The sequence below is a fragment of the Poromitra crassiceps genome (genome assembly GCF_964638095.1).
Source record: "Poromitra crassiceps genome assembly, chromosome: 21".
In the NCBI taxonomy this organism is placed as follows: Eukaryota; Metazoa; Chordata; class Actinopteri; order Beryciformes; family Melamphaidae; genus Poromitra; species Poromitra crassiceps.
Window position 1 is genome coordinate 14,339,490 of NC_139638.1, and position 72,089 is coordinate 14,411,578.

The following is a 72,089-nucleotide window of genomic DNA, read 5'->3' on the forward strand; positions in this document are numbered from 1 at the left end:
ATATGGTTTCTCACCTGTGTGGACTACCATATGCCTATTCAACTTTGCTTTGTGACCAAAGCTTTTACCACAGACTGAGCAAATAAATGGTTTCACTCCTGCATGGATTTTCATGTGCACCTTCAACACTGCCTTTTGACTATAACTTTTACCACAGACTACGCAATTAAATGGCTTCTCTCCTGTGTGGACTCTCATGTGTAACAGCATATTTTCCTTCCGGCCAAATCTTCTACCACAAACTGAGCAACTAAAGCGCTTCTCCTCAAGTACTTCATCATTTTTCAGTGAGTCTAAACCCGAATGAGGTTCACTAGTATCATCATCATCATCATCATCATCATCATCATCATCACCACCACTGTTTTCAGTCTCAGGTTCAGAAGAGTCTGAAGACTTGCCATCACTAATTGGCTTTAAATGACTAGCTGCATCCAAGCTCCTGGCTGGTTCTGATACTCCACAGTCCTCTCCATCAGATTCTGTTTTCATCTGTTCAGTGGAGCTGCTGGCTAGAGGCTCTGCCTCTCTGTTCTCCTCAGTTTGGCGTTGATGAAGCTGTGAGGACTGAGGTTTCTCTTCATCATCATCTTCAATCTTCACAGTGACAGCAGTGAATGGGAACTCTGTGATATCAGCCTCCTCCGACCCTTCAAGCTCATGCTCTCCCTCCTGACTGATCCAGAGTTCCTCCTGTTCCTCTTTAATGTGTGGGGGCTCCGAGTCCTCTTGGTCCAGACTGGGGCTCCACTCCTGCTGCTCAGGGGGAACTTCTTCATCACTGTCCAGCAGCTGAGCAACTTCTTCATCACTGACCAGCATCTGAGCAACCTCTTCATCACTGAGCAGCAGCTGCTGGAGCATGTGTAAGCGCACTTCAGGAGTTAAAACAGCGTCCAGCAGCTTTTGTTGTCCGTCGATCTGCTCTTTTGAAGGAAAGGCTTCCTCCTCGTACTCTGCTATCGTTCTTTCAAACAGCCTAAATATCTCTTCAACAGCCAAAGTTAGTCGATGGTTGACCAACGCTCTCAGCTTTTGAACTTTAAACATTTTCACACAGTGACAGGAGCGTTTCCTCCAGAACTGATTTACTAACAAACTGTCCTTCAAAGCTCCAATAACAGTTAGCTTAACTCGTTAGCTAATAGCTAAACCATTCATCTGAATCCATGAGAGAATCCTTCTTCCTCTGAGCCTAAACGGAGTCTCGGCTCCAGCTTATTATAGATCCGTGACAGTATATCATCCATACAGTGTGTTCTGTTGGACAATTAAAGTTGTAAACTATACTTTTGAAAGGAAAACACTGGAAATAACGTTAGACACCTACTCAAATGTGCTTGCATCGCTCGCTTGCATACAGCGTCCGCCATCTTGCGCAACACGACATTTCACCCGATGGGCGTGGCTTTACAGGACGTAGCAGTGCACGCTTTGGCGAGCTCCGTGACCGTGCCCGTTAACCTCGCGTCAAGTGCCCGTGCTCTGAGCGTGCACGTTCATGAGAACTATTTGACCTATTTTACCTTTGCGAGATTTCAAGTGACCGCCAACCGGCTCCATCATGGTGTGTGGATAAACTTGCAGTCCGCCGACCCAAAGTAATTGGTGATTATAATAAACATATGGAGGGAGTCGATAGGTCTGACCAATGATCCAGATGTAGTAGTTGTACACTGCCTCCTACTGGTGGAATGTAGGAATGCTCATATGGACCAGATAAGGATAAACCAGTAATTCTCAACCTTTTTCAGAACATGATGGACCCCTAATTTATTCCACATTAGAGCTGAGCAACAGACTCCCTAGATGAGATTTTGTTATTGTTAGATATGATATTGTCCAGAATTCCATGATTATCTGTAGAGTAGATAGAGACATATCAGTGAAGCTGCAAAACAGTCATTTGTCTATTATTGTAAATTAAGTAATTATAGACGGTTTTCACCAGATGCAACCCCACAGCACTTCCTTTTTCTCAGCTTCTTCTTCTTCTTCTTCTGTGTTTTATGGCGGTTGGCATCCTTGAATGTTGCATTAGGCTCTCCCCTCCTCCTCTCCTCTCCTCTTCTCCCCCTCTCTCCTCTCCTCTTCTCCCCCTCTCTCCTCTCCTCTCCCCTCCCCTCCTCTCCCCTCCCGTCCTCCCCTCTCCCCTCCTCTTCTCCCCCTCTCCTCTCCTCTCCCCTCCCATCCTCCCCTCTCCCCTCCTCTTCTGCCCCTCTCTCCTCTCCTCTCCCATCCTCCCCCTCTCCCCTCCCATCCTCCCCCCTCCCCTCCTCTCCTTTCCTCCTCTCGGCTCCCCTCCTCTCCTCTCTTCTCCCCCTCTCCTCTCCCCCCCGTCTCCCCTCCTCTCCTCCCCTCTTCTCCCCCTGTCCTCTCCCCATCTCCCCTCCTCTTCTCCCCTCTCTCCTCTCGTCCTCTCCTCTCCCCCTCTTCTCTGGTCCTCTCCTCCCCTCTCCTCTCCCATCCTCCCCCTCTCCCCTTCTCTGGTTCCCCCCACCCACCCCAGTCAGCGGTCGCCTTTTATACACATCCCAAACATCACAGGACAACGTGATTGGCTGGCTCAGATTTGAACAGATCTGAGCCAGCCAATCGCGTTATCCTGTGATGACGTAATGTCCTGTGCTCCATGACCGGATGGACCATATATGGATTTCCTCCCCCCGTGCTATCATAGCTGCTGACTGTTACTGCACTATCCGTCAGATCCCTTTGCAAGGTACATGGACGTTACTCTGCAGAAACTACAGTAACAAAATCACGAATTGCTCTGTTTTTGGAGCTCTGCATGACTGTGTTTGTCTAGTTAACGCGTAACGTTAGCTAACGGCTAACATTCGCTAGTTAGTCAACCAACCAGCAGCTAACATTAGCTAGCTAGCTAGCTTACCGGAAGCGATATTTTTTTGGGATGATGGCGAAGGCATAACCCACCCCTGGCCCTCTCTGCCTCTGATTAGTGGCAGCGTTATAAACCATAGATATGACTATATTAAAAACAAACACACTGGCGTCTTTCATGCAGGCTAGCAAGCGTAACTGCTGTATGTCTGTCTGACCCACTGAGTCTGACGGTCTGACCACAGACTGTAGAAAGAGATGTAATGCAGGATAGCCAAGCGAATGTGTTTGGATGGAAGTTTGACGCTAGGCCAATCAGAGGCAGAGAGGGGCGGGTTATGCCTTCGCCATCATCCGAAAAAAAATATCGCCTCCGGGACAACAACGCTTCCTACCCAGCGTGTGCACGTCTTTCTGACAGGGGTGGTTGTTATGGCAAATAACAACAACCACAACAACAACTACTATTAACTACTACAAGACATAAAGAGCGAAATAGGCTACCTTGTTAATGTGTCTGTCGGAGACGTGCCTAACGATAACATTTAATATGAGCCGAATATCAGCCTGCGCTCAGCTATGTATACAGGAAGTAACCCGGATATTCAGGTGGGTTGTGACGGTTGTTATTGTTGTCAAGTTAAAACTGTCTATATGTGAGAAAATAAAAAAATAAGATAGCCTGAGATGGCACGGCACATTTTCCTGAGAGGTAAGGATCCACTTAATCCAAAAAGGGGCTTAAATACTTTTAAAACAGTACTTTGAAAAGCAAAATGCCAAGCTTTCCGATAAACACCCAGCTGCAGTACATTTCTCTCACGTGCAGCACATGTTCAGAGGGATGACACCAGTTCAGGAAGTCCAATACTAGGTGGTTAAATATCATATAGAAAATGAAAACTTTTGAAAATGCCCAAATATTCTGACAGGTGGGGTGGGAAAGGAAAAAAAGCTACAAGAATCCTTGAAATTGAAGGGCAACAAACGCCCTCAACAAAAACATTTTGATTGGGGGACATCAGGTTTTGTGGTTAAATGTTGGACAACTCAACAGCTGAGGTCAACAAATGTACCCATTACATTCAAATGGATTAGTACATCTCAACTTTGATACCCAGTTTATTTGAAGGGTGTGTTGGGGTAGAATAGATAATTCCACCTCTTTCAAAATTCGAGCCCATCAGAGTGGCTACATGTTTTCTAATTCCATCACTCCTTGATGACATATTGGTCATACAGAATGCACTGAAGTTATCACCATCTATGCTCAAATATTTTCTTTTACAACTGTCTCTTGGGACTAAGGTCCCTGATGCCACCCTCCCAGGCCCAGCTCAATCAAAACTAAATCCCAAAACTTTTTGGACAAATATAATTTCCCAAATTTCTAGGACCAGAAAACAAAGCTCTTTCATTCCATGTTTTACATGCCTGCCCTGCTTCAGTGATGAAGAACAAGCTGAATGCCATTAAGTACATTGCTGTCATTACCACAAAAGACTTGTGAAATTTGCCTTCAAAGATCAAATGTATTTATCAGTTCAAGACAATTATGCAACAACTTCGCCCATTTTCCTAGCAAGTTTAACACCTGTTTTCAGTCATAGAGGGAATCCTGCAATCAAAAGCTCTAGGTCCAACCAAAATCCACAGTCACATTTTTGAAGACGCATGACAAAGTGGTGTGTTTTTCAAACAAAAAGCCTTTATTATTTTTATTATACCACGTGAATCCGTTTATGCCGTCTTGGCAGCCCTGGTGCGCTTCTTCTTGACCACAACGGGCTTCTGGCTCTTCAGGATGGCACTGGCACGACGCAGGGCCGCCTGGGGGGAAATCAGAATCACAATGACTTTTCTTGGAAGCTTTACAAGACAAAACGTCAACTTAGGGACCATCTTTAGATGGACCACACAAATGTCAACTTAGGGACCAGATGGACCACACAAACAAAGGTGCTAATGACATCTGGGAGGTTCTTTGGCCCGTGACAACATGAGTGAACTCACCATGCGCAGGTCCTTCCTGTAGTTGTTCTTGGCGATGATGTGCCTCAGGCTGCTGAGGGTGGCACGGGCGTTCTTGTTGATGGTGATCTTCTGATACGAGTTGACAGGTTTGCGCTGACCTGAGCAACAAAAATAAAAACAATGGGGACAACAATTATTTCAAGCACTTAAAAGGACAAATTATTTCAAAATTATGGGCCAATAATTCACAGACGTTCACATTTACAAGTCCCGTAAGTCCTCGAACGCAAAATTGTCGCCAGTCATACTTATACATCGGAATGAAACATTAACAAACTCAAAGCAATCTCAAAATCCTCAGCATTTCTGCTTGTAGCCTACACGGAGAGTGATACTGTAGATAAGAAGAACGTGTATCAAGCTTGGCCCAGCAATTTTCAGAGGCTCAAACTCAGATTCAATTCAATCACTTTTAAGGACGTCTTTATAAATCAAGCACTTTCAAGTGCTTGATTTTTTCTTTTTAAATTCAAGTACTTTCCAGACATGTGGCAACCCTGTAGTGAAAAAAATAAAAGAGCATGTTGGGTACAGTACTATTACTATTGACTGAGCCACCATTTTTGTTGTTGTTGCCATCTATAAATAATGGCAATGTTGTATTATGTCATTTCTAAACAACTGCAGGTTAATTCTACCAATTAAAAACCAACAAAATTTTTACTTGGATCCTTTAAAGAACAGCTTAAAATATCCAACTTGGACAGGCTTTTCATTAAAATGATAAAACTTTTTATACGTTTTATAAGACCAAACACTACCCCACAGAGATGAGACATTCTTGCCGTCAATTTCCGGCCTGTTTGACGATGTTGTTGCTATGTGACGCAGGGGAACCGGGGATCGCTCTCCTATGCGTTACGCCAAACTCGATACAAAAACCTGTCAGTTTTACTGATGTCTTGCTTGTCACCGAGTGCACCCGACTGCTATAACATGACTTTAGACCTCTTATGAATCAGTGGCGTCTTTTGTAATATTCAGATTAAAAACTGAAGCTCAGAACACGTCCGTGTCATTGATATACTCGTTTGTTCCCAGAATTCTCGTCCGCGCTCAGCGTTTTGACTTGCTGTGTGGTGTACCCCTACTTCTGGTTGCGTGACGTCAAGGTGTCCCCAAGAATACTCAATCGTTGGGTTTTGAGAATCTGCTGCTCACCTGCACGCTTCTTTAACACGACCATGATGCCCTTGTCATCAGCCGCTTTCTCCACGCCCACAGTCTTCTTGTGCACCAACCCATTGAAGCGGAAAGAGTTCTTGGACTTCAGGTTGTTGGGCTCCTGTTACACAGGATTAAAATAACATGACACAACTGTAGTTTGTGTACAGCTGGTGCTGCAGAACAACAAGAGGACATGCTGTACTTACAGTGCTGTACGTCTGTCCGTTCCTCTTGATGAGGAAGCTGGAGCAGTTCCTGATGACCATCCACTGCAGATGAGACGACATGATGAACCTGGACACAACCGGACAACAAGTCAACTGACAAGAGTAAATCAAACCTAGACACACATGTTTGTTTGGTGTATCATCATGGCTGTCTGTCCTTTGGAGATGTTTGGTCAGATTCGACATGTTCAAGCCTTGTTTGTCTGTAGTTAGCCCATGGCACACCTTCAACAACAATATTGGCAGTTGTTGGAGAATGATTGGTGTGCCATGGGATTAACGTTACGTTACACAAACACACCTATACAGGTCGTCACAGTACCATCAACTATTAAAACAAATGTAGGCTAAGTAACGGAATAACGAGCTAAGGCCAACACTATACAACGAAATAAGATATTGATCGAACGTTTCATGACTTTTGCAGTCAGTTTATTTAGAAATTAGTGTACGGATGGTACATTTCAAGTATTCAATGTTTCTATCTGGCGTTAGCTCACACAGTCCAGTGGAATGCTAACATGCTAACAGCGTAGCGAGGCCTGGCTAACCGGCCTGACACGCTCCTAAGTTACCGGTCAATTTCACGACTATTCATTGACAAGTATCGCCTCGTGACGTGTATAACAGTCTACACAAGTCAAATATCTTCGCTTTGACTTGCTGAGTCAGACTCAAGACGATAAAATAGTGGACTTTTGTGATTAGGTGCGAACAGACGAAGCGACCACGTTACCTTTCAGCGGAGGAAAAGGATCGCAGAGGCCGGAAACCGCTTCACGGCTGCTTTTGCATAAATCCCTCCGCATTGACAAGTTTGACAACTGCATTTTTTTTTATTGCAGTCGAGACCACGTTTTACACATATCACATTTTAGCGTTATAATAGTACCTATAGCAATATTTAAATTATAATACTTTTTTTCAATGTCATTTCACTGAGTACTATTTCTTCATAAACGCAGCGGAGGAACATCCCCTCGACACTTTGGGCGATGAGCCTCCACGTCATCATTGCGCGCCTTGTGTTTACAGCAGACCGTCCAAATCACTTTTCCATCACTTGCGTTAATAGCTATTTTATAATGTCGGGGAACAACATAAAACAAACGCAGTCGAGACAAGAGAAAACAGGCTCGTAACAGATGTGATGTCGAGCCTGTCTGGACCAAGGAGGTTTGATCCAGGATGTTGTTGTTGTTGTTGACGCTGGCTGGCTGCTGATGTTGCTGTAGGTGGTGAAGCCAGCTAGAAAGCAGGCAGTTCAGTTCAGAGGAAGGAGTCTGTTCAGGTTGTAATGTGAAGAGTCGAGTCATGGACGAGGAAGAGGGCCTGGAGGCAGTTGGTGAGCAGCTGTATAATCTGATTTACCCCAAACACGCACAGATCGCTGGGAAACTCACAGGTGAGCTGACCTCTGGAACCGGCTGTTGTTGTTGTTGTTGTTGTTGTTGTTGGTGGTGGTGGTTTGGTGACTTTGTCAGTTTGTTGCCCCACAAGTAACAAGGAACAAATAACAATCATGTTCATAGTAAGTCATTAACTAAGTATAAGTAACTAGTAACGTAAAGTTACGTTTATTTGTATGGCACCTTTCACAGATACAGAATTACAAAGTGTTTTTACAATATAAAAAATAGAAATAACAGACAGCACAGTGCCTTGCAAAATAGAATACCAGCAACAGCAGACAAAACAGGAACAGAAACATATACAAGTGCAGTAGGACAAAAAGGACAACAATTCAAAACACAGATGAGGAAAAACATACAGTCTATGGGAAAAACCAATAAGATCAAATCAAATGGAACAAGTCACTGCAGGCTAATAAAAGTCTGAATAAAAACGTGTTCAGCTGCTTTTTAAAGATGACATTCTATAAATTGGGTGCAACAGCTTTAGCAATTCTGCATAATAATAACTTTGAAAATACTACAGACAAAGTTGTGAAAACCACTGTGCTCCAACAGGCATGCTGCTGGAGCTGCCAGGGCCTGTGCTGACTCAGATGCTGCAGGACGAGGCCATGCTGAGCGGAGCTTTGGAGAAAGCCCTCCGAGCCCTTCACCTGACCCAGGGGCCCAGGTAAGCCCTCCGAGCCCTTCACCTGACCCAGGGGCCCAGGTAAGCCCTCAGAGCCCTTCACCTGACCCAGGTGCCCAGGTAAGCCCTCCGAGCCCTTCACCTGACCCAGGGGCCCAGGTTGGTCATCCTCAGTAGAGAGGGGTTTGAGGCATTCACAGTCCCATCTGATGGCATTTTTAGTTTTTGTTGTTAGTTTGTTGTATGTTAGAATTATTTTTCCATTGATAATAGATCGAAAGTAGTTCAGCTTCATTGCCAGTAAAGCTGATAAGTCCTTTCAATAAAGATTCTAAGGGGGTTTATGGTGTAGGACATTCTGTAAAAGTGGTGTAGCATGGATTTGTAACTTTTTGAAGTGTCCTCACAACACTGTGTATTTCTGACAGCAAGGGAACTTGTAAGGATGAGGATGACGTGTCGGTGTCCTCTGACTCTCTGGGGGAGCAGCTGTTTGAGCTGGTGGACGTTTACAACACCGGACACTCTCAGAAAATCACCGGTAAGCAAACAACTTTTTATGTTTTACTTTATTACTTAATTCAATACTATCCTTTTTAATTTTTTTAACTTGATTTTCACTCAGATAATGAGTAAACTCTAGTCTAGAGTTTGTTGTTGTTGTTTTAGATTTACAACCTTTTGGGGTCATTTTTAATCATGGTACCAGCACTACTGTCAGTGTGTGTACTGTCTGTCTACCATGAGTTGCACCATCCCTTCCTCTACAGGCATGCTTCTGGAGCAGCACAAAGAAGCAGTGTTAAACCTGCTTTCAGAGCCCACACTCCTGGAAGAGCAGGTGAACCTCGCTGTGAAGACACTAAAGGAGTAGGTGACTAGTTACTGTGTGTGTATATTTATATTCTCATAGTTTGTGTAGCATATTCTGGCCAACCTGCATTCCAGGTCATTTGCAATTCAAATGTATCAAAACAAAAGATCAAATAACAATCACAAATGAATTAAGTAATGCATTCAATTGAATCCATACCTGCTCCCCTTCAGGCAGAATGTGGAGACGGACGTCAGCGACTCGTCGGACACCGATGACACGGAGCGACTCGGAGAGAAGCTGTTCTCACTGGTGGAGGAGCTGGATCCACTTCATGCAAATGATATTACAGGTTGGCTGATTCTGTCTCTAGTTCTGTCTCTCTTCCCTGATTTATGAATCCAAGTACCCCCTTTACCCGACTACAACATGTTTCTTTGAAAACTGCAAGAGAAAACTGGAGCATAATGATGCAATGAAACAATGATGAGCCACCTTTTGAAGAATATCACATTACAAAATAAGAAATGGAGTGAAAGAGTTGCAATTACCCTGCGTACCCCAGTTTGGGAACCATTGCTCCTACAATGTCCTACAGTATCTTAGGGAACTTAAGCCACTTCTTAACATGCAGTGGAATCCGTATTATAACCAGCTCCTAGCCGGTTGGCCTGCATGTTAAACAACAATTAGCCGGCCTACGCACACTCCCGCGAGTCCGTATCTTATTCATCTCGGTCCCCGGTGTAACATCCGCATAATAGGAAAAGCGGTTCCTATTAAACACTGGCAGCTCATAATCCCGATCATGTCTGAGTGGGCAGGTGGTGGCACTTCACATTCACTAGTTTATTAATTAATGAATCGTTCGGGCAATCGCTTATATCAACGAATTAAACGAGCAAACTCACGGTTTCCTCAAGTGCTGCAAACGGCTTTGAATTGTTTGGTAGAGGCTAGGGATCCCAACGCGCTTCAGCTATGCAGGCAGGCAGGTCTGGTCCATCACACCGAGGAGAGGAGAGAGCTTACTGCTGCGCTGCTGATCCATGTCAGAAAAAGTGAGACATAGGCCTAGCCTAACTTTTGTGGGGAGAAATACATTGAAAACTAGTCAGATATGACTTGAATGCCACTTGTAAAATAAATCACCCACAGTGATTGACGACGGTCCGACCACTATTTTGACTGGGCGGCTTTATGTAACAAGCGCTCATTTTTGGCATACTGCCACCCCTAGCGGTCGGAATGGACCCTCGAGTTAAAACGGCATGTTTTTGAATGGAGTTTGGTTAAAGATTCGCTAAAGCTGTTTTCGACGACTCACACGACAACTATTTGCCTTGTAGGGAATAACGTGCATGCTCCCGCACCCCCTCCCCCCGCCCACTGGCAGAGAGAATACTGACCTTTTCCAGCAGTTTCTAAACAAAGACCCCTCATGTTTAAAAAGGTAAAACTGGAAAATATCCTGCTAGCTGCTAGCCAGACATGATCCAGACTTCATGTTTAAAAGCCACTTTAATGTCCTACATTATCTTAATGTCCTGCAGTATCTTAATGTCCTACAGTATCTTAATGTCCTACAGTATCTTAATGTCCTGCAGTATCTTAATGTCTAAACACACTGGAAATGGAAGCAGGGCCACGCGTAAATTAGGCTCAAGCAGGAGCCTGGCCATTCACACCAGAAGCGTTTTGCTCCACGTCGGTCACAACTTGTACTGACTTCATGCCTGACTGCACACAATCGCTCGCGGGTCACGTCAAAAATAGACCAGAGGCGGAAACTATCACTGCAGGCCACCAGCGCCGAGCCGTGGCTGGTGTGACTAGTCTGATCTGTTAACAAGGGCACTGAAATGATGCTTCAGATGCTTCACCTCGCTTCTGTTTCCAGTGTGTTTGCACAGTTGCACCGTATAACGTATCAAAGCATGCTTGTTTTGTCTCTCTCTAGGTATGCTACTGGAGATGGAGCCAGCCACTGTCCTCCAGATGCTCAGTGACCACGCCATGCTGGATGTTGCTGTTCACAAAGCACAGGCAGCGCTGGAAACCTTTAAGTGAACCTTCTCAACGATAATGAAATGACACGAGAAGTATTTGGACAGAAGAGGACGGCCACATTTTGCATCCGGAGTAACATTTCCATGAATGACTGGAAGAACAATGTTCCATTATCCCAGAAGAGCATGATAATATAAGTCAGACATTTTTATCCAGATTTCTGATGTAATTTAAACAGTCTGTGGAGAGCATCTGGGAAACCGCTTTGAGCTGACAATGTGGAATAATGAATGAATGGAGTTGCGCCCCAGTCATGGCCGGGGTCACTTTGCTAGATTGTTTCTCTGCCTCTGTAGAATGACACATATTTACCCACCGCTTTTGCTCCGACTGGGAGCAGGACTTCCACAATGAGAGATCAAGATCTGCAATATGGGACGATGTTGTCAACAGTCTAGGGTCACCAATGTATTTGTAGTTTTTGGGTTTGTATTTGTACAGTGCACCTCTCATACTGATGTAAATGTAAAAGTGACATGTCCACTTTCTGCTAAAAATCGATCATAGTAAGGAATAAATAACAGATAGTTGATGAGCTTATGTCTATATAATCATTGAAGAATGAGGTGCTTGCCAAGGAACAGAGCGTAAAGACAGATTTTCCATTCAACATAACATGAGGAGTTAGGATGGTCAAGAAGATGATCTTACAGTACATCACCACCAGGTGTCAGCTCTACGATGAATCAATCCTCTTTTAGACTAGACTGCCAAGACTTTAACTTGCAAGTCAGGACCCCCCTACCAGATGTGGGACTCAAGTCACATGACTTGGACTCAGGTCAGACTGAAGTCGCAATTTTAATTGATTGAGAATTGACTCGGGTTCTGAAGGGACACCATAAGCTTCAGCAGAACTGTACTAAAATACATGCATTAACAATATGAAATTAATCAACAATTATAAGTCATTTAGAACTTTATTCCCAAAATGAAATTCATCTAATTTATGTTCCTAAGTCCAGGTTCACTCACTTTTTTCAGTTGAGGTAAAATACAATTAAATTCTATCAGTCAGTCTTGCAATGTTCCTTTGATGTCTATCAATGATGTATTGACAATAATGGCATATTACTATTTTGTGTCAACCCCACAACTGCCAGGTACTTTTCTCAGGTACAGATGCTTGCCAAAAGGAGATGAAAACATACTTCTAATGTCATGTCATTTAATAATGAGACACTTCCATTGTATTTTAAAATCACAGTTTCTGATATTGATCACATATTCTTACAAATAAGCATTTCACAAAATTAAATAATGAATAAAACCCATAGACATAATCTTTCAAAGTGCTAAAGAGCGCAAAAATATCTTTATTACCATGATTTTTCTCCTTAACTTTTTTGTCAAGAATTGTACATGAATTCTAAACACGGGGAAAATCAATCATTTATCTCAAATGAAAGGGGGACCTTTGAAAATCATAACCTGGTGGTCACATGACACAAACACTTATCAGGAACCAAGTAGAAGCAAGGGATTTGGGATAACAGCTAGTTAAAACAAATCACATGTCAGCAAAGGAAAATGACAAGGAAGTAGTTTGGGTACAATTAGCTCTTATTTCACAATTTAGATGGTCTATTTATCTGCAGAAGCGGCCAATAGAAATGATCAGAATGTGAATCCAAGACACTAATGGATCCCTAATGGATTATAACTGCATTTGATCAAAGCTAATCAGGAAAAAAAATAGTTGCTCTCCACACACTTTTATGACTACAGCTCATAAATACAATCAATCAGATATACAAATATTTGGATAAATTCATTATTTTTAGAGACATTTAAAATTATGTTTTTTTAGTCCTGAATCCTGCAGTTCTGAAGACCACTCCTGGTTTCTCTCATATTGTCAGACTTGTCAGAGAGGAGGGGACGACCACGAGCCTAACCGACGCATCTTGAAAGTGAAGAGTTGCTGATGGGCAGGACAGTTAAATAAATATCGGAAACAAGCAACATTCTAACACTGACAAACTTCCGGGACAGTCTTTCCACTTTCCAGTGTCTCTAACCGAGACGCCAAGATCCTTCCTGAGTGGAGGGCGACTGAGAGGGGAACACAGCAGACACTGCACTACTCACACTCACCACATTGCACACAAAATGCCATCTCCAGTTGACGCGGGGGGAAGGGGGCGGGGCCACAAATGAAGGGGGGGGGGGGGGGGGGACCACAAATGAACATATTAAATTATATAAGATGAAGTTCAGAGGTGTCACTTTCATTCCATTCCATTCCATTCCATTCCACACACACACACACACACACACACGTCACTCCAGGGCCTTGGACACACGAAAGGAAAAGTGAAAACAGGAGCTGGGAAGGTTGTTCTCTGCTGACGACGACGTTGAATTTGAGGGAAAACTGTAACTAACGATTCCGGTCAGCCATCACAGACAGATTAGAGGAGCAAAAGTATTTATGGTACACTACTTGAGTCTATTATAAACACACAGTTTTCGTATAAATGCATCCATGCGTAAGCTTTTGTGTGTGTTGAGACCCACTGTACAATTGTCTGTTTCAGTTTGGATGCAGGAAAAAAGCCCTTCAAGAAAACACCTTGCCTACTAAAAAAAAACAATGGAAAATGTTGGACTACAGAAAAAGATGAAAGAGTGGTTTAGAGGTTTGAGTGATGGTCAATATGCTTTTCTTAGCTGGGGGCAACAGGAAGGATCCTTCAGACAGAAAGCAGTATGTCCATGTGCTTCAGTTTCTCCCGGTCAGGATATCACTCCATCAAACCAGTCTGTTTACAATCTCTCGGCCAGGTGTTCATTTCAACACCGGGTACTGCCGCTGACCGCCCAGACGACCCGTACGGACTCCGCCTCCTGATGGCACACTTGCCTAGGAAGAGAGGAGGAAACAAAACAGCCCAAACAATGAGACAAGATCAAGGTGTGAAAAGGAAAACTTTGAGATGCTGCTTTTAGTTTATATCTTATGTGCCTGATTGAACAGAAATGAGAGGACATTGTCACTACTGACTCACAAGGACCAAGAATTGGGGTTATGAGACCAGCAGACAAACACCTGCCTTCAAATGGAAGTCGTGAGTTCGTGGTTATGACATGGGAAGTTGCGTACGCTATATATATATATATATATATATAATATATATGCTTTGCGTTCAAGTGGTTAAGTGGTGAGAGCACTGCTGTGACACAACGCTGCGTCTAGAAGCCACCAAGGCTAACAAAGCAAGCGGGTAACGTAAGGCAGGAAATGCAAAGGCATAATAATGATAGAGGAATATCAACATTTTCCTCAGAAATGTTCCAAAATGACTACAAAAAACTCCATACGACTAAGATTACAATATATTAACTTACCATCCACCGAAAAATGAACTTCCATGGCCTCCGCCATTTCTGAAAACGTCAACAACCCGTCATAACTTGTGAACTCGGAGCATTCCGAAAATGTCCACTTCCGAAGTCATGAAAACCACAGAGGTCAGAGTTCATCTGGACTCTTCTTGTGAAAACACAACCGCATTTGAAGGTAGGGCTGTGCAATAAAATCGATACGGCAATATATCGCAATACTTTTTTCTGCAATACTATATCGATATTTCAGAAAAATATTGTGATATATCGTTATATCGTCATATCGATGTTTTGCACATCCGTGTGTTCAGTGACACAATAAGAATACTTTTTATTTCAGTGCATTCAGTAAGACACTCAACACCCAGTAGTTTTTATTAAATTTGTCCACTCAGTTATCAATATAAAGTGATGTACGTATTATTACACTACCTGCGTGGTACATAGCGTGTTTGTTTTTAGCTCTATTTTAACATTTTCAGTAAATTATGTAGAGTATTGCAATATATCGCAATATGTATTGTATCGCAATGTATCGTGATACAATTGTATCATGACCCATGTATCGTGATACGTATCGTATCGTGAGGTCCTTGCGAATACCCAGCCCTATTTGAAGGCAGCAATTCATGCATTCAACTGAACAAGATACTTGGTCAGACTTCCAGTTCAGGGTCCCTGCATTGTCCCATAATGATGCTCTCGTTTTCTGTTTGTTCATCCTCACCTGTGGAAACTGGGCGGGGTTATAAAAGGTTACGCCTCCAGGGGGTGGATTTCCTTGGACAGGATGACTCTGCAAAGGACAGGCAGAGTTACTCCAGTGCAAAACCTTTACCATCCCAGTACTTCTATGGTCTGTGAGACTCCAAATGCTTTGCTCCATTCTGCCCATGAAAGTTGTCTGCTGTCACATCACAATAATACACACATCATCCTGGATCAGTAATGACAAGGAGCTGCTGGATCCACAAACCACTGGTTTCACTTGTTTTAGTAAGCATGCAAAGCAGTGTGGAGGGTTAATGTCAGCTGGTGCTCCTATGGGAACAGGCAAGGGAGTGAAGCTGCAACACTCTCCAGCATGCGTCACTCTCTGATCTACAGTACGACTGACCAGTTATCCAGTGGCCTTCACGTGTCGTTGGTTTATCTGTGTAACAAAACAAAATGTATCTTCAATGCAGTCAGTCACTAGCTGGGTTTCCATCCAAATGCATCGCAACTTTTAATCGAATTTTCAGAAAGTCGGCAAAATAAAATGTGAAACAATGCGCGTTTCCATCCACTGCTATTTTGTGAATTAGAGAGCTGTCAATCACCTGGTGTTTGAGGCTGTCTGAGCTGCTGATCAGCTGCTAGACCTGATATACAGCTCTATTAAACACATCTAACGTTATTAATTTAAAGTTTCTTGATGATCTACAAGTAGACAAAGGTACCATAACGCCATTTCTGGATTACCAGGTGCGACTCTGCAAACTAACGTTATAATCCCAACCCAATCTCCCAAAAAAATGTAAAATAGCAATGTTTGTGGACCAACGTTGCTATGCTACAATTTCGGCTCAGAAATTGTAAAATGCTAATCCACGGAGCAGATAGTAAGTGAATACAATTTCATTCAAGTCTAGAAGTGAGTCGCCTTAAAGTTAATATCCCAGTCTTCTTATATATGTGAATGTTGATGTTTTATACCCTGTTTTATAATGCACTGTTTTTATCCTTTTTTATCCTTAACATGACTCTTTTTGCAGCCCCTCTCCCTTACCCCACAGGCCGTCAGTGTAAATAAGAATTTGTTCTTAATGACTCGCCTGTCTAAATAAAGGTTAAATAAAATAAAATAAAATTCTTCCGTTTACCACGGCGGGTATTGTGCTGCGCGTACCATTATTTACCGTGTGTAGCTCTATTGTGTGGAGGCTACCCAGGATGTCATGTTTTGCACTGATCAAGGCAAACTGTGTTGTTTTTGAATGTAGAGACAACGGAATATCGATTAAACTGTTTCCACCGCACGTTTCGCATTTTTCTTTTATCGATACACCCGACTTTTCCGCCTCCCTCAAGCGTGAAAACCTTTTTGCGATATTTGGAGGTTTTTGCGAATTAGGCAGCGTTTCCACTCAGTTTTTTTATGCGCAAATTGAAATTTCGCATCAAAACAGGTGGAGGGAAACCCGACTACGGTCTCCAACTGGGATGATCTTGAATGAGTTGGGTTGTATGAAACAGATACAGAGTTCAGTGAGTAATGCTGGAGAGAGCAGGCAGGCATCTCAGGCTGGATGGGCGGCAAGGCTTGACGGGCAAATGGTGAGGCGTGCGACTTGTGATGTGGCAGGGTGCTAGGTGGGCAATGGGGGTGCTAGGTGAGCGATGGGGGTGCTAGGTGGGTGGCAAAGGGGTGTGGTTGGCAGGTGGGTGTGAGAGCGGACGTGGAGGGCATTGAGGCCCAGCTAGATGTACCTGGTTTAAATGCTGACTCACTTCACGTGATAAAGAACTCATTGAGCTAGAACGTGAGAGCTGGACAGCAGAACGGACAAAAACACAAAGCACAAACCCAGATTAATCACCTCCCATCATGCACTGGATTAGATTTGCCTCCACCAGTTCAGAATGAGAATAATGAAATCAGCATTAGGACATTAGGGTTCTTGATCAAAACAAGACAGAGATGGAGAGAATTAGACTCAACAGCCAATGGAACTGAGATTTGACATGTTGTCCTGGCCACACATATTGCATGATTATGAGGAAAGATTTTAAGTGGACCGCGCATGAATTTTCACCTTGTAATTCTCTCTCGCACGCACATGCGCAGACACGCACGCACGCACACACACACGCACGCACGCACGCGCAAACACACACACACACACACACACACACACACACACACACACACACACACACACACACACACACAGGTGCACACACACAGGCACACAAGCACACACACACAGGCATACACACACGCACACACACACGCGCAAACACACACACACACACACACACACACACACACACACACACACACACACACACACAGGCACACACACACACACACACACACAGGCACACACACACACAGGCACACACACACAGGCACACAGGCTGTTAGGAGTAGAGCATCATGTTTCGATGGTGGCGTGAAGGTAGTGTGGTAGCTCGAGTAGCAGACTGCTGGGCTGCCAGCTGACGGGACAAGGTTGTCTCACCTCCCCTGACTGTGTGCCATCAGGCATGGGAGGACCTTCTGAACCAGGTGGAAACATCGGGTTGAACATCTGCGCAGATCAATGAAAAGAGCAAAGCAGAATCTGCATGAACAGAGTTTCCAACTGTATACTTGATGCAGGCTGGCTCAGGATAACCATTTTATGATGGCAGAAGTAATTATTCTCAGCCAGTAAACAGTGAAGCATATGGCTCAAATTGCTTGCAGAAAGAATTACGGTAGTTAGTTAGGCTAATAATGCATTTATGTCGCACTACACAGTTACCATTCAATTAGGAAAAGTCTTTCAATCACTGACGGCCAGTATTCAATGATTACTCTCTATAAGCAAAATGACCAGAGCCGAGATTAGATTGAATCATTAAACTTCTGACAGCTAACGGAGTATTTTTGTGATGTGATGAGAAAAATGGCGTAAAATGCAACTTGATCTTTTCATTAAAGCAAGTCCACACCTTTTTAAAAAGCAGCTCAAATCCTCACTCAAGGATCATTTGAAAATAAATGATTCTTAGGCTATAGGAATACAAAATTGAGAAGGGAGCTCCTTGAATTTTACAAAAATAGTATTTTAATCCTGAATTAAGGCTGGAAGACCCTGTGTGGTTGAAACGCGCGTAGCATTTTGTTTGCCCGTGTACCCTATTGAAGATATATTCTGTTTGTAACACTGCTGTGTACACGAATATATTACTTCGGGATTAAAATACTATTTTTGTAAAATTCAAGGAGCTCCCTTCTCAATTTTGTTTACTACTTTGCCTGCTGAGCTGCCTTGGTCCACAACTCTGTGCTCCCTCATTTTGTACAGTTAGGCTATAGGAATAACACAGATTTAATTGATTGTGGTATTGTGTTGTTTGATTGTATTGGGTTATTGTTGCTTGAACCGTTATGCCATATGTGCTTTTAGTTCATAATGATTTGTTATCAAGATCACTGCCAGCCTTGATTTTTCTATCTGATCTTACCATTAACATATCAAGGACCGCAATGGAAATAATTGTGTTGCTTTATTGTGTTTCTACATACAATTAAGCTGAGATGCATTTTCATTCATTGTTGAACCAAAAGAAAGTGCAAAAGGGGCAATATTCATGCCTCAACATCACCTGACAGGGTGAAGCAGAAAGAGTCCCTACCTGTGGTACAGCGCTGGGGTTTGGGGAGTTCTGCTCCTGGTTCCCTCCTTCACTGCCCTCCATAGGCTGCTGATCATCAGGCGCTGATGAGACATGAGACAACAGAAAATTACTTTATTGAAAAGTCCAAAACGTTATGGTACAGCACACACCTACTGTTCAAAGTGAACTGCCCATATTCATTGGGCACGATGTCACGTGCATTTCCTACCAATATGGTGTCTTACAAGATAAGACAGTTGATTGGCTGTGGCTGTCTGGTTATAAACATCTGTTAATCTATTACAATCACCTGTTATTTTCGTACCAAGACGGCCATGTGGTGTAACGGAATACTATGAATACATGACTGTACAAGTGTGTGTGTGTGTGTGTGTGTGAGAGCTAAACATGAATTGTGTAATGTGGTAAAACTTGAAATACAACAATCATGTATTTTAGTTGTGATGGATTAAGAAAATTTGTTAAAGTTGATCTCCCATCTGCAGAACACACACGTGCGCGCGCGCACACACACACAGTGTGTGTGTATCACTTAGCGATATTAGTTTGATACATGATATACACCTGAGCTAGGCACAAACAGGTTGGTTAGCGATATTAGTTTGATACATGATATACACCTGAGCTAGGCACAAACAGGTTGGTTGGCATGGCCATGGGTGCCAGGGGGGCAAAGATGTCTGCTGGGGCAGGGGCAAATCCGCCTGGTTTAGCAGTTCTGTTGGGATTCAGGACGTCCACATATCTGCTGCTCTTAGTGCCTGAGAACAAAGAAGCAGTTAAGAGGCAGGAAATAGGGGAAACAACAAATGCCAACACTATATTAATATATCATTTTATTTTTGTTTTTTCATTTTCCATCAGCACTTTAAAATATTTTTTGTCCAACTAATAATTCAAATTCTCTAACAATTCTTTTTTTTTTATGTAAGGTCAAAAGAGTGTTTGTGAAGCCACTGAGTGCAGAACTCACCTGCCTTCCTGGAGAAGATGTTGACAGGAGGCCCACCACCCGGGGGCATGCCAGGCCCTCCGGGAACCCCAGGCATGTGAGGCATCTTGGGCACGCCAGGGGGAGGTGGTGGAGGGGGCTTACTCTAACGGATGATCATAACAATGAGAACATTAGAAGTGGTTGATCTATGAAGATCAGGTTTTGGTCAGTTTAGACAAACAAAAAAAGCCAGTGTGCCTAAAACAAATAAATAAATAATTCACACATACAGTAGTGCTGTGAGACATTTCTATGTGTGGCTTGGTGTGTGGGGGGGATGTCCTGCGGGGAGGGGGGTTATGCTGTGACTGGATCTGTTTTGTATGTACTTTGTATTTTGTGTGTTTACTCTAACTTTTGTGCTTCTTATGTTTTTCTTCTTTTATGTTTAAAAATGTGATCAATAAACAATTTATAAAAATAAATAAATAAATAAGCAAATGTGCCCGGTAGAGCATCACAGACCTCCTCTTCAGGCTCATTCTGGTCAACCCATCTCTGCTTCGTCTCGTCCCACACAATCTGATAAAGAACGCAGACATGTTCTCTCATGACAAACCTGTGAGAACATGTGAGACTGATGAGGTAGAACTTGTATAAAGAACGGTTCTAACTTACAGATTTATTTTTGTCATCTGGCAAGTGAACCTCATTCTTCTTCCAAGGGAGCCAGTTTAACAAGCCACCGCCACCCTGTGAGAATGATGGAAAAAGGGTTTGTAAAGAATACAATTCAAGTACTTTCTAAACCAAAGATTTACACACTCATCACATCTAAATTGTTACTATAAATGCAATTGCAAAAAATATAATTTACAGTATTACTTCATACCCACAGCAATCAATATATTATGTCACTTTGTTTATTTTAACAGCTGTTCACATTAACTTTGATCATGATTATTTGATAAATCATAGAGCGAGACTTAGAAACGCCCCCTTTTGATTTCCGCACATGTCAATCTAGCTGCGGTGCGGTCCAGTCCGGGTCTTGAGTGAGATGCCAGGAGAACAAACAAATATGATGACGGGATAATTAAATTTCAAATATTAAAAGATTTTTTTTTTACACAAGTGATTGTGTAAAATAGATGAAACACCAGATAATGTTAAAAATCAAGCATTTTTCAAGGAGTACATTCACATTCAAGCTTATTCCTAACCTTAAAAAACGGTTAAAATAAGCATTTTACAAACTTTTAAGACTTTGTATGAACCATGTGGAAAGAAAGTGACCGCCAGTGACAAAAGATTATTGGAGGCAATCAGTGGGACTTTACCTTTACCTTTATATCAGGGGTGTCAAACATACAGCCCGGGGGCCAGAACCGGCCCGGCAGAGGGTCCAATCCAGCCAACAGATGACTATAAAAATTGCACTGAGAAGTCCTTCAATCAAATGTGATGCACTTGTGAAGGCTAAGAGGTAAAAGGTTTCAGGAGCAATTAAATATTAAGGTGCCTATTCATGTTTTCTGTATTCATCACTAAATGGTAAACTATTTTCATTACCCTTGAATATAGAGAATTGAGAGTTGCCATCAATTGTAATGGACCGTTACAGATAGTAGATCTGATCATTTGTTTGATGGTAGCTAAGCGGAGATAACACACTTGAGACAAAACTGGGTCGCATGCTGTCCGTGAACTAAAATGAGTTTGACACCCCTGGATATGAACCATTTTAGACTCCTGGAGTGCTGTTAGAAGATCTGAATGCATTGTCTATAACCTTTTTAGATTCCTGGAGTGCTGTTAGAAGATCTGAATGCATTGTCTATAACCTTTTCAGATTCCGGGAGTGCTGTTAGAAGACCTGAATGCATTGTCTATATGGACCTTTTTAGGCGAGGCTTTCTTGGTCTTCTTGGCCTCCTCCTTGCGGGGCTGTTCAGGAATGGGAGGTGGAGGTGGTGAGGCCTGCTTGATAAACGAGTTGCTTCGCTCTCTTCCCCCGGAGTGAGCGGAACACTCAGAGGTGGTGCGAGAGCGATGTCCAGAAGCCTATAAAGCACATAAGATCAGATATGAATAATAGAGAAAACATATAGAATCCTTCACTGAATATCTCATCCTTTGAAGTCTCATGTAGCAGGAGTGCTTTTGTAGTGAGAAGCAGCTTGAGGTAGAAGTCTGTCACAACGGCTTAGTAACTCACACTTTCCTAGTTGTTGAACGTCATCCCAAACAGAATTGAAATGGACATTTTCAATGTTGCTAATATCTAATGTATCAGACATACCTCAACCGTTTGAGTGAGACAAACAGAAACTCACCAAGTGCATTGAAGACTGTGACGGAGTCCTGGATCTCCTCCCAGGACCCTGCAGCGTGAGGAAAGACAACATGGTTACAGGACCTATTGATCACATTTTCCATGTAGACGAATCATTTTGAAAACAAAAATGATCCACTGAGCTTTGTGATGAATAATTAATTGACAGGTCTGACATGAATGTTCTGATTAAGAGGTGTGTGCAAGTTTAATGTGCAAAAAGCTAAAAAAAAGAGATTAAAAGGAGATGCGTTTCCACTGTTGGGGTGAAAGTTTGGAATGATGCACATATAAATTTGAAGATGTGTAATTCGCTTTTGGTTTTCAAAAAAATGGTTTCTGAAGCTATTTTTGAGCGTTATAAGTGTGAATACATTTTCTGATGCTGTTTAATTTTTTTTCTTTTCTGTGTTGTAAACATTGACTGTTGCAAATTACTTTTCTGTTGTTGTTTTTATTTTATTTTGGAGGAGAGCTTAATTGAGTAGAAATTAGGTCAGGCATAAGCATTTTGCTTCTGCCTGAGCCTGTTCAGTCTCTGGTTGTTTTGACTTTGTTTATACTGTGATTTTGTTATGTATAATGACTGAATAAAAAATTACATTACATAACATTACATTACATTACATTATGTTTATTTTTTAAATTCTGGAATCTACAGGCCATCGGCCTAAACAAGTCATGTGACATGACTGCAATGGAAAGGGGGGGGGGAGTGTGACATGTATGGACGGACTTCAATGACCACATGTCTCACATGGTCAGTATGCTTCTGACCACATGTGTCACATGGTCAGTATGCTTCTGACCACATGTGTCACATGGTCAGTATGCTTCTGACCACATGTGTCACATGGTCAGTATGCTTCTGACCACATGTGTCACATGGTCAGTATGCTTCTGGCTGAATACTGACCATGTGAGCCATTTGGTCGTAGAAGTCCATCTGGGGTGTGAGGACGCTTCTGGGTGGGGAGGAAGAGATCGGCTGAGCGTTCTGCATCTCTGGAGGGGGGTGCCCAGGGGAAGGGGGCATGTGCATCTGAGGTTGCGGGTGGTTCATCTGTAGAGGCGGGGCCTGCTGCATGTGAGGGGGCGGGTGGTTCATCTGTAGAGGCGGAGCCTGCTGCATGTGAGGGGGCGGGTGGTTCATCTGTAGAGGCGGGGCCTGCTGCATCTGAGGGGGCATGTGAGGCGTCATGTGGTTCATCTGTAGAGGCGGGGCACCAGGCTGCTGCATGTGAGGCGACATGTGGCCCGTCTGAGGAGGCGGGGCACCAGGCTGCTGCAGGGCGCCTGGATACATGTCATGCTGCTCAGGCTGGGACTGAGGCTGGAAGGGAGGAGGGGCAAAGCCAGGAGGCTGAGGGTAGCCTGAGACTGGCATCTGGCCTGGGGGTCCAGGCATGCTGGGGGGCACCGGGTAGAACTGGGGTACATCAGTGGGGGGCTGTGGGGGGACCATCCCGTCTTGGAGGATGGTGGTGGGTGCTAGCAGAGAGAGAGAGACAGAGAGAGAGAGAGAATATTTGAATATATTGCCCTGCCCTACTTTGGTGCTTACCGTCAATTCAAACTTTTCCATTCATCCATTAACAAATCAAAGAACAGTTCAAGCATATTAATAAGCCTAATAATAAAAGTCCTCAAGAAAGAGAGGGAGGGAGAGAGAGAGGATCACACACACACACACACACACACACACACACACCTGGAGGCATGAGCTGTACTCCCTGTGGGGGCCCAGGCATTAAGGAGCTCATGAGAGGGTTGTCAGGGGCGGGGCCGTCTAACTCCTGGGACATGGTGTAGGGCTCAGCCGGGCTAGGCGGGTCCATCTCAGAGCTGGGGGTGCTGCAGTCGTACTGCGCCGGGGTTGCTCTGTCTGCATTGTAGGCGATCACCCCCGTCTAAGAGAACAGTGGACACAACCAGTGGCTACAATTAATTACACAGAAAAAACCTTGTTTGTGTTCCACAAGTTCCAATTTCACATCACGGTCTACCTCAACATATCATCATATATGTATATATATATATATATATATATATATATATATATATATATATATATATATATACACACAAAATAAAAAACATTTTTAGTTTATTTCAAGTCTGACTTTTCTAATTTTTCCTTTCTTTCATTGAACTAGTTCCTTCATACAATATATATTGTTAATCCCTCAAGCATACGATTATAAACATATACTTTTGTGCTGTCATGTCAGTTTCCATGAGGTTTCTCCTCCTCACCCTGATCTATAAATACATACTTTTGTGCTGTCATGTCAGTTTCCATAAGGTTTCTCCTCCTCACCCTGATCTATAAATACATACTTTTGTGCTGTCATGTCAGTTTCCATAAGGTTTCTCCTCCTCACCCTGATCTATAAATAAATACTTGTGCTGTCATGTCAGTTTGCAGTTTCTCCTCCTCACCCTGATCTGTCCGTCCAGCTGTCTCAGGTGGATCAGCCAGGAAGGCTCATTGAACAGCTCCTGCTCCGGCTTCTCCTTCAGCTGGGGGTCGAAGAACCGCAGCTTTTCAGACATCTGTGGACAAACGCCAGAGAAATACATTTGTTAGAACGTTAATGTAATGTTAATGCAGAACGTGTTAAAACGTTCTGCGTAATACACGATATGAGAAGAAAGAGGTGAAAAGTGAAGCATTGTCTCTGTGTACCTGTATGAGTGACTAATGAAGATAGAGGAGTGATAGGACTGATGCTCTGTGTATCTGTATGAGCTGACTAATGAAGATAGAGGAGTGATAGGACTGATGCTCTGTGTACCTGTATGAGTGACTAATGAAGATAGAGGAGTGATAGGACTGATGCTCTGTGTACCTGTATGAGTGACTAATGAAGATAGAGGAGTGATAGGACTGATGCTCTGTGTACCTGTATGAGTGACTAATGAAGATAGAGGAGTGATAGGACTGATGCTCTGTGTATCTGTATGAGCTGACTAATGAAGATAGAGGAGTGATAGGACTGATGCTCTGTGTATCTGTATGAGTGACTAATGAAGATAGAGGAGTGATAGGACTGATGCTCTGTGTATCTGTATGAGTGACTAATGAAGATAGAGGAGTGATAGGACTGATGCTCTGTGTATCTGTATGAGTGACTAATGAAGATAGAGGAGTGATAGGACTGATGCTCTGTGTATCTGTATGAGCTGACTAATGAAGATAGAGGAGTGATAGGACTGATGCTCTGTGTACCTGTATGAGTGACTAATGAAGATAGAGGAGTGATAGGACTGATGCTCTGTGTACCTGTATGAGTGACTAATGAAGATAGAGGAGTGATAGGACTGATGCTCTGTGTACCTGTATGAGTGACTAATGAAGATAGAGGAGTGATAGGACAGCTGCTCTGTGTACCTGTATGAGCTGACTAATGAAGATAGAGGAGTGATAGGACTGATGCTCTGTGTATCTGTATGAGCTGACTAATGAAGATAGAGGAGTGATAGGACTGATGCTCTGTGTATCTGTATGAGCTGACTAATGAAGATAGGGGAGTGATAGGACTGATGCTCTGTGTATCTGTATGAGTGACTAATGAAGATAGAGGAGTGATAGGACTGATGCTCTGTGTATCTGTATGAGCTGACTAATGAAGATAGGGCAGTGATAGGACTGATGCTCTGTGTATCTGTATGAGTGACTAATGAAGATAGAGGAGTGATAGGACTGATGCTCTGTGTATCTGTATGAGTGACTAATGAAGATAGAGGAGTGATAGGACTGATGCTCTGTGTACCTGTATGAGCTGACTAATGAAGATAGAGGAGTGATAGGACTGATGCTCTGTGTATCTGTATGAGTGACTAATGAAGATAGAGGAGTGATAGGACTGATGCTCTGTGTATCTGTATGAGTGACTAATGAAGATAGAGGAGTGATAGGACTGATGCTCTGTGTATCTGTATGAGTGACTAATGAAGATAGAGGAGTGATAGGACTGATGCTCTGTGTATCTGTATGAGCTGACTAATGAAGATAGAGGAGTGATAGGACTGATGCTCTGTGTACCTGTATGAGTGACTAATGAAGATAGAGGAGTGATAGGACTGATGCTCTGTGTACCTGTATGAGTGACTAATGAAGATAGAGGAGTGATAGGACTGATGCTCTGTGTACCTGTATGAGTGACTAATGAAGATAGAGGAGTGATAGGACTGATGCTCTGTGTACCTGTATGAGTGACTAATGAAGATAGAGGAGTGATAGGACTGATGCTCTGTGTACCTGTATGAGTGACTAATGAAGATAGAGGAGTGATAGGACTGATGCTCTGTGTACCTGTATGAGCTGACTAATGAAGATAGAGGAGTGATAGGACTGATGCTCTGTGTACCTGTATGAGTGACTAATGAAGATAGAGGAGTGATAGGACTGATGCTCTGTGTACCTGTATGAGTGACTAATGAAGATAGAGGAGTGATAGGACTGATGCTCTGTGTATCTGTATGAGTGACTAATGAAGATAGAGGAGTGATAGGACTGATGCTCTGTGTACCTGTATGAGTGACTAATGAAGATAGAGGAGTGATAGGACTGATGCTCTGTGTACCTGTATGAGTGACTAATGAAGATAGAGGAGTGATAGGACTGATGCTCTGTGTATCTGTATGAGTGACTAATGAAGATAGAGGAGTGATAGGACTGATGCTCTGTGTACCTGTATGAGTGACTAATGAAGATAGAGGAGTGATAGGACTGATGCTCTGTGTACCTGTATGAGTGACTAATGAAGATAGAGTGATAGGACAGCTGCTCTGTGTACCTGTATGAGTGACTAATGAAGATAGAGGAGTGGTAGGACTGATGCTCTGTGTACCTGTATGAGCTGACTAATGAAGATAGAGGAGTGATAGGACTGATGCTCTGTGTACCTGTATGAGTGACTAATGAAGATAGAGTGATAGGACAGCTGCTCTGTGTACCTGTATGAGCTGACTAATGAAGATAGGGGAGTGATAGGACGGCTGCATGAGCACAGTGTTGGAGATGACTTCACAGTAGTGGAAAGCCTGGCCGCTCAGTCCGGCTTCAGCCAGGCGACATGCATAGATCAACTTGAACACCTAATAAGGGAATAAAGAGCAAAGAACAGTTGTATTCCTTATTATTAGCATCACCAGGCATGAACATACCACAACATTATGTGCTCTGCCATTGGAATAAGGAAATGCTAAGTTAAAGACACGGCCAGATCTTTAGTCGTCAACATAAATCTTCTGAAGTTTGTCCAATGGAATCAAATCTAATTGAATGACTCTTCTTCGTCAGGTGTTTCATTCATTTGTGTGGAAGCTTTTTACAAGACGCACGCAGTGCTTAGAGGAATGACGCTATGCGCTGTTAAGGCTGCTGCACAGGGCCCCAACAGCCCAGTGATGTTCTCACTGGGCTAAGGCAAGGCATCCATTCAATATGCTGTTCAGCTATTCTCCGTTAGCTTCCACAGCACCATGGCGCTAACACGTGCAGGTTAGCTTCCACAGCACCATGGCGCTAACACGTGCAGGTTAGCTTCCACAGCACCATGGCGCTAACACGTGCAGGTTAGCTTCCACAGCACCATGGCGCTAACACGTGCAGGTTAGCTTCCACAGCACCATGGCGCTAACACGTGCAGGTTTTAAAGGAACATTGTTTTGCTCACTTCAAACATGGATCATCTGTGAAGTTTGCATGTGTTGAAGTCTGGGAGCCCTGGCAGGAAATATTCAAGCCCTATAATACACCATACCACTGAACACCACCAAATGAACAGATGTATTGTGTGACAGATGCTCTATGAAAGGTTTCTCTTGTTTGATGTGGAGGACATAAGACAGTAAGGAGCAGGGAGGAACGTACCTGGAAGTTGGGCAGTGAGCAGGACTGGGAGCCCAGAGACTGAGCATACTCATACGCCTCAGTCCTCTGGATCGCTTCATTGGTCGCAAATTGGCAGAAGGACAAACTGAAATGAAGACACACAGTGATAAGCTCATATGTGGGGGTGTGTGTGTGTGTGTGTGTGTGTGTGTGTGTGTGTGTGTGTGTGTGTGTGTGTGGGTGTGTGTGTGTGTCTGTCTAACCTGTGGTTTGAGCCAACCAGAACCATCTTGGTGCTCTTCTTGGTGAACACGCCCAGTCCAACCTGGGCCATCAAGTAACAGAAGTGGGCGGCATCAATCAGCCCCTTGGAAGCTGCCACAACACAACAGGATGTGATTAGAGGCTATAGAGCGTTTGAACTTGACAACATCAACGTTCTAAATGGACCCTCGCTTAGTTCCTGTTGCAGTGACAGGAAATAAGCTACAGTAGCTTTCAAATTAAAGCAATAAGCCCCAAGAGGCCCGTCGCGGTGTGCCGTAAACCCCTCTTAGCTGTTGTGAAATCACAGCCTCACTATTCACCTTATGTTCCAACACAGGGCTCAGCCAGTGACTTCCTATTGTGTTGACACTTCCTGTGACAGTACAGTACTAGCAAAGAGCGTGGAAGGAAAGAGACGACACTCCGGCCATTTTTGGAAACAGAATGCGCCTCGCAGTGGTCATCTGCGGTAGCGCTGGCCCCTATAATCAGCCTCTCTAAACAGTAACTCAACGGGAGAACACTCTAAATTTCGGGGATTCACATCTTTTCAGGGCGTACTGCAAATCTTGATTGAAGTGGTGTAGTGCAGGGATGTAAAACAACAACCATATTGTGGAAACTAAGCAAAATTTTTCGTTTTAATTTTTTCAAGATAAATAGCTAATGAAAAGGACCCGAGGTTCAACTCCCGTTGAGTTACTGTTTAGAGAGGCTGATTATAGGGGCCAGCGCTACCGCAGCTGACCACTGCGAGGTTCATTTGGCGCTGTCACGCTTCCAAAAATAAAAAATGGCGGAGGCTGCTGGGAGCGCTGATGTTGCAATGGGGCAATATGGAGCTGCCATTTCTTTCCATAAAAGTTCTTTGGTACTAGTGAGCAGGTAAAACAGACGGTGTTTTGAACAGGAAGTCATAACACAACTGGGTCAAGTGGGCGGGGCTACATAAGGTGAATAGAAAGAGTTGAAAGTGGTAAAGAAGAATGCAAACACTATTTTGGCTCTGGTGTCTTTTTGATGTGCTCCTACCTAAAGTGTCGCCCATGGTGGTGATAGTGCGTGTGTCCAGGTCCAGGGTGTGTGTGAGGTTAGACAGCACCATGGCCAGGTGAGGGCGCCAGTCGCCCCACTTCTCCTCTCCGCAGCACTAGAGACACCAAGAGGAGAGAGATCTTTAAGAGACACTTAGAAGGTGATAAAGATCTGCAGCACTAACATCTTGATGGAGAAGTATAGTGTAAAGCTGTGTCCACACCGACCTATTAAAGTATTTCGCTGGCATCGAGTTTACATACAAAGTCAATGCAAACGAGCGATTGCACGTATATTCGCCCGGGAGAAAAATCGCTGGGCGTCCGAGCGACAGAGACAAGGGATAGCGAGAAAATTCGCTCGTCGCCCCAGATGAAATATCCCAACTCAAGCGAAATTACGCTGGCATCAGTCGCTCGCCGCTCAACGTTGATTGGCTGCCGTGTGAGAGTGAGTCAAGGATCACACTGGCTTGGAACAAACCACTGGTTTATTAGTGTGGCAACAAATCGCATTGACAGCTGATTGACAGGCTGACAGCTGACATGAAGTGAAGTCTGTACTACCGGTAGAGCTCGCGTTAGGAGCACGCTGATAGGCTTAGCTTGTAAACAACTACGGTGGCTCGTAGTGGACAAACATCATGATATTGCGTAACGTTATAGCCCCCAGATGTCCATCAATTCTTGTGCCTGTTGACGAGCGATTTAAACAGAGCGACAGAGCGATTCCAAAGGGTTGAATCGAGCGACAGAGAGAAAAATAAATATCTCGGTGTGAACACAGCTTCAGCATCATTTCTGTGGAGAAAATAAGGAAGGAGAAGAGACCAAAGCCATACGTACAGTGGCTGATGCAGGCATGCGCCCTGACATCAGCTGGTACACCGTCTGGAGAGGGTCGTTGATGGGCAAACTGTTGGCAAACCTAACAAAGACAAGCAGCATAATATGGCTCTTATAATGTTTCACTGTGGAAAAGGTCATCACAGGATAAAAGCACACACAAGTTTACATGTCACATGATATGTGTTTAGTGCTGCACTCCACCTGGTCATAACACGTGCATGTGTCCTGTTGTCCATCTTACTGGCCAGAAGCAAGGCGTGGCCCCAGAGACCTCCCTTCATGGCTGCCTCCAGTGCATCCTATTACACACACACAAAGTGCATCACATACATATTCCAGAATAAGAATCAGGCAACATCACTCCCGCCCAGATAAACAAGAACCAATCAGGCGACATCACTCCCACCCAGATAAACAAGAACCAATCAGGCGACATCACTCCCGCCCAGATAAACAAGAACCAATCAGGCGACATCACTCCCACCCAGATAAACAAGAACCAATCAGGCGACATCACTCCCACCCAGATAAACAAGAACCAATCAGGCGACATCACTCCCGCCCAGATAAACAAGAACCAATCAGGCGACATCACTCCCGCCCAGATAAACAAGAACCAATCAGGCGACATCACTCCCGCCCAGATAAACAAGAACCAATCAGGCGACATCACTCCCGCCCAGGTAAACAAGAACCAATCAGGCGACATCACTCCCGTCCAGATAAACAAGAACCAATCAGGCGACATCACTCCCGTCCAGATAAACAAGAACCAATCAGGCGACATCACTCCCGTCCAGATAAACAAGAACCAATCAGGCGACATCACTCCCGTCCAGATAAACAAGAACCAATCAGGCGACATCACTCCCGCCCAGATAAACAAGAACCAATCAGGCGACATCACTCCCGCCCAGATAAACAAGAACCAATCAGGCGACATCACTCCCGTCCAGATAAACAAGAACCAATCAGGCGACATCACTTCCGTCCAGATAAAGAAGAACCAATCAGGCGACATCACTCCCGTCCAGATAAACAAGAACCAATCAGGCGACATCACTCCCGCCCAGATAAACAAGAACCAATCAGGCGACATCACTCCCGTCCAGATAAACAAGAACCAATCAGGCGACATCACTCCCGCCCAGATAAACAAGAACCAATCAGGCGACATCACTCCCGCCCAGGTAAACAAGCTATTTCTTACCTTCTTGCGGCCAAACAGTAGCAGCTCTCTGAAGCGTTCGGTTTCCTTGCCCACGTTTTCTGGGACGGTCATGAAGGTGTCCGATAGGAGGGACAGTGGCCCCGCCCCCGGCTCCTCCTCCGCTCGTGCCAGTGGCTCGTTGTTAAAGTCAATCAGGTTGGCTTCATTGGGACTCTTGCCCGGTAACCAGACAGAGCGATGCTCCTTCAGCAAGAGGTCAGCAATGTCTGTGCCCACCACAGTCTGGAGAAAACAGAGTCAAGAGGTCAGCATGTCTGTGCCCACCAGTCTGGAGAAAACAGAGTCAAGAGGTCAGCATGTCTGTGCCCACCACAGTCTGGAGAAACAGAGTCAAGAGGTCAGCAATGTCTGTGCCCACCAGTCTGGAGAAAACAGAGTCAAGAGGTCAGCAATGTCTGTGCCCACCACAGTCTGGAGAAAACAGAGTCAAGAGGTCAGCAATGTCTGTGCCCACCACAGTCTTCAGAAACAGACAGCGAGAAAGACGTTTTAAGACAAATATGACAAATAAGTCCCATACCCACTTTCAATTTCATGCCTCACAGACCCCCATTGCCATCTGCCCAGTCTTACCCCATTCTGTCTACAGAGCAGCACAATGAAGTCCCAAAGCAGGCAGGCAGAGTCTCTGTCCAACAGCTCGTTGTTACGGGAACATTCCAGAGCTTTGTGCTGGGAGAACTTCATCACATCCACCTTGTGGGTCTCCTCCCTGATGGACAGGACAACAGGAATTAAATATATATATATACAGTATATATGAAGAGTTCATTTGCAAAAACAGGTATCTCCGTTTGGATTTTTTATCATTTTATTTTATATATTGATGTATTTATACTGTAATTTATTTATTTTTGGGAAAATGTTATTATCAGTGAAAAAGCAGGGAGACACGCACATCCAAAACCCAAAGTTGGGGCAGGTGCTGAGCTGAACTAGAACAATGAGACAAAAATAATAAAAACTACTCGCACACCGCAGAGCTCCTTTTCTCCAGATTTATTTGTAACGCGTTTCGAGCTACATGCTCTTCATCAGACGAACACATTTTTATTATCAATCATAACTAAAACATATTCATCTGATAATTTTCACATAAATCACCCCAATAATGTTTTCTATGTGCACTCGAGGGAGTATCAAACAGATGTTTGTTCATTTTAAGAATGGCGTTTACCTGTTTTTGCAAATGAACTCTTCATATATATATATATATATATATATATATATATATATATATACACTTATATACTTATATATGGAGTGGAAAACTATTGGGGTATTATGACAGAGGTAAGTGTAATTGGACTCAGTGTTTGTGCCTGAGCTTTGGGTTGGAGCAGAATATGCATAACCTGTGCTTTGGGTTGGAGCAGAATATGCAGAACCTGTGCTTTGGGTTGGAGCAGAATATGCAGAACCTGTGCTTTGGGTTGGTGCAGAATATGCAGAACCTGTGCTTTGGGTTGGAGCAGAATATGCAGAACCTGTGCTTTGGGTTGGTGCAGAACATGCAGAACCTGTGCTTTGGGTTGGAGCAGAATATGCAGAACCTGTGCTTTGGGTTGGAGCAGAATATGCAGAACCTGTGCTTTGGGTTGGAGCAGAATATGCAGAACCTGTGCTTTGGGTTGGAGCAGAATATGCAGAACCTGTGCTTTGGGTTGGAGCAGAATATGCAGAACCTGTGCTTTGGGTTGGTGCAGAACATGCAGAACCTGTGCTTTGGGTTGGAGCAGAATATGCAGAACCTGTGCTTTGGGTTGGAGCAGAATATGCAGAACCTGTGCTTTGGGTTGGAGCAGAATATGCAGAACCTGAGCTTTGGGTTGGAGCAGAATATGCAGAACCCTGGGAAAGTATCATGGGTTCGGGAGTGGAAGCTAAAGATGGCGGCTGACTTACTTGAGAAGAGGTCCAGGGAAGGATCGCAGTTGTGCCTGCTCAGGGGTATCCTGCAGCATGGTCTGCAGACACAAACACATGTTGCTTTACTCTGCCTTGCCTGAAGTCAGATGTGTAAGTTCCTCAGAAAAGGCAGGAGATACACGAGGAAAGCTATTGTGTTCAGGCTTTCAACTGTTTGTAGCGCCCCCTGGGGTACGTTTATGGAGAATGGAGTGTTAAATATCTCTTTCCCTTAAAAAAAAAACATATTTCTTTCCTTTATTTACTTGTATTATTTAATTTGTCTATTTGCAAGTGTAGTGCGTCAAAATACCACTAGGTTGTCTCGACTTATTCTAGCTTAGAAAGCGAGAGACTTTTGATTGCTTGTGGTGACATAGGAATTTAAGCTTCTTCTTTACGCTGAATGGCTGAAATGTGAATGCATCTGGTCACAACACAAAATCCTCACAATCAGCTGCTGGAGCTTTATCAGTTCAAAATGTTACCTCCATGTTGTAGACAGCAACAAGTGCAGGCTGTCCAGCTGAGGGGAGATTGGGCAGAACCTGGACCAGATGACCACCAGGCCCAAAGCGAGCACAACGGTGGGGCATGGTGAACTTCTCTGGGGTCATGGGACGAAGAGGCGCTAGGAGGAAAATAGAGTTGATTAATACCTGGTTGAACTAAAAAGCTAAACCTGGTGGGGACAGGGCAAACTCTTTTAGAGCATGACTAAATAGAAAGTGGCATCAGTATGAAGGATGGTGTCAGGTCTTACGTTGCTCAGGGCTGATCCAGGTGCTGTCTGCAGTGTACTCGGAGGGATAGGGGTACTGGCTGTAATTCTGGGTGGCATCAGTCTGGTCTAGGTACTGTCTACAGGAGTAGTCCACAGGCAGGGTGGATCCCGTGGCATCATAGACCGCTGACACCAAGTCAGGCTGGCTCCTGTACACCTGGCTCTGTACAATGGACAGGTGGCATCATCAGACATTATATAAAATACATAAACAAATGACATAATGACGTGCAGTACAGATCAGAACACAACGACCACACGGACGGTAGCCAGCTAGTTTTGTCTGATTGATGTTGTTCACTGTCAACACGAAAGCCAGATTATTGCCAATTCTGGCAGCAGCTGAGGTTGAAAATCCCTCGGGAGGAGAAAAGGTAGGTGGAGTGAAAAAGACGATCAGGGCGCTTTTCCTCTAATGTTCAACTTTTTTCAACTTTAAAACGGCCACAGCGCTCCTCCAAAAACAGCAGACGCCACCAGCGCTGAAATGCCAGGTGCGTTCATTAAAAGAGGAGCACGTTTAGCGCGTCCTTACATAGAGAATGAATTACAGAAAGACGCTGGCAGCTCCAAAAACGCTTTTGGTCTGAATGTCCGCTTAAGCTGCGTTCACACCGACCTATTAAAGTTTTTCGCTGGCATCGAGTTTACATACAAAGTCAATGCAAACGAGCGATTGAGCTTATATTCGCCCGGGAGAAAAATCGCTGGGCGTCTGAGCGACAGAGACAGAGCGATAGGGAGAAATTCGCTCGTCGCCCGAGATGAAATATCCCAACTCGAGCGAAATTTCGCTGGCATCAGTCGCTCGCTGTTCAACGCTGATTGGCTGCGTGAGAGTGAGTCAAGGATCACACTGGCTTGGAACAAACCGCTGGTTTATTGTGTGGCAACAAACCACATTGACAGCTGATTGACAGGCTGACAGCTGACATGAAGTGAGGTCTGTACTACCGGTATAGAGCTTGTGTTAGGAGCACGCTGATAGGCTTAGCTTGTAAACAACTACGGTGGCTCGTAGTGGACAAATATCATGACATTGCGTAACGTTATAGCCCCCAGATGTCCGTCAATTATTGTGCCTGTTGACAAGAGATTTAAACGGCGACAGAGCGATTCCAAAGGGTTGAATCGAGCGACAGAGAGAAAAATAAATATCTCGGTGTGAACACAGCTTTAGCATGCACACGCCACACGCACAGCTGGAGAGGTCAAATCACACACGTATAGAACAAAGCCCACCTGTTGTGATCGGGAGCTGAAGCTGCTTCTCCTGCTGTGGTGGCTGGTGGAGCTGTGCTGACTGTGGGCAGACTGCTCGCTGTGCACGCTGCGCCGGTCAAACTCGTCCCCGTATTGGTCGCCACGACGACGATAGTCATCATCGAAACTGGCATCATAACCAGGATAGTAGCGCCACTGGTCATCGTAGCCTTCTCTCCTTTACAACACAAAGGGTTTAGTTTAGTTGAGTTGAGTTTATTAGGAGGTACAGTGTTTTGAGAGAGGTACAGTGTTTTGAGAGAGGTAGTGTTTTGAGAGAGGTACAGTGTTTTGAGAGAGGCCAACAGCACTGCATTATTTTTTAGAGCAATTCAGCTACAAAACATCTGTTTGCATTGCATATAAATGTGCAAGAGAAATATGTGAAAAGTGTGTGAAAAGTTGCACAAATCGCTTGCAAATCTGAAAGTAACGATCATCTTAGATTGCAACACATTAGATAAGCTTAAACTTCAAAGCCTATTTTCAGGCGGACACAGATGCACCATCATAAGCCGCACATTTGCTATTAACCCATTGATACCTGATGCAGCATTTGTGTGTGTGTATCCCTTTAAGACCGGTCTTAAAGGGATACACACACAAATGAGGGATATACACGCAAATGCTGCATCAGGTATCAATGGGTTAACAGCAGCAGCTTTCTTATACAGCTCAGCCCACTGTCAATAGCACAGACTAGTGTCCTCTAGAGAGAGTGGCGTCAGCGGAGCACCAAAATGCGAGACTCATTAGCCAATGAACAGCCAGGAATGGGTCTCGCGCTACTTTTGAATGCTAGAGTAAAGCTGATAATGTACAATTTGATTCTTAAAAAAAAAACTTTCAGAGTACAACACAAACTGTCTATTTTGCGGCAACTCGACAGTGCTGCTTAATCCAGGACCTTACTTCCTGGAACTCTTGAGAGTAAAAAACTGGTCCATTGGAGTGAACGGAGATGTTGGGACTCTTCTATCTACACGGCTCTGGCACAGACTACTGATGTAAGAGTGATTATTAGATTAGAATTTGGTGAGAGGGTGAGTTCCTCTTTACGCGGTGCATTTGCGTTGCTGCATTGTCTTGTCTTATATATACTTTGCTATCTGAATGTGTGCAAAAGGTTTTCTCTGCGTACCTGGCAGCAGGATATGGCTGTTGGTTATAGTAGGGCTCTCTAGCTCTATAGGCCTCATCGTACCAGTAGGACTGATCATAGTATCCTCTGTAGCGAGGGTCATATGTTGCAGGGTTGTAGCCTTCACAGCAGACACATGCAAAGAGGGAAACAGAGTAATACAAACTATTCATACGCACGGAAAGAGAAATGCATTTTGTACATTAATTATACGACAACAGAAACGACTGTGGCTCGTACCTGCATACTCATACTGTTTCTTGTAGTAATCTGCATAATATTCATCGTAGGCACTGCGGTTGGCTCTCTGGACGTCGTCAGGATAGCCTTGCCTGTATGGGTGGAGAGGTGAGGTTTACAGGAAGTACAAGAACCAGATCTAAGCCTACTTGAGATAGTGGTGTATGCCAGGTTTGACACTTTTTTGTCAAAATTTGACACCAAATTCAAGACTGACAATGACTTCATATTTGAGCAATATTTAATTTCGGAATCTCTCCTTGCCCAGTTCTCAAGATCCCTTCTCTTAACCCATTGATACCTGATGCAGCATTTGTGTGTGTATCCCTTTAAGACCTCGAAAGGGATACACACACAAATGCTGCATCAGGTATCAATGGGTTAAATAAAGGGTCTTCCCCAAATGAAGCTCCTCCAAATGATTTCAAACATGTCATCTGGAGGAGATTCTGTCAGCGAGCGTTACAGGCAACATGGAGGCAAGGCAAACATTGTTCATTTGCATATTACCCACAATGCAATGATACAAAGGTGGATGAAAAATGGCAAAATCGGCCCTGAAGATAATTTGATTTTTTTTAATTAATGAACAAATAATTAACAATTGAAATGAAAACAATGTGGGGGGGGGGGGGGGGGTGCTGACTGACCAACGACCCAGGTAACGAATACTGTGTGTGAGACAGTGATGCAGCATTTCACTGACCTGGATGAGGGTCTGTCTGAGTACTGACTGGCCCTGGAGCTGGGCCTGGAGCTGGGCCTGGAGTTGGCTCGTTCTGGCTGTGGCTGAGGCTGTGGCTGAGGCTGTGGCTGAGGCTGAGGCTGTGGCTCTCTGTACTGGTAGTTTGGATCGCGGTAGGCTGGGTTAGGTCCTTCATATCTGCCATACCAAGGATCTGCTCTCCTGTATGGGTCATCCTGGGGGGCAAAAACTTCCATAAGGGATTTTCTATCTTCTGCTTTAGCCAAAACATCACACAAGAACATTCTTTAGTGGTAGTGGATCCTCTCCTTCCCACAATAAAAAACTTCCATCCATTTTGCAATGTACATTTGCATATCATCACAAAGAAAGCAGCAAATTGGGGGGGTATTCACCTACCTGATAATATGGCTGTGCTCTAGGATCCCCAGGTGGAGGAGGGTACTGTCCAGGAGGGTAGGGCGCTCTGCTATCTGTGTATTCTCCATAGGCACCTCCATAGTAACCTCCATACATCTGCCCTTGCACGGGAGGAGTAGGGCCATAACCCTGCTGGCTGCCCACAGAGGAGGGTGGTCGAGGGGGCTCTGCAGGCACTGGCTGGGGAGCCCCGGGAGGAACTGGCCCCCGAGGCCCGGGGGGGTACGCAGCGGCAGAGGAATAGGAAGAGGGAACATTTCCTCCGGCAGCCCCCGGTGCTGGAGGTGGATACTGGCCATGAGAAGGTGGTGCTCCACTAAGCGGAATTGGAGGAGCATCACTTCGTCCCAGTGGTGGAGGCTGAGAGTGCAGTGGAGGCTGAGAAGAATGAGGTGGAGGCTGAGAGTGCAGTGGAGGCTGAGAAGAATGAGGTGGAGGCTGAGAGTGCAGTGGAGGCTGAGAAGAATGAGGTGGAGGCTGAGAAGAATGAGGTGGAGGCTGAGAAGAATGAGGTGGAGGCTGAGAAGAATGAGGTGGAGGCTGAGAAGAATGAGGTGGAGGCTGAGAAGAATGAGGTGGAGGCTGAGAGTACAGTGGAGGTTGAGAGTGAGGTGGAGGTTGAGAGTGAGGTGGAGGCTGAGAGTACAGTGGCCTGGGTGGCTCAAACAGTGGCTGCTGGGTGTTTGGAGCTACTTGGGAGGGTGCTGCTGATGCCTGTGGGGTAGATGAAGAAGGTGGGGCCTGGTAGACAGGGGATTCCCCTTCCACTCTCACCCCCTGCTGAGCATCTTTGGTGACCTGTAGATAGAATCCAGGGGCATTACTAGCCTGTGGAGACCCCTGTAGAGAGGAAGGATGGCCAGATGCTTGGATTGGGTTCTGTGATTGGTGCATAGAGAAATCAAGCAGTTCATAATTTGATGACTGATTATGATTGGAGGCGGCGGCGGGAGCAGCAGCAGCAGCCACAGGAGGTGTGGCCTGTGCATTAACATGGACCGCAGAGTGGCTGGCTCCACCCACAGGAGGTGTGGCCTGTGCATTAACATGGACCGCAGAGTGGATGGCTCCACCCACAGGAGGTGTGGCCTGTGCATTAACATGGACAGCAGAGTGGCTGGCTCCACCCAACGATTGGCCCCTTGAAAGAGGAGGACGGGCTGGTTTGGACGACGGCAGAGTTGTGATCTCTGATTTTGCCCCTTCTGGGTTGTCTCGAGCCAGATTGAGCGGGCTCTGACTAGAGGCAGAAGAACTCAAGATCATTGGTGGTCCAGGGGTGAATAGCGGGTTCTGATTAGGCGCTAATAGAGATGGCTGGGAGGTACCGGCACCCTGCCCCTGTGAAGGTGGTCTCACAGGCGGGGTGGTTTCTCTAAAGAGACTTTGACAGGCTGCTGGAGCAAAGGCAGTGGGAGGAATCACACTGTAATTGGAAACCGGAGGGGCAATCAAAACAGGCTGGTGGAGCGAGTCAGACACCAGGAGAGACGCATAGCCCAGGTGCTCCCCCTCACTCACCTGTGGTGGGTTCTCTAGGTTCTCCGAGTGGTGCTGTGGAGTTGGCTGGGCTCTCAGGGGGGGCTGTAGGTCCAGAGGGACATCTTCTGGCGGCTGTATAACATCAGCACTGGGCTCTCGTAAGGGGGCAAGAACTGGTGGAGCAGCAGGTGCTAGGAGGATGCTAGCTCCCAGGCTAGAAGGATCACTCTGAGCCCAGAGGGTAGTGGCAGGGCTCTCACAAGGCCGACTGGCCCCGTAGGCGCGTGATGAAGGCCGGGAGTGAGAATGAGGGACAGGGTGCGCCAGGTGAGGCACCGTACCTGCAGCCGCAGCGAGCACTGCTTGTCCTGGGCCATAGATATTTTCCAGATTATCTGGAGGCTGCTCCAGATTGCCAGATATAGAATCCCCACCACCCTCTGCTACCATTTTAGCCCTATCGACTTCGGCAGGACGCACTCCGACTCCGTGTGAGCGCACAGGTTCAAAAGAGCTGTTAGCACTGGCCTGGAAGATGCCAGTTGGTTTGGGAGGACTGGGTGTGGGGGGCTGGCTGTGATACATCTGCTCCTGGGCGCTCTGGTGGGCACCCAAATCCCCAGCTGGGGAAGTGTCAATCTGCTCAAAGTAGCCTCCGGTGGCAGCGGAGAGGTGAGCATCATCAGCGAGGCGAGGGCTTTCCTGCTGGATGAAGGTGCCCACGAGCCCCTGGTGCCGACGAGAGCCAGTTCCACCACTTCCATGGCTCACGTTGCTGTAGCTGGATGACACACTGGCAGATCTCATTGGTCTCGGGATAGAATCTGGAGTCTCCAGGTTAGGCCCCGTCTCAAAGTGGTCTCCTCCATGGGCTGAAGTAGCAGCAGGGCTGGCATGGGCTTCACTGGGTAACACTTCCTGGTTTGGGACACACTCCAAATTCTCCACGTGGTCGTATTGGGAATCAGATGGCTTCTGGATGTGTCCTGGTGATGTGTAATTACCATCGTTCATGTAGGCTATGTGTGCATTGTCTTGCAGAGAGGCTCCTTGGTAATCCAGAGGAACATCTGCATGGCCACGGTGGGCTTGTGGTGGCGGTTGCGGGATGCTGTGAACCTGGAAGGATCCAGGAATACCATTCACTGCCTTCTTTCCCTCTCCAGCCAGTGTTTCCTCGTTCTCTACATCGTTGCCTTTGAAGAACATTGAGAGAGTACCAGACTCGTGTGAGTATGGGGGTGGGGCTTGGGCGGGCACCGGAGCAGCAGCGGCAGCCATATGTTGAGATCCGGCAGAATCAGGCCGGACCTGGGCAGGACCAGGGCCCAGGCCAGTCCCCATTTGGTGGTAGCCCGAGTCTTGTGGGGGTTGGTTGAACCAGGAGTCCTGGGGTGCTGAGCTCTGACTGAAGTAGCTCTGAGCTTGGAAGTGGGAATTATGTTGATGAGGTGCATTTTGGTCAGGCCAATGAGAGCTAGGGGCCCATTCAGGGTTCTGGGGGGGAAGGGGTGCCTGCATTTGGAGATGTCCATGGTGTGTTGGAGGTGTGGAGGTGTTGTGATGGGGTGACGGTGTGTGGGGAGGATATGTCTGGGACTGCACAGGTATGTTAAAAGGCTGCGGTGGAGGGTCACTAGTGGGCTGGAAATAGTTCTGAACTGAGGGAGGACGACTTCCATGATCAGGGGCCCACTGGGACGAGGAAGAGGTGGGAGGCACTGGCTGGAAGGGCAGAGCCTGGTGAGGAGGCTCTCTTTGGCGTTCCTGGTGGAAAAGTGTCTGACCAGGCAACAGGGCAGAGGCCATGGGTGGTGGCCCAGTGGCCATGGGCTGTTCTCTTGAATTAAAATAGCCCTGTTCTGAATTTGATGATGCATATCCTGGTGGTAGCTGTGCCGGGAAAACAGTAGGGGATGCTGTGTTCAGAGGGGTGAAAAGGGTCACCCCTGGTACAGAGGACGAGGGCAGACCAGGAGGAGCAGCTTGTGCACCGCCACCACCGTCCAGTAGTTGTGGTTGTGGAGGCAGCCCTGGGCTCGCCTGGGGATATACGCTGTTGGTCGGGGCCTGCATGGTGGGAGGGTTGCTATTGGGGGCCGTTGGGAGACCCCCTGCAGCCATATGTGGTGGGGCTTGACCCCCTGCAGCCATAGGTGGTGGGGCTTGCCTACCGAAAGCAAAAGGGTCTGTCATGGGCTGGGCAGTGGGCAGAGGGCCCATCATGGTAGGAGCTGCTGCTGCCGGATGCTTGTGGGGCCTGGGCCTGCGGAACGCATTGGGCCCTGCTCCAGAGGGGGGAGGGCCAGAGGCTCCTGGGGGTCCAGTCCGAGTAGGGGGTTGCATGGCTGCAGAGCTAACAGGTCCAAGGACCGAGCCACTCTGGTGATGTAACTCAGGCGTAGCTGGATAGAGAAAGAGAGTGGGTGAGTGTGAAAAACAGCAAGATTGGTAGACCTGTCACCTCACCACACCTTTGTTTGTATTTAGTCTGAGTTCCTCTTTAAGCCAACAGTACAACGTGGCAATTTCAACATAAGCTTTACAATAATGTTAGAATGGACACACATATTATCTCATATCTCATAATATCTCATATTCAGCAGTCAGTGTCAGGACATACTGTGCTGCTACTATAATCACTGAAGAAATCACCAGTCAGTCAAATATGCCAGCTTTTGATTCTATGTGAGTCTTACACATAATATTACAATGAACATGATCACGTAAAGATGTTTTTTTTATTCTACAATGAAACGTTAATGAAGTGTATGAAGTTCAAATGCGACTGTGTAACTTAAGAGGTAATTGTGATGTCACAATGAAGATAAGAGATGAAAATGTGTTATTAAATTTGATATTAGAATTGTTTGTATTAGACAATTATAATCCAACATCACATTCTCAACTTGAAATCTTGAAGTGCAACTGCTTTGCAACCAGGTCAATACCAGAATACAGGAAAAGCTTAAGGATTAGTTTAAAAAAAATAAAAAGACATTTTCAAGAAGGTAATATGAAATATATGAAATATGAAATTCAAACCGGTATCTCTAGAAACTACTGACAACAAGACGGCACAGGCCATGATAATTGCAATGATTTCTGCAGTCTTTGGTACAACATTGACAACATTAACAGTCATCAGACATGATTCATCGTGTACCAGGGAGCAGGGGGTGAGTTTACATGGAGCAAACAGATGACATTTCAGTATGTGAGAGGATTAACGTTAGCATAAAGCTACACGGACCAGGCGGCAGATCCGTCTTTGCCCTGTGCTGGAGCAGCTGGACTGGGCACTTGTAGTGGTCGTCCCGGCCGGACACTGGACTGTAGCAACACCGCACACCGGTGTCTGTCAGTCTCTCAAGCGCCGAAGGTTACAAATACATCGACGACCATTGCACCCAACCTTGTTGGCTAGCGCCGCCGTGACAACATGTCAACAGACAGCGTCAAACAATATTCTCTTTGATTACTAGCCAAGACTTGATGAAATTCAATCTGATGTTTGGTCAGGCACAACGTTAACGTTTAGCTACTACGAGCAAAGGTCTAGTCGAGTGCTTGGTTCGATAGCTAACGGTACGCTATCCAGCAAAATGTTGTTGTCCAAAGTCATTGATGTAACGTTATCCGAAATGTCTGAAGAGTGTCAACGAACTAATAATGTCATATTTTACGTGCACATCCAATACTTTTAAAGGCGCACGCATTAGAGTACCCGCCGGCCACTTCGTCGAGCGTTATTTGAACAGGTTTAGTGACTGGTCAGCTAACGTTAGCATTAGCTTTAGTTGCTTAGTTCGCGTTGCTGGCCGGCTAGCTAATGCTAACTACAGTTTATTGGCTTTCGCGTTATACACACTACTAGAACAAAATGCTCACAGCAGAACGTTGACGATGGTATATATTTACTATTACCCGGCGTGCGAAAACTGTAAATGAAGAACATATAACGTTAAATAATAATAAACAGCTTACAAATGTGCAGGACAGCGAGAGTGACACACAGCCACCATCTTCAATGAACACATCCTACTAGGCTACGTGTACAAGCAGCGTCACAGTTCCAAACACCTGTTGCGTCATCACAGGGCTGGGCTTGTTAAAGGAGCTTTAGCCAGCCAGCGAAAATGAATCGACAAGTGAAAGAGGGAGACCCCAGGATCCTAGTGGCACTGGCAGGTAGCATCACCTCCTGACAGTTTGTGGCAGCACTCCTGCCCAAGCATGCCTTGTTACTGCTGCTGTGTTTTGTGTATTTGTTCGACTCCTTGCAAAAAAATAAATTAGTTGCCGCATTTTCAGGAGGGGAGATATATTTTAGTATGGGACCCGGGCAGGGTGAGGGGCAGGGCGGGTGGTGGCAGCCTGGTGGTGGGAGTGGCTGCCCTGGGTGTCTGCCCAGCAGAGGGGCACTTAGCCTGGGTGGTGGCAGCCTGGAGGTTGGGGTGGCTGGCCTGGGTGTCTGTGCCCAGCGGGGTGATGCCGCTGGCGGCGCTCTCCTCCTCTCCTCTCCCCCTCTCCTCTCCTCTCCTCCTCTCCCCTCTCCCCCTCCTCTCCTCTCCCCCCTCTCCCCTCCTCTCCCGTCCCCTCTAACCTCGCGTCACCAGGCTCTTCTCGGCGAGAAAGAGCCTGGCTCCCGCCCACAATTGATTTTGTCACCCTACTGGTTCCCGCCTAGAGCCCGCCCTAGACCGGATGGCAGCGTTTCTAGCTCGTCAACTTTCACGTTAACTTGACAATTTGACCCAAGTATCAGAATCCTCTTTCACCGTTTTGACCGGTGTGTCAGGCGGTGGTGGCGGAGATGCCATATTGCATAAACGTTTTGTTTTATGTAACGCTAGCTTTGTTTTGATCAGACTCTAGTTTAGGTAACATCACCGCGTCAAGCTAACGGCAACAAAGACGTTGTTAGGCGCATTGCCATCCGGTGTTAATTCTGGGTCCGGGGTTTACGCCCCCATGACAAAAAGCGGGGTGGAAGGTGCCCAGACTAGTCCCCTCCTCTCCCCCTCTCCCCTCCTCTTATCCCCCTCTCTCCTCCCCTCTCCCCTCCCCTCCTCTCCCCCCTCTCCCCTCCTCTCCCGTCCCCTCCTCTCCCTCTCCCCTCCTCTTCTCCCCTCCTCTCCTCTCCCATCCTCCCCCTTTCCCCTCTTCTCCCCCTCTCTCCTCTCCCCTCTCCCCTCCTCTTCTCCCCCTCTCTCCTCGCCTCTCCTCCCCCTCTCCCATCCTCCCCCTCTCGCCTCTCCTCCCCCTCTCTCCTCTCCCACTCCCCTCTCCCCTCCTCTTCTCCCCCTCTCTCCTCGCCTCTCCCCCCCCTCTCCTCTCCCATCCTCCCCCTCTCCCGTCCTCCCCTCTCCCCTCCTCTTCTCCCCCTCTCCTCTCCTCTCCCATCCTCCCCCCTCCCCTCAAATCTGGTTCCCCCCACCCACCCCAGTCAGCGGTCGCCTTTTATACACTGTCCCAAACAGAGCAGGACAACGCGATTGGCTGGCTCAGATTTGAACAGATCTGAGCCAGCCAATCGCGTTATCCTGTGATGACATAATGTCCTGTGACCCATGACCGGATGGACCATATATGGACTTCCTCCCCTGCTGACTGTTACTGCACTATCCGTCAGATCCCTTTGCAATACAAACCCCGTGCAATCCATAAAGGTACATGGACGTTACTCTGCAGAAACTACAGTAACAAAATCATGAATTGCTCTGTTTTTGGAGCTCTGCATGTCTGTGTTTGTCTAGTTAACGTGCTAACGTTAGCTAACGGCTAACATTCGCTAGTTAGCCAACCAACCAGCAGCTAACATTAGCTAGCTAGCTAGCTTACCGGAAGCGATATTTTTTCCGGATGATGGCGAAGGCATAACCCACCCCTGGCCCTCTCTGCCTCTGGCAGCGTTATAAACCATAGATATGACTATATTAAAAACATAAACACACTGGCGTCTTTCATGCAGGCTAGCAAGCGTAACTGCTGTATGTCTGTCTGACGGTCACAGACTGTAACAGAGATGTAATGCATGATAGCCAAGCGAATGTGTTTGGATGGAAGTTTGACGCTAGGCCAATCAGATGCAGAGAGGGGCGGGTTATGCCTTCGCCATCATCCGAAAAAAAATATCGCCTCCGGGACAACAACGCTTCCTACCCAGCGTGTGCACGTCTTTCCGACAGGGGTGGTTGTTTTGCACCACTGTTTGAGCTACAAAGGAGCAGTTGTGTGTTTACATGTGTGGAGCTTTGGGAACTCACAATCTCGAGCTCAAGTTAGCTTGCTAGGTCAGCACAACACTTTAAGTGGAGAGGTGACCACGCCCCTTTAGGAAACTATTGGCAGAGCATGGAATGAGGAATCTATAATCCATCATCTATGGTTTCAGCCACTAAACACTAGACTGCTGTCACAACTAAAAATCATTTCCTCGCCACATCTTGTTCACCCCTCCTCAGAATGGGCTCTAACTGTCTCTCATGCTCTTCCTCCCCATCAGTTCATCCATGGCGGCCACACAGCCAAGATCTCGGACTTCTCCTGGAACCCCAATGAACCCTGGGTCATCTGCTCAGTGTCCGAGGACAACATCATGCAAGTTTGGCAGATGGTGAGTACATGTGCTGTCTAATAGTCCACACTAGTCACGGTATTATGCAGAATACTTTATCATTCTGAAATTTGTTCTCAATGATTGAACATATCAAGAGAACTGTTTAACACAGTGATACTCAACTGGCGGCCCGCAGGCGCCCCCTGTGTGGCCCGCAATGGAATTGCACCAAAAAAAAAAGATACCCGCTGAATAAGTGTCCAAATGTTCATGTCATTCTGGTCAATACTCCACTTCTGTTATAGCATTTCAGTCTGGAATATGGAATGTCTTTCAATAATCTATAATTTAGCTGCTAAATTGTCAAATACCGCCGTCTGCTTGCTACCCAGGCACTTATGTATGTACTAACTTAACCTAACTAACTATCCGGTGTGCACAACATTGGCTGACACCCCAAAAACCTACAATCCGCTACAGAAAAATGTATATTGTTTGTTTATTAACTGGCCGCTGGCCTTCTATCATTTCACGAAAGTGGCCCCCGGGCAAAGCAAGTTGAGTATCCCTGGGAACAGAACACTAAAGCATACATGCACTAAAAGCATGTACCGTAAATTCCGGACTATAAGCCGCACCGGTGTATAAGCCGCACCTGCAAAGTTGACTATTTTTTTCTTATATAAGCCGCACCGGACTATAAGCCGCGGGTGTTTTAATGTTTTTTTTTTTTTTTTTTTGTGTTTTAATGTTTAATTACCATATGTAAGGGTTCATGCACAGAGGGGATTGTCGGGAAAGAGATGGCTGTTTGAGGAAGCTCCCATTTATTAACATTTCAACAAAACAACATAACACAACACCACCTGTGTTGTTTTTTACAGTGCACACAGTGTCATACAGTGTCATACAGTGTGGTGAAAAGAGGGCAAGAGAGGAAATTAAAACTTATTATAGTTATATAGGATTTATAGTTAGAAAGAGTGCTAAAAAAGAGAGATTTTTTTTTTTTTTTTTTGGAAAAAATCCATAGATAAGCCGCACCGTTATATAAGCCGCAGGGGCCAAAAAAGCCCAAAAAACGGGAAAAAAGGTGCGGCTTATAGTCCGGAATTTACGGTAATCAGAATAAGTGGTGACCCAAAAAAACAGATTTAATTTGAAGTTTGCAGATGTTGCTTATTCTGGACAAGGGTGCACAGATGTGTTTGATTTAAGTGTTTACATCATTATAAGCTGTTATTTTTCTCCATTTTCAAAGCTTTATACCAGCACTTTCATACCGAACAAAATGTCATTGCCTTGGCCAATCTATTTGGTTTGAGGTAATCACATCAAGAGGTTTTATTCTGTTTAGAATGGCATTACAATTGTTGAACCAAGCTTCTAATTCTGCGAAGCAAATAATGTTAGCAATTTTCATGTTGAGGTACTAGCTGCTAAGTTGTATTTTTTTTTTTTTTTTTTTTTTTTCATATTTAAAATTTTTATAGAACACAAACAAGACAAAACAGGCTCAGACACAGGGGAAAGAAAGGAAAAACAAAACAAAACAATATAATCAACATTACAAAGTGGTGCCGCCAGCCACCTAAGGTGCTTATGTTCCTGTAAACGATATACCTGGGATCTCACTCAAGGGATCTGTGGGAAGCCAGCCGGGTGAGTCACCCGTCACCCCTAGCCTCGTTGAGGTAGACCAAGAACGGGTCCCAGATAGTCACAAACTTTCTAAGTGTATTGGTTCTCAGGAACCTAAGTCTCTCCATGCGTATAACAGAGGTCATGTCCGTCAACCACAATTGGAAAGAGGGTGGACTGGAGAGGGAGATTTCCATTCCTTCAGAATTTGTTTTTTGGCAACAGTTGTGCTAAGTTGTATGTTTCATTGAGTTTTATTTACTTGCATGTACTCTTCTATCTCTCTCTCTCTCTCTTCCAAACATACTATAATTATTCTGATATGCATTGTGTACTTCCTTCTCTTCTGTTCCTCCAGGCGGAGAACATCTACAATGACGAGGAGCCAGACACCCCCGCATCAGAGCTGGAGGGCCAGGGATCATAACCCACCTCTTACCCGCTGCAGGACTCTCTATCCAGGCACGACCCCTCTTCCACCCCCCGGGCTGCACACCCAGCCCAGCCCATTCTGGTTCATCTTTACTCTAGTGCAAAATGACAGAGAGTCTCCCCCCGGCCCACTTTTTGAATAAACCGGAAAGGTACAAGCAGCACGGACGACACTCCACCTCATCAACAGAAAGATTGGATTCAGTTTTGCTTCCACCTTTCCATGGCCCAGGCTTCCAAAAGCACTTTTAGAATAGTTTTCCCATTGGTTTGCAACAGGACAGGAATTGGCCTTTTAGACCTACTTAGGTGGTAGCTTGAATCTCCCCATTTAGCCGCGTCACCTCCTCTTGAGACGCTACCAAACGGCTCCTTGAGTGCTGCCGCTCGGCCAATAGATCTTCCTTGGATTGCAGATCGTCCTCAGCCTTCCTCCACGAGGAGCAAAGACTTTCTACCTGGTTCTTTAAACCTTGGATTTCGTCACATTAGCAGGTTAATTTCATCTTTAGCTTGGATCTCTTCCTTCATGCTCCTCACCTCCTCCTGAGAGGCCAGCCACTTGTTGCTGCAGATGTTCTTTGTGATTAGCACTCTCCTGCTTGTGTCTGACGAGCATAGCTGCCTGAGACTGAACTTGTTCCTCTGCCTTTTTTCAGAGTCACTTATACTTTCTACTTGATTTTTTCGGTCCTTGGATCACTTGCTGTTGCAATTCTGAATTTTTGGAGCTCTCATTCTTCAGCGTGGCCAGCTGTTCCATTTGAACCTGAATCTCCTCGTTTCGCCTCTTCACCTCCTCTTGAGAGGTTAGTATCTGTTCTTCGAGTGGCTCCCTTTGTAGATGACCCTCTCGTTGGCTTCTAGCCAGTAGGCCTTTGCTCAACTTGAATTGAATTTGAACTCTGGTTGTCGGGGCTGAGGAGGAGCCTCTCTCCTCCGGGAAGACGGGGCTGGGCGAGCCCACCGACTTCCTGTCGTAGAACTTTCCTGTCTTGAATTCAAACATTTGAAAAAAGGCGAGACACGCACATCCAAAACCTGTATAGGGCAGGTGCAGAGCTCGAGGCAAGAATAATACAGAAAATAAATAAAGCTCGCACACTGTAAAGGCTCCAGTTTAGGTGTTTTTATTTGACACCGGTGGTTACGTTTCGGGCAGCATGCCCTTCCTCAGACCCAGACCTCAGTCTGAGGAAGGGCATGCTGCCCGAAACGTACCCACCGGTGTCAAATAAAAACACCTAAACTGGAGCCTTTGCAGTGTGCGAGCTTTATTTATTTTCTGTACTTTTCTATTTTTTGAATTCAAACATTGTCAAGTCCATAGTGCCCTTAATCGTTTTAGCTAAATCCGGATAGTTTCTCACTCGTTCACCACCTGGACATAAGTAATAAACAACTTTATGGTCAATTCTGGGACCTGAGCGACAAATAACTTCTTTGCATTTGCAACCCTCTTCTAGCACAGGCCAATCTTCCCATCCCTCATCACGAGCTGTTTGTGTACCACGGTGTGGAACATTAAGCTGGGAAATCTGTTTTAGGGCCTTCTCGCTGCTCACTTTCTCCTGCCAGACTCTCTTCTTCGGGATCCTTTCTGCCATTGAAGTGTTAGCCAGGACCTTGGTGATGGTCATTTGCTTCATCCTCCTCCTCAACGGGCTCAAACCAGTCAACAGGAGGCTCGATCGTTGCCTCGCCTGAGCCTACTTCCACGGGAGCAGAGGTGAGGTTTCCATGTGCATCAAGTTCGTCTGAAGGTACCAAGGGCCCCTTTGTTGATAGCACTTAAGGTGTTTTCTGGTCCGCTGTTCCTAGTCTCTGTGCTTTGTTCCACATCTCCTTCCCGAGGCCCTGTGGCCGTGAGACTGGGCCCTCTTCTTCATTCATTGTTCCACCATGCTGCGTCATGGTGCAGACTAGAATGCTACCAACAACACCACAAGACCCGCCCTACTGTGCATCTGATTGGCTGTTCCTGTTTTTTTCCCAGCCAAAAGTGTTGAAGCACTCTCTGCTTTCATTGTCACTGTCCCTACATAGGATCATCATGTCTTTTGAAGAAACATTCCCTTCTGTTTTTGTTTTTTTTTGCCTCCCAATGACACCTTTGAGGCACATTCAGGTACATCAAATAACTCATCCTACACAGCTTAAGGACAGAGGATTTAGGCTCGAGTGAAAGACTAAGCTAGTGCACTTGAGATAAATGCATGTGTATATTTTTCTCCTGTTTGCCGTTGTGTGACAGACGCCGTGTGAAAACCTCATGGAGTGCTGCCCCCCCCACCACCCCCTGCAGAACCCCATGAGCTGGCGTGAATTGCAATAAAACTTTTCTAACTTTGAAAATAAAGTGTTTAAACGCTTCCTTTTTCCCTCTCAATCTCCCAACTTGACCTTAGTAACATTTCATCAGAGGCTCAGCTTCACCAAGAAACGCTGCAAATAAACAAATCCATCGGCCTGAGATCCGGTCTAGAGACCCACCCGCCTGTATCTGGTCATTTGTATCCGGTATTCTCAGGAAGGCCTTGAGGGAATTCCTTCAAATTTAGCTCAAACATCCGCTTAGACTCAAGGACAAACTGATTAGATGTTGGTGGACTTACGTCCGTCTCATTCTCATGACCGTGATGGAGAGTTTCTGGGTGTGTGGCAAGCAAAGCCCAGAAAGGCATTGAAATCCACAAGTCTCAACTTTCCAGTCATACCCAATTTACACAATTCCAAGACTATTTATGGACCCCAGTATGCAGAAATAGTCTAATAAATCATGTTTGTTTTTGCACACACAAAAACTGCATGGAATTAGCATAGATTGGGCATGTCTAAAGGCGAGACTCGTGGGTACCCATACAACCCATTCTCATTCAATAGAGAGCCGCAGGGATGACGTATTTTTGTAGTCAGAACGCGGAAGTCCCGAACTTCCTGGTTCTTCACTGTTTCTGTCTATGGGATTTTTGAATGGGTTTTTGCCGCGATGCTTCAAATACGGTCTCTGGGCAACGCAAGATTAATCAAACGCGAACCAGAGTTCCGTCGGATAATCTTCACACATGAGGACCACTTTCATGAGTTTTGTAGCGTAAATGCGAGCCCTAGAAGTAAAATGCTCGAGCTAAGCTAATCCAGAACTACACACTGTCGCATAGGCTTCCACGTCACGTCAGCACTCAACTGTTGTTGATGTGTGCACTGATTACCCCGGGCTGAACGGGGCTGAACCAGGTGAGGGAAAGAGAATTTCCGTGTTCGCCCTTTGAAGTGGTGAAGTTATTGACATATATATCCCCATTGACTCAACAGTGTAGTCTCATTTAGCCGTTTGCTAGCTAGCCGCCCTTTTAACGGCACGTAAAAGCTTCAAAACTCGTAAAAGTGGTCCTCGTGTGTGAAGATGATATTACTAAACACTGGTTCGCGTTTGATTAAGCCAGCGTTGCTCAGAGAGATTATTAGAAGCATCGCACCAAAAACCCATTCAAAACTCCCATAGGCGAAAACTGTGAAGAACCAGGGCTGTTAGCATCGATTATTTCCGGACTCCTTACTGCGGCTCTCTATAGCAGTATCTTCACTCTGGCTTTAGACGCTGCCAGTGTCCTCAAGGAGTAACAGCCTTTTAGACTTGCAGTTACTGCCCCCTGACAGCAGGGTGTGCTTCAGCACCCCTACCTGCAGCGTTCCCTGGGAGTTTTCAATGCAGCAATCTCATCTGTTTTTGAAACTGGGTTAAAACAGGACTGCAATGTGGACGTTGATGGATACACTATAATCAGAGCAGACAAAGAGATAAGGTAAAATCACCAAAATCTATTGCCGGTGGCCTCGGTTTCTGGTTGGCAACTACAGTTCACTGTTTTGAACAAATGTGTGGTGGTCTCTGAGAAGAACCCTTCACATGTGGCTGCTACACATTGTTGGTAATGACCTAGTCTCAACGCCAGACCCATGAGTTCTTACGCCGATACAATACGGTGCAAAGTGAATCGATTCACCGTGTCAGTATGTCACTAATGAAACAGAGCTGTGCTGCGTTTAAATATTCCTGACTGGAAACTGGAGGAAAAAAGACCGCTTTTTGCTGCAGCTGCGTCTGGTCAGTGTTCAGCGCCATTGTTGTTTTGAGTTTTGACCGCCAGAAGGGGCGTTCCTTGTACTTACGTAACGCCCCTTGAAAGCTATGAATTCTTCCTGGGGTCAAACAACTTGCATAGTTTCAAGATATCACATACAAAATTCATCAGAATCAGAATCAGAAAGACTTTAATGATCCCCGGGGGGAAATTGGGACAAGTTACAGTTGCTCGCACTCAGGCATGAATATCCACATAACAAGGTTCAAGGTTCAAGGTTAACACAACATAGCATAACACAGTATCACACAGGATCTCCCTAAATGTAAAAACTGTCATTACAGTAAAATGCAATAAATACAATAAATTAAAATAAAATAAAATAAAATATAAAATAAAATAAAATTACATTGTACAAAAATGCATTCTGTACAAACGGTACAATTTTGGATATTACATACATACTGTACCTTTCAAGATATTGCATACATCAGAATTACCTACATACCATTAGATGTGTAGAATATACATAAAACTATATCACATATTATGTATACCTATACCATTACCATATCTTATATATATAATTATATATATAACTATTACCATCACATATGTATATTATATATTAGATATGTACATGCTTCAATATGCTCTATATATATATATATATATATACATATATACACATACATATATATATATATACACACACACAGAACTCCAGAACTCCAGTTACAATTCCCTTGCAAGGTTACAGTGGATTCAGGGCTACTTGTCTCCCATCATTCACGGGGGTCAGCAGCACTGCTGTCCCCTTCCATCCACGACCCCAAGAAACCAACCCACGGCCCCAATTTGTCTGCCTTGAGAGATAAGCAGTGAGCATCAACCCTAAAAAATAATAATAATAATAATATAGTAACAATAGTTGTAATAATAATAATAATAATAATAACAATAAAAAATAAATACATTCAAAATACAGAGAGCTTTGTTCTGCAGTCAGTAGACATCGGTGTGTATGCCTACTTAAAGTAAGTCACTTCAAGTCTAATCAGCATAACAACCATTTTCCTACCTTGATTTAGAGGCAATACTCAAGGGTCTATGCTAATTAAGCACCAATTCAAAACTGGACTAATTAAGCTATCCACTTGTATTTCAAAGAACCTTTTTGGTTCAGTTTACTTTCATAGATTAATAAGCCTATAGCTGTGAGGTAGAAATGTATCTTGCTGCTTCAAGCCTTTAACATCAAATGTCCTTTGAAAAGTCCCTGAGCTGAAGGAATCTATAGAATGATCCATCTTAATATTGAAGAGAGCTTTGATGCTTTTGAGCTTTGCTGCTGTGAAAAATAGGTTTAAAAAGAGGGAGAGGGGAATTGAATCATCTTTTTTTAACATCTCTAATTATGTGTTTATTTTAGTTTAGTGTTATATCATATTTAAATGTGACCATCCTTTGCTGTCTATCTAACAAAAACAAATGATACAGTACATCCAAGGGATTCTAGGGCTCCAAATATATCATCATGAAAAATGCCTATAATATTTATTTAATATTCATAGGACGTTATAATGTGGCACTTGGTACAGTGAGTTGAAAGTGTCATTTGTGGGACTTTTATCCTCTATAGCAGGGGTTTTCAAAGTCTGAGACTGTGGGCCTCCCCTCAGACAAAGCCCCCCCCCCCCCACACACACACACACATTACTTGCTTACCGTAGTTTCGCTAGATTCCTGGATACCAATGGGATCGTGAATGTTATTTGATCCAATAGAAACTCAACAATTGAGACATGATAGCCTGATATTGCTGTTTGACATTACATACAGACTAGGGGTGTCACGATACACTCAGTTCACGATACGATACGTATCACGATACTGGGTTCACGATAACGATACGATACGATACGATTTTAACAATATTTTTTTAAACTTGAATAATGACCATATATGACTGGAAAAGTAGTATTTTATTTGAAATGCACAAATACAAAACATGCTGTTGTGGGAAATTGTTATTACAATAACAACTAGAAAAAACATGAGATTGGAGATAAGGCTTATCTTGAAATAGAATGAGTTACACCGTCACTTAGATTTACTTTGAACTAAAAGGTTTCTCAGCAGTATAAATTCTCATTATGCATCTTCAGTTTTTCTTCAAACTCAAACAACAAGACTTTTCTTAATCTATTTTTTATGCATCTTCAGTTTTTCCTGTCAAGTAAACAGTTTTGCCAGAAACTCAATTGAATGGTTTCTCTCCTGTATAACTTCTCGTGTCTCTTCAGAGACTTGTTCAACTGAACTACTTTCCACACATTGAACTTCAACAAACAAAGACGTTTCTTAGTCTATTTTTTGAAAGATTTTTTTTTTTTTTTTTTTTTTGCGATATGAGATTTCATCTCAACGATACATATCGTGACGTTTTACTATCGCGAAATTTCGTGGGACGATATATTGTGACACCCCTAATACAGACTATACAAAAAACATCTGTCTGAAGCCATTTACTTGTTTCTGACACTGGGAAGAGTGGGAAAAACTGAAAAATTCCCAAATCTCTGAACTATCTTTAACCAAATCACACATGGCTATGTGATCTCTATTTGATATCTATATGTTTTTCACTTCCATCCACTGAGCCTCCCCTGAAACTGCTTGGAGCTCCCCTGGGGAGTCCCGCCTCCAACTTTGAAAACCTCTAATATATGGTATAATAATTATAATATTCCAATAGGAATTTATGGAGTATCTGGGTAGCCTCAATTGTTTTTTAGTGACCATCTTGTATTTGTATTCTTATGGACTTACAGTATAGCTTACTCGTGAGTTTATAGTGACCTTTGTATCTATGTATCATTAGGCTATATACCTACTCCTATAATATTCCTGTAGGCTTTGGTGTGTGTGTGTGTGTGTGTAATCAATGAGTTTATGGTTACCTTAATGAAGTCATACTTTGTTTTGTTTTTATTTATTTTTATCCTCGTCTGCCAATTACTATTTCTGACTTTGTCTGACATAGTCACTTTATGGTGACCTCATTCATATTTTGTGGTATTTGATCATATATGGTATTATTATAATTCTTCTATAATATCCCCATATAGTAACTTAGTGAGTCTGAGCAAGTTCATATGGAATTTTCCTATCACCTGTGGTATCACAATAATATCCCTATACACAGGGACTTTGCTGTGCTATATTTGTATCATCAAATCGTATTGCAGGACCACTGTAAGCTAGCTGTTTCAGGCTATAGACGGTTTTCACCAGAGCGCAACCCCACAGCACTTCCTTTTTCTCAGCATTCGGCAAACTGCAGAAATATTCACTCGACATCGTTACTTTTGTTTTCGCCGCTCAGATGTATAGACGGTTTTCACGGAATGGTCAGTCCTGCACTTGAATGTTTTTTTTTCTTTTATGTCCATATAGCAAACACTGCAACAGGAAGTGAGCGGGGGTTCAATTTAGAATGTTTTTGTTGTCAAGTTAAAACCGTCTATAGACCAGCAGAAGCAGAGCCATACGTCTAACCGCTGTGGCACCTCTCTTGGAAGTTGGCACAGGTCAAATGTAACTTAATTCAAACCAAACAAACATACAGGAACATTCAGGACCAATTATTAATATAGCCATGGGAGTTTGGTGATCTGTTGAACACATAAAAATCTTGTCTCAGCCTATAGTATATGATTAATAATTCATAATTTATTCACTAGAACTATAAATTATATTTATTATGCAAGGTATGAATGTATTTGTATAGATATAGATATATATTTGTATATATGTGTGTGTATGAACATATATGGTTTATTGAGAATGTAAATAGTATAACTAATCTAATAATAGTTATTCAGTTTAATAACTATTATTATTAGACTATGTGTCTTGTTACTGTGGATTCTAATCATCAGGGACTGCAGAGGGAAATTAACTTGTAGCTAAATCTGCTGCAAAGGATATTTTTTTTAGAACCTCTTTACACTAATTACCACCTCAGAAATGACCATCATAGGTTGAGAACCACTGAACTAGATCACATACCCCCCCCGCACACACCCACACACACAGAACAACACATTGAATAGTGGTTCCACAAGACTTTATTGACTTTTTACTGCAACATGAAATGAAACAATCAATATTAATATTGGGTTTGAAAAGAAGAAAACTGATTTTTTAAATTAAATCAAATCTGATAAAACAATGTGATTCAGGCTCTCCTCCTATTAGATTAATTGATTAGTCAATAACATCACACGGTCTCACCAATAAAATCACAGCATCAACAGCCAATCAGAGCGCTCATATTCATAGCAGCTGTGTGTGATATGTATATGTTTTGTGTTGTGTTCGTGTCACGCCTGCCAGCGTGTTTGTCGTGTGTAAAGGTCGAAGGTTGCGAGGGCGGGGCGAGGGGAGGGGCTTGCCTTGCTGTGGGTTGGCTCCTCCCCCTGTGGGAGTGGCTTCTGTCTCTGGAGGTCAGAGGTCAAGAAGAGGAGCAGAGATGGAGCATCCGCCACCTACACACACGTGGATTATTGATGGTGTTTATCAGTCACTAATAAGACTAATACTCCTTGAAACCTACTTGAAAACATGCTAGTACCTTGTTGTCATGGTTACGGGGGGGGTGGGGCCAGCAGCAGCCTATCCTGCAGCGCCTGGCTGATCAGCTGATCATCTTCCACACTCACACTGACCAATGAGCTGTAGAGGAGCTGAGAGCGAGAGACATTCACTCCTACAGAGAGGGAGAGAGTAAAGGTGATCTTATGCTCGAGCAAAGCTCCGTGGGGGTGGGGCCCCGCGAGTCTCCGTAGTCACCGTGTAGACCTCGCGCTGGGGCAGATGCCATTATACTCAGAAAGTGATCACCATGTATTGTACAATGGTGAAAACAGCCCGTGAAAAGTCGCAATGAAACGCTGTGCAGTACTGAGTGCGCTTTCACTCTCAAACGACCGCACATCAGCACATGAAGGACTCACCAAACTTGTTTTTACTGAAAGCCGTTTTTACTTCTCAGCCCTGATAGCCTACTACTCTGTGCTGCTTTTAATCTCTCTCAATAATGCTCTCAACACAACACATTTACTTGGTGAAATGACTAAAAACGAACAGTTGCAAATCTAAGTTTATAGCCTACCACATGGGTCAAGAAATGTGGCGAAAACACAGCTCAGTGTTCAGGGCTCAATGGTTTGAATGCGGCCATGTTTGGAGAGAAGCTCGCGCTGTTAGAAAAAATATCAGGCACAACGCGAGCGGCCGCTGGAGCTAGCGAATAACCACGCCCAACAAATTTACGTAATTTGACGCGCCCGCCCCTCGCTCCACCCCCGCGCCCTTCACGGCAGGGTGAGCATAATTCAGCCTTAAGGCCCAATTCCAATCCGCCCCCTTACTGCCTCAAGCCCTTAGAGGCGCGTTCACGTGAAGGGAGTGAGGGTTTAGGGATGTCCCACAGTGAAATCACAAAGTGAATGAGGGCTCGGAGTGAGCCCTTTCTACCCCCTTACCGTAAGGGAGCAGCTATGGCCACTTACGGAAAGGGAATTGCCCACAATGCATAGCGTTGTGATGTATAAAACGGGGAAGGCTGCAAATATCTGTCAAAAAAATAAAACAACACGCGCGAAACGAACACGGTGTTTGCGAGTGCGCTGGAATGCCTTAATTGACAATGAAACATTACATTAATAGGGATTTCAGATTAGACAAAAATATTATATCAGAGGAATGCAAGTAGTTATTTTACACAATCCTAGAATAATCATCGATCATTTCTATTAGGTCTACAATTGCAATCCACAACTTTTTTGATGAATGAGAAATAGTTTTAGCGAATCTGTATTGTACAGTATTGACATTGTGTATAATGTTGGGTGACATGTCATTATTATGCTTATTTTAATTATAATTACACATGTTGCAGATTGCAGATTTTGCAGTAGGCTACATTTATTTTTAAATTAGGCTACCTGTTGTCCACTCGGAGCCAGAGCCTGGATGAGAACAGACTCATCAGGGAGTCTATTCCTCAAAGCGTCTTGACAATAAACAATATATAGCGAACCCCAAACCTGCCAGAGTCAACATCATCTTGTCAAGTGCAAAGGGCTCTGCTGTCCCAATCCTCTTATTTATCCAATGTGGATCCCTTCCACACTTGATGACTCAACCACTTTCAGATGGTGGCCATTAGAGGGACTGAGGGTTCAGGGCTTGAGTGTTTAGGGGGCGGATTGGAATTGGGCCTCAGTCTAAATTTTCCAAAATCCGTAGCCCTATTTAGACCATAGATTTAGAAATGGAGGCTCAATGAATAATTATCTCTACCAGGGCAGAGGAGCTGTGGGGGGAAGAGGGGACCAGGGCAGAGGAGGGGGAGGAGGGAACCAGGGCAGAGGATCTGTGGGGGGAGAGGGGACCAGGGCAGAGAGGGGGGGGAGGGAACCAGGGCAGAGAGGGGGGAGAGGGGACCAGGGCAGAGGAGCTGTGGGGGGAGAGGGGACCAGGGCAGAGAGGGGGAGAGGGGACCAGGGCAGAGGAGCTGTGGGGGGAGAGGGGACCAGGGCAGAGGAGCTGTGGGGGGAGAGGGGACCAGGGCAGAGGAGCTGTGGGGGGAGAGGGGACCAGGGCAGAGGAGCTGTGGGGGGAGAGGGGACCAGGGCAGAGGAGCAGTGGGGGGAGAGGGGACCAGGGCTGAGAGGGGGAGCTATTTATTCAATTTGAACCTCACTGCATGTTGTAGTGATCATGACGGGATTAAAACAGACACACACACACACACACACACACACACACACACACACACACACACACAGAGAGAGAGAGAGAGAGAGAAATCAGCTGCACCCAAGCACACAGCATGCCATGAGCAGAAAGGTGGAGGCAACGCATCTGATCACTTTATTTCTTTAATTTAATGAACCTGGCACTCACTGGCTATTATTTTGTTTAGTTTTTGTTGATTTTTGCAGCAATTGTTTATTCTATGACTTTTCATATAGACATATACTATGTTCAGAGTGCTCCAGACAGGTCCCGCATTTCACGTTATGCAAAGCTCAGCTCTATTAATGCCTTAATCTGCTGCTGTGAAATAAATGTTTTATTTGATTTTGAATAGTAGTCTTTCTTGTGTTGTTATTGCGCTTTTCAGAGGTTATTGTTAAAAAGTCCAGAAATAGGCATAGCGGGTATACAACCTATGTTTTATGATATAAAAATATCAGCCCCCTCCCCAGTTATAACCGCCCCCTAAGTCATTTCATCCTGGCGCCGGCCCTGGATAACGGCGATGAGGTCATCAGTGCCAAACTTGGGCTGTTGAAAGATGTAAGTTTCCTCGAATGGGCTTGAGTTGCATGAGGTGGTTGCTATACGACGCACGTGGTCCTGGGTCCATGATTCGAAATAATAGTTGAATCGCTTGGTTACACCAAGTAAAACCTTTTATAGAGAGGCAAAGTGGAACGTCACTTCCTGCTTCAGCACTGTAGCAGAGATTTTCATCCGCCATTTATTTTCCCATAGACATTTCGTAAAATGCGTATAAAATAGTTTTACTTTGTCGAACCAAAGGGTTCAGGCTATAATCGCGAGAGACCATAAAACATTTCACTCGGACCAAAACTTTAAAAAAAAAACATCAAAAAAATATTTTCTTTAAACCTGTACGTTTTGGTCCCAGTGAAATGTTATGCAATCTCTCCTGTTTCTAAATATATCTGTACCGTTTGGTTTGAACCAGTAAAACTATTTTTATAAGCATTTTACGAAATGTGTATGGGAAAATAAATGGCGGATGAAAATCTCTGGTACAGTGCTGAAGCAGGAAGTAGGCGGTCACTTTGCCTCTCTATAAAGTGTTGAGTTGCTCTTTCAAAATCAACAGGACGGGAAAAGGATTCTGGATTCTAACTTCCTGGTCTCGTCTTGCGATATTTAGCAAACTCCGACCTTATGGATTATCAACGGACTGAGCGCCCTCTAGTGGAGTAAATAGGAATGATGCTTCTTTTTACCCACCCGGCTAGACTATTTTACGGAGGTTCCTCATAGTGAAGGCTGTAGATTTAAGTTTATGTTCTGGACAGCTATGCAGAGCGCTGTATGGTATTCGGCTGTCAGTAAACGCTTGGAGCTTGAGCCACAACAACTGACTAGCGTCGTTATTCAACAGCTTACAGCATGGAGTCAGATTAGACTAGAACCCAAAAGTGAGTTATGGTAGCCTGTCGTTCGGGCGGTTGCACGACGTGCGTTTATTGTTTTGATAGATCATTAAAGTCTTGTTTACCGGTCGCGTGCAGCAGCTGGGCGGCTATTCAGTGTTGCGGGCTGGCAAGATGGCGTCGTCTATTCCACCTCCGGAGCCGATGAAGATGTCTGGGGATTTAAGCAGCAACTGGACAAGTTTTCGGTCTGAAGTTGAGGATTATCTGCTGGCGACTGGGCTCAGTGAGAAAGAGTCTGACGTACAGGCAGCAGCAACGCTCAGGAGACTGACGGGCAACGAGTGCCGGCACATTTATAAACACAACCTGGGCCTCACTGACGGACAACAGAAAGACGTGGCGGCCATACTGGTGGCGCTAGAGCGATACTTCACGCCTGCCAAAAACATCATTTTCGAGAGGTATGTCTTTGGCAACCTCAAACAAGAAGATGGGGAGACGATCGACACATTCATCACAAGACTGAAAGAAAAAGCCGCCTCATGTGAGTACGGGGCATTAAGAGATGAACTCATAAGAGATAGACTTGTCCTCGGCATAACTGATGAAGGTGCAAGACGCCGTCTGCTCAGAGAAAAAGGGCTCACACTAGTATCTGCAGTCGAGATCTGTCGTGCCGCTGAGGTCATGGACAATCAATGAAAGGCTTTGGCACTTGATGGCTCCAGGCTTGGAGAGAGCCTCAATGTGGCAGAGGCTCAGCGGCTACCAGCAGGCCGACTGAGTCAACTAACAGACCCGCCCAGAGCATGAGAGGCGACGGGGTGATTGCAGATACTGTGGCAGTCAACACAGACGTGGGCGGGACCAGTGCCCTGCCTTTGGGAAATCATGCCGCTCATGACTTAGCTAAAATGTGCATGAAGAGAGGCCAAAACGCACGTCAGCTAAACGTCATGGACGCTCCATCTCCAGAGGACAGAGATGATGAGAGGCCAAAACGCCTAACTTCGACCTAACTTCGTTCTCTCTCTCTCTTTCTTAAAAAAAAAAAAAAAACTAACCTAAACTTGTACCACTAACCTAAACTTGTACCACTGTTCCTTCAGAAGTTGTAGTTGTCATAGACTGTACTCCATAGTTGGTTGCTCTATTGCTGACAAAAATGTGTTATTGTAAGTCGCTTTGGATAAAAGCGTCTGCCAAATGACGTAATGTAATGTAATGTAATGTAATGTAATAAGGGCTGTAATCAGGGCCAGATCTATGCCGCAATGAGCATAGGAGCAGTGAAAACACAAGGAAAAAAGTGGTTTGCCTACCTGCCACTGCACAAGGGGGGGCGCCAGAAATTCCAGCTTGACTCTGGCGCAACCTGCAACGTCATGAGCATGAAAGACAAAATGAGGATGGCACCCAGAATGGCTCTCCGGCCTAGTCCTACCAGGCTGAAGCTCTACTCAGGTGCGTGGATGAGCTCAATGGAACTGTTCAACGCAGCAACGCAGATTCTTGAATCTTGAATCTTGAATCTTCAGCACGCAGTGTGTCGTTAAAGGCGAGACGCACAAGCTTGACTTTGAAATTGTCACGTCCAGCCAGACGCCCTCCTTGCTCTCAGGCGAGACGAGCGAGAGACTTGGGCTGATGCAATTCACCATTCCAGGCTCACTAACCAAGGCGCATCTGGTCAGTGCATATCATGATGTTTTTTGCAGCCCCATTGACTCTCTCTGCCAGGCGATGTTCACTTCGAGCTGGACAGCGATGTGGTGCCTGTGCAGTGTGCACCACCAAATGTCCCGGTGGCCCTCAAAGCGGCCGTAAAGGCACAGTTGGATCAGTATGAGAAGGAGGGGGACACCTTACCACGGTCACACAGCCCACAGACTGGATAAGCAGGTCTAGGCATAGTGAAGAGGCCGGATAAGTTACGGTGCTGTGCATCGACCCCAAGCCCCTCAACCGCGCTCTCAAACGGTTTCATGCCCACCTTGGATGACGTGCTGTGCAAGCTGCAGAAGGCACGCATCTTCACGCTGGCGGACGCACGAGACGCGTTCCTGCAGTGCCGCCTGGATGACGAGAGCAGTCTGATGACAACGTTTTGGACGCCGTGGGGCAGGAAGCGCTGGCTGAAACTCCCTTTCGGCGTGTCGGTTGCACCGGAGCTGTACCAGAGGAAGCAGCACGAGCTCCTGGCTGGATCGAGGGGGATCGAGCCCATAGCCGATGACATCTCGATAGTGGGCTGTGGGGACACAGTGGGAGGAGGAGGCCACCCGTGACCATGATACCAACCTGGTCGCTCTCATGGACAGATGCAGGGAGGTGAAGCTGAGGCTGAGCCTGAAGAAGTTGCAGTTCCGGCTCAAGGAGGTCCGGTTCCACGGCCACATTCTGTCAGCGGACGGCCTCAAAGCGGACCCTGACAAGATCAGAGCGGTCCTGGACGTGCCCAACCCCACAGACGTGAAAGGGGTGCTGCGGTTCGTGGGCTTTGTGAACTATCTATCCAAGTTTATGCCGCGCGTGTCGGAGGTCTGTGAGCCGCTGAGGAGGCTGCAGGACAAGGATGTACCGTGGCAATGGCTGCCCAAGCATGACGCGGCCATGAAGGACATCAAAACGCTGATCACAGCTGTGCCCGTATTGAGGTGTTATGACGTCTCCAGGCCGGTCACCATACAAAGCCACTCCAGCCAGACAGGCCTGGGCTGCTGCTTGCTGCAGGAGGGGCGCAGCCAGTCGCATTTGCGTCCCGAGCGCTCTCCCCGACGGAGCAAAATGACCCACAGATTGAAAAGGAATGCCTGAGCATTGTATTTGCCTGTCAGCGGGTTCCATTACTATCTGTATGGGAGGGGGGACGTGACAGCAGAGACAGACCACCGCCCACTGGTGTCCATATTCACCAAGCCCCTCCTCAGGGCGCCAAAGCACCTTCAGAGCTCCTCACGCTACAAAGCTACTGCCTCAGAGTGGTGTACAAGCCGGGCCCGGAAATGTGTATCAGCGACACTCTCAGCAGGGCCGCGCCACTCCACCGCGCAGCACAGACACACAATACAGGCGGGAGATGGTCTGCAGCCTGCAGCAGGAGGAGTGCGGCACCGCAGCAATTCAGCAGGCTGACTTAGTTGTGATTGACTGGTTGTTCACACAAAAAAGGAAAAAAAAAGAGAAAATCAAAGTCTATGTTATAATGTGAAACTTGTGGAATTTGTTGTGCTCTCCTGACATTTATGTATGAGGCAGTTGGTTAAGATAATTGCATGCACAGTTCCATAATCAGAATACTGGTTAAGTTTAATCTCTGCAAGATTTTACATTTGGCCTTATTGAGATCCTGTTCATGAAGCCACCAGTCCAGTCAATGGGTTTGTTAATCTTGTTACCAGTGTTGCGCAATTACTTTCAAAATGTAATATACTACATATTACTAGTTACTTTCATTTGAAAGTAATAAGTTACTTTACAATATTACTGTCTGTGTAGAGTAACTCGTTACTTATTACACTACTTTTGCATTACATTGACCAAAACAACAGCAGCAGCAGAATGACATGACATCACCGCCCCGGAGCCATCCCAAAAAATAATTTCAACCGCCATGAAGTCAGTGTAAACCGTCCAAAATTCTAAATGTTATTATTTTCCTTTGTTATGGTCATCTATAGTGGTTATTTGCATAAAAACACACAGTTTGAAATGATTGTATCTTTTTTAAATATGTGCTTTGAGTAAAAAAAATTAACTCAATTTGTAACTTGAGTTACTTGACAAAGTAACTGGTATAATATTACTGAAATCCTATAAGTAATAAGTTATATTACTGACTTACTGCTAAAAGTGATATATTACATGTAATATGTTACTTTTGTAATGAGTTACCCCCAACACTGCTTGTTACAGAAAGGGAGATGTCACAGGGCGTCTTGTAATAGCTGGTTAGTCAACAGCGCCGCCCTGTGATCAATTCTAGTATCAGAGTTTAGCACCGGAAGTGCCCTGTCACACAGTGTGTGTATTATGTCAGTAAACGCATGGAGCTTGACAACTGACTAGCGTCATTATTCACCAGTTTACAACACTACCGTTGCGAGGCAACATCAGACCGGAAGTAACTCCAGAGTGTCCCGACCATGGGGTCCCGACGTATAGTGGATGTATTAGATGTAGTTTGGACCCACTGGTTGGACCCCGGGAGAATAATAAATCCCGTCGTATCGTGTGGAGTCGTTCAAAGAGTTGTCTGTGTTTTATGGACGAAAGCTTTTATTTTGAAAAAGAAAACCCGGACCGGAAGTTGAAATGAAATTGCTGCTCACTTATCCATCCAGCCCTTTACGGCAGCAGGCCCGGGTAGAGCAACCGGGCAGAGAGGATGCAGCATACGGTATGTACGGTAGCCTTTTCCCGCAGTGTCCAGCGGGCTTCAGCGTGCTTTTAACAGCGTCTCCTCTTCCTCTACAAGACAACTGAGAGCCGGCGGCCAAGAGAGACATGATGCAGGCTGGATCCGGACACCGCGGGCCGGGAGAGAGGGGCATGTAACCGGGGGAGAGGAGAGAAGCACCTGACACGTCCCTCTGTCTGTGTGTGTGTGTGTGTGTGTGTGTGTGTGTGTGTGTGTGTGTGTGTGTGTGTGTGTGTGTGTGTGTGTGTGTGTGTGTGTGTGTGTGTGTGTGTGTTACTCATGCGGTGACAGTCTGGGAGCTTCTCATTGTTTTGGATTATTGTCTTCGTCTCCACGTTTCCAGCCGGCAACATGAGCGAGGAAGTGTCGGACGTCCCCAAAGAGCTGCTCGGTAAGAAGAGACGACACATGTGTCCCCACTGAAATAGTAATAATATTCCTATAATATTCCTTATGGATTTGTGTGTTTCTGTGTTTCTATCTATGGCGAGTTTGCAGTCGTTTTAGGCTACTTTATGGCTGGTACATATTTAATATCTCCCACAATGTGGTATTGTGCCCCAGCAATATTCGTATAACGTTAGGGATAGCTAGATTTGGCTGTGATATTTGCATAGTAGTATAGGCTATCCCTGTGTCCCTACCGACATTGTATTCCCGGTATTCCTATATTAATATTTCTTACATGGACTTGGAGTGTCTGTGTTCCTCTATGGCGAGTTTTCCTGTTACTTTATTATGGCTGTATTATTGTAGGCTACTTATTTAATATCTCCCACAGCATTACAGTATTATAATATCCAATCAATATTTACAATTTGGCTGTGATGTTTGCATCCTAGACTGGCTGCTATCCCTCTACAAATGATCATAATAGAGAGCCGCAGTAACGAGTCCGGAAATCATCGATGCTAACGCCCCTGGTTCCATACAGTTTTCGCCTATGGGAGTTTTGAATGGGTTTTTGGCGCGATGCTTCTAATAATCTCTCTGGGCAACGCTGGCTTAATCAAACGCGAACCAGTGTTTAGTAACATCATCTTCACACATGAAGACCACTTTTATGAGTTTTGAAGCTTTTACATGCCGTTAAACGGGCGGCTAGCTAGCAAACGGCTAAATGAGACTACACTGCTGAGTCGATGTGGATATATACGTCAATAACGTCACCACTTCAAAGGGCGAACACGGAAATTCTCTTTCCCTCACCTGGTTCAGCCCCGTTCAGCCCGGGGTAATCAGTGCACACATCAACAACAGTCCAGGTTGAGTGCTGACGTGACGTGGAAGCCTATGCGACAGTGTGTAGTCCTGGATTAGCTTAGCTCGAGCATTTTACTTCTAGGGCTCGCATTTACACTACAAAACTCATGAAAGTGGTCCTCATGTGTGAAGATTATCCGACGGAACTCTGGTTCGCGTTTGATTAATCTTGCGTTGCCCAGAGACCTTATTTGAAGCATCGCGGCAAAAACCCATTCAAAAATCCCATAGACAGAAACAGTGAAGAACCAGGAAGTCCGGGACTTCCTGGTTCTGACTACAAAAATACGTCATCCCTGCGGCTCTCTATTCAGGTTAAGGATAAAAAAACATCTTTGTGTTTTTGATGACTTGGCTCTCTCAGGCAGCCTCTTCCACATGTTTCTCAACGTGAAAACCAAGTAGTGTGACGTGACGTGACGTGACGTGACGTGACGTGACGTGACGTGACGTGACGTGACGTGACGTGACGTGACGTGACGTGACGTGACGTGACGTGACGTCACGTGACGTCACGTGACGTGACGTGACGTGACGTGAGGGTCACGCAAGACCTCTCAAAACACCCCCAATCCAAACAGATATATTTCTCTAGGCCTACTTTACAATAATGAAATCATTCAGGTTCCTTCAATAATTAGTTCTACTTTTGATTTTGACAATTGGGCCTACTTTTATCTTTTTCAGCCAAATTATGAAAAATTCTGCAATATTGCATGTTTGACAGTTGATTCGATTTTATTGCCAAATTCCATGATTCGGTCCGTTTTTTCTGCATTGTGGAAATCATATGGCCCTACAGAAGAACCAAGAGAGAGTGACAGAGTGACAGAGCGAGGGAGAACCTTCATCTGTCGGTATCGGTGTGTGTGTGTGTGTGTGTGTGTGTGTGTGTGTGTGTGTGTGTGTGTGTGAGTGTAACAGGAAGTTGATGGTGTTACAGAGAGAGAGACAGAGTGACAGAGCGAGGGAGAACCTTCATCTGTCGGTATCGGTGTGTGTGTGTGTGTGTGTGTGTGTGTGTGTGTGTGTGTGTGTGTAACAGGAAGTCAATGGTGTTACAGAGAGAGAGACAGAGTGACAGAGCGAGGGAGAACCTTCATCTGTCGGTATCGGTGTGTGTGTGTGTGTGTGTGTGTGTGTGTGTGTGTGTGTGTGTGTGTGTCAGAGACAGAGTGACAGAGTGACAGAACGAGGGAGAACCTTCATCTGTCGGTATCGGTGTGTGTGTGAGTGTAACAGGAAGTTGATGGCGTTGTCTTCGTCGGGAAGTTCCGTCTCAGCCAGCTCCGAGCCAAACCCCTGCAGCAGCTGGGCGATCTCCTTCACCGTCACCGCAAAGCTCTCAATGGCCTGCAGACACACACACATGCACGCACGCACGCACGCACGCACACACACACACACACACATTTGTGAACAGTTCTTATTCATGTGGGTTTGTTTAACGGGAATCTAAAGGTGTTTTCTCACTGGGGACCCGGGAGCGGGACCGAGCACACTTGTCCCCAAACTGGCCCCAGGTCAGGTTCAAACTGGCCCCAGGTCCGGTTCAAACTGGCCCCAGGTCCGGTTCAAACTGGCCCCAGATCTGGTTCAAACTGGCCCCAGGTCCGGTTCAAACTGGCCCCAGATCCGGTTCAATCTGGGCCCGGGTCCGGTTCAAATTGGCCCCGGGTCCGGTTCAAACTGGCCCCAGGTCCAGTTCAAACTGGCCCCAGGTCCGGTTCAAACTGGCCCCAGGTCCGGTTCAAACTGGCCCCAGGTCTGGTTCTAGTTAGTATTAGATTTCTTATGTTTATTGTTTTGGCCTGTGTGCCCTCCATGAAGCTATTTCCCCACAAGTGTGACAATAAACTCTGCATTAGCTGGTTGTGTTTGGGAGCTGGGAAGGAGGGGTTCCATTATTTCATGTTACACCTGGTGACCCCTGGTGTCGTAACACCGGTACCGGTACTGCTTATCAATACCGATACTTATCGCTACTCTTATCAATACTACTCTCTATAATTTGGTGCAGAAAAATAAAGACGTGAAAGACGAAAAGATGTGAAAAGTCATTTTGTTAGCCTATTCCTTTTGTTTTTGCAGAAATAAGTGACATTCCTGAGAACACTCTCAGAAAGAATGAGTTAATATCCTACACACTTTTAGTCTTATTACTATTTCAACACATGTGTTACAGTAAATTACCCAATATATATGTGTTAAAAATGTTTCTCAGAATCAGAATCACTTTTATTGCCACAGTATGTAAGTTACATACGAGGAATTTGTCTTAGTGTCTGTATGCAGCGTATTTGTATTTCTCACATCTGACCAACACAACATGTTACATGAGGTCATCATTGAACTCTGAACTCGCTCCGAGTCAAGACTGTGTGTAACAGTGTTGCCAGATGGGCGGGTTCTCCACCCGATTGGACTGGTTTGGGGTGCATTGTGCGGGAGGGAACGGGCTTGGGCGGGTTTACAGAGCCACTTGTTCCCAGACCTGCATTTATTTGGGTGGTTTTCATGTGCGTTTCGGTGGTTTTTGAACAGTCTCTGGGCTGGAAACCGACATTACCGTACTAGGCCTTGCTGTGTATAGCCGCTTTCAGACATGCCTTGGAACTCGGGAGTTATCTAGAGGGGATCCGGATGGCGGTGTATGTATGAACACATTTTGGTGAGCTATGCGCGCTCCCGCGACCCTCCTACTCTCCGACTCTAAGACCAGCTCCTACCCTAGTATCAGAGGCAGATTGTTCCCAGTGAGTGCATGAGGAGAGGGAGAGAGACAGAAAGCCAGCGTGACAGATTATTATTACATACAGTAAATAGTTGATGTGAATGAGCGAGCGAAAAAAAACATCATGCAGTTTCAGTTTTTCCAAATGAAGCTCGAACCTGCTCCGTGTGTGTCGGCCAACAGGCTACATGTTGCTGGATTGAAACGCTCATGGCTTTGATCTTATTTAATTTCTGCAGAGCTTCGCACAGCACACACATTTAAAATAGAGCATTTTTGGACGCGAGGGTTGTCCTGCTTCCCAGTATTGGACATCGCTAGGTAGGGTATCTGGATCTGGTTGCGATCATGCCTTTGGTTTAACGTTTACACAGCGTTTGTGAAGATTCACGTGCAGAACCGCAAATTCCAAGTAGCGTCAAGTCAGGCAGTATAAAACGGAAACTTCCGGGTATAACCTTCGCAATAATGGCAATTAAATAAAGTAAATGCACGTGTAATGTTTTTGTGATCCGGAAGATACAGAACAGAGATAAACTGGAAGAATATCTGCTCCCTTCGAAAAGTCAATTTTAACCCATAGTGAGTTGACCGATTTTATTTTGAAGGTAAAAACGTCTAGCTTCCTGTATTCTGTATTATTCTAGTAGGATTGATGCATTTTAGGACTGAACATAGCAAAGACCTGTTTTGTTTGTAGTGCTTGCGACATGAGGAAATCGATGCATCTGGGCGTGAGTTGTAGGGTTGTTTAATTCATTACTAACCTTATGCGCAAACGATTATATGCCGTGAACGTTAGGCATAGTTAGTTAACATAGTTTGTTGAATGTCAATGCGATTCACTTAAGGCTATGCTGCTCAGACAGTGAAGTGCAGCTGTGGTCAGTTTTCACAACTCCCCATTGTGTGGTCATGCCCAAATTCCCCCCACCCCCGCCCCCTCTCTACTTTACACCTGGAGGTGCTCCTCCCCCACCCCCGCCCCCTCTCTACTTTACACCTGGAGGTGCTCCTCCCCCACCCCCGCCCCCTCTCTACTTTACACCTGGAGGTGCTCCTCCCCCACCCCCGCCCCCTCTCTACTCTACACCTGGAGGTGCTCCTCCCCCACCCCCGCCCCCTCTCTACTTTACACCTGGAGGTGCTCCTCCCCCACCCCCGCCCCCTCTCTACTTTACACCCGGAGGTGCTCCTCCCCCACCCCCGCCCCCTCTCTACTTTACACCTGGAGGTGCTCCTCCCCCACCCCCGCCCCCTCTCTACTTTACACCTGGAGGTGCTCCTCCCCCACCCCCGCCCCCTCTCTACTTTACACCCGGAGGTGCTCCTCCCCCACCCCCTCTCTACTTTACACCCGGAGGTGCTCCTCCCCCACCCCCGCCCCCTCTCTACTTTACACCCGGAGGTGCTCCTCCCCCACCCCCGCCCCCTCTCTACTTTACACCCGGAGGTGCTCCTCCCCCACCCCCGCCCCCTCTCTACTTTACACCCGGAGGTGCTCCTCCCCCACCCCCGCCCCCTCTCTACTTTACACCCGGAGGTGCTCCTCCCCCACCCCCGCCCCCTCTCTACTTTACACCCGGAGGTGCTCCTCCCCCCACCCCCGCCCCCTCTCTACTTTACACCCAGAGGTGCTCCTCCCCCACCCCCGCCCCCTCTCTACTTTACACCCAGAGGTGCTCCTCCCCCACCCCCGCCCCCTCTCTACTTTACACCCGGAGGTGCTCCTCCCCCACCCCCGCCCCCTCTCTACTTTACACCTGGAGGTGCTCCTCCCCCACCCCCGCCCCCTCTCTACTTTACACCCGGAGGTGCTCCTCCCCCCAGCCCCGCCCCCTCTCTACTTTACACCCGGAGGTGCTCCTCCCCCCAGCCCCGCCCCCTCTCTACTTTACACCCGGAGGTGCTCCACATGTATGAAAGCCTCATGTCTGAAAGGGTTAACTTCACGTATCCCCCGGGTCAGGCTCAGGGCAAGCAACCCTGACCTGACCCGGTGTTCATGTCTGAAAGTGGCTATATGTTAGTAGCAGGATCGTTACTGGTTCAGTACATAGTAACATACTGTTGGTATTGACATATTTTCATTTCCCAAGATAATCACAACTGGTAAGCTAGCACAAAGCTAGTTTTCACTTATTCATATTCAACAAACTGCCATACTCTGACTGACGGGCTGAATGGAGCGTGAGTTTGATACCGTGCGAAGGACGATCCAGTCACTGTGGCAGTACTGCACTGTTCCAGTGAACTCGGAAGTCAGGTGGTTTTCATCGATGTAGCGCAGCAGGTCTCCCACTGAACGCAGCATCACCACCTAGCACACAACACACAGGGAGGAGGCAGCCATCTGGACAGTGAACCAGTGTGTTGATTCAACGCTCCAATATTAGAATTTCAACTTGGCTTTGTGGGGGTGATGAAATTAACTGTTCTGGATCATTAAAATGTATAAGATATCAGTATTGAATTAACAAAAAATATGAATATGAATATCTTCAGGGACCTCAGGAGGTCCCTGAAGATCATCAAGGACACATACCACCCCCACAACAGCCTGTTCTCCCTGTTACCCTCAGGGAGGAGATACAGGGTCCCAAAAGCACGCACAAATCGCTTGAGGGACAGTTTCTTCCCGCAGGCCACGAGACTCCTTAACACACACAAATAAACAATCATGTAGTAGCTGCTACCATTACATATGATAATTATGCCTATGTTATTTGCACCTGTGCAAACAGAATGTTTAATCATGTTTTAATGTGTCTACGCTAGAAAAGAAAAGGAAAAGTTTACTCTTATTGCTTGTTTTTTCTCTTGTTTTACTGCATCTATATGCCCTGTTTTTCTACTGTTATACTGTTATTTGCACTATGTTGTAATGGAGCCTACAGCACAAGAATTTCACACGTGATACTTGTACTACGGAGTGACAATAAAAATCTTGAATCTTGAATTGCTTTTATAACTATTTCAATGTTATTATAACTATTTAAATGTTTTTAACAATTAACAATTCAATTAAACAGTCAACATCTAAATGTAAATATTGCCAAAACAGGCATGGCGCCCGAATATATATTGATAGAATTACATAATAAATGATGCATTTTGGTGTATTTTGTAATACAGCTGTAGTCAAGGAGTATGACAATACATGCAGCAGCATTATTATCTGTGGCATCTTGGTTATAATGGTGATATTGCCTTTTAAATTTAGATTCTTTATTTTTCCTTTATTGCATCTACTCTGAAATGGTAATAGATGTAGGTTTACTTACATTTGATTCATATGTCATAGCTTTCAAACATGGCCAGACATACCTGCATATAGGCCTTATGGTTGAGGAGCTATCCT

At 45.4% G+C, this 72,089-nt stretch overlaps 3 protein-coding genes across 3 annotated transcripts; 1 reads left to right on the plus strand and 2 right to left on the minus strand.

The window, feature by feature from the left end:
• Positions 1-4,530: 4,530 nt before the first annotated feature.
• Positions 4,531-7,031, minus strand: rpl28 (ribosomal protein L28). The gene is made up of 5 exons (XM_083657487.1): positions 7,009-7,031; positions 6,252-6,339; positions 6,040-6,163; positions 4,858-4,976; positions 4,531-4,674 (listed from the first exon to the last, which is right to left on the minus strand). Exons 2-5 carry the CDS (start codon positions 6,330-6,332, stop codon positions 4,585-4,587), a joined length of 414 nt encoding a protein of 137 aa, XP_083513613.1. The 5' UTR covers positions 6,333-6,339; positions 7,009-7,031; the 3' UTR covers positions 4,531-4,584.
• Positions 7,032-7,305: 274 nt separating this feature from the next.
• Positions 7,306-11,967, plus strand: LOC310795207 (uncharacterized protein). Its single transcript, XM_083657273.1, has 6 exons — positions 7,306-7,677; positions 8,243-8,357; positions 8,744-8,856; positions 9,086-9,185; positions 9,363-9,481; positions 11,090-11,967. The coding sequence occupies exons 1-6, from the start codon at positions 7,587-7,589 to the stop codon at positions 11,197-11,199; spliced, it is 648 nt and encodes a 215-aa protein (XP_083513399.1). The 5' UTR covers positions 7,306-7,586; the 3' UTR covers positions 11,200-11,967.
• Positions 11,968-12,246: 279 nt separating this feature from the next.
• On the minus strand, positions 12,247-41,721 carry sec16a (SEC16 homolog A, endoplasmic reticulum export factor; the record flags this gene model as incomplete). The annotated part of the gene is made up of 31 exons (XM_083657734.1): positions 12,247-14,065; positions 15,275-15,343; positions 17,020-17,079; positions 17,775-17,843; positions 18,937-19,019; positions 19,560-19,700; positions 19,913-20,036; positions 20,399-20,455; positions 20,552-20,626; positions 21,773-21,937; positions 22,210-22,257; positions 23,125-23,699; positions 23,920-24,118; positions 24,651-24,764; positions 27,171-27,311; positions 28,090-28,195; positions 28,314-28,425; positions 29,350-29,467; positions 30,198-30,279; positions 30,402-30,499; positions 31,411-31,653; positions 32,005-32,143; positions 33,337-33,398; positions 33,828-33,970; positions 34,103-34,286; positions 35,366-35,564; positions 36,528-36,648; positions 36,768-36,859; positions 37,474-37,688; positions 37,873-38,874; positions 38,971-41,721. 31 exons carry the CDS (start codon positions 41,719-41,721, stop codon positions 13,991-13,993), a joined length of 7,662 nt encoding a protein of 2,553 aa, XP_083513860.1. The 3' UTR covers positions 12,247-13,990.
• Between the last annotated feature and the right edge of the window lie 30,368 nt (positions 41,722-72,089).

Coding starts and splice junctions, on each gene's coding strand:
- LOC310795207 (XM_083657273.1), top strand. CDS start 7,587: ATGGACGAGGAAGAGGGCCTGGAGGCAGTTGGTGAGCAGCTGTATAAT. Junction 8,857..9,085: donor ACACTCTCAGAAAATCACCG/GTAAGCAAACAA, acceptor CTTCCTCTACAG/GCATGCTTCTGGAGCAGCAC. Junction 9,186..9,362: donor GCTGTGAAGACACTAAAGGA/GTAGGTGACTAG, acceptor GCTCCCCTTCAG/GCAGAATGTGGAGACGGACG.
- rpl28 (XM_083657487.1), bottom strand. CDS start 6,332: ATGTCGTCTCATCTGCAGTGGATGGTCATCAGGAACTGCTCCAGCTTC. Junction 4,977..6,039: donor CGTGTTAAAGAAGCGTGCAG/GTGAGCAGCAGA, acceptor TTTGTTGCTCAG/GTCAGCGCAAACCTGTCAAC. Junction 4,675..4,857: donor ACAGGAAGGACCTGCGCATG/GTGAGTTCACTC, acceptor ATTTCCCCCCAG/GCGGCCCTGCGTCGTGCCAG.